The sequence below is a fragment of the Ooceraea biroi genome, chromosome 13, assembly GCF_003672135.1.
Source record: "Ooceraea biroi isolate clonal line C1 chromosome 13, Obir_v5.4, whole genome shotgun sequence".
Lineage (NCBI taxonomy): Eukaryota > Metazoa > Arthropoda > Insecta > Hymenoptera > Formicidae > Ooceraea > Ooceraea biroi.
This window is the reverse complement of record NC_039518.1, coordinates 3,240,636-3,293,241: the sequence shown is the minus strand read 5'-3', so window position 1 is coordinate 3,293,241 and position 52,606 is coordinate 3,240,636. Positions and strand designations below refer to the sequence as shown.

At 41.8% G+C, this 52,606-nt stretch overlaps 1 protein-coding gene across 1 annotated transcript; it reads right to left on the bottom strand.

Annotated features, from left to right (window-relative positions):
* Positions 1-11,187: 11,187 nt before the first annotated feature.
* Positions 11,188-39,055, bottom strand: LOC113563258 (metabotropic glutamate receptor 3-like). Its single transcript, XM_026974652.1, has 3 exons — positions 37,128-39,055; positions 19,412-19,555; positions 11,188-11,416 (listed from the first exon to the last, which is right to left on the bottom strand). The coding sequence occupies exons 1-3, from the start codon at positions 37,383-37,385 to the stop codon at positions 11,372-11,374; spliced, it is 447 nt and encodes a 148-aa protein (XP_026830453.1). The 5' UTR covers positions 37,386-39,055; the 3' UTR covers positions 11,188-11,371.
* Between the last annotated feature and the right edge of the window lie 13,551 nt (positions 39,056-52,606).

Genomic DNA, 52,606 nt, shown 5'->3' with positions numbered 1-52,606 from the left:
TCTGGGTGTAGAGTCCTAATAAATTTCCATTGCAATTAAAAGTAATAAATTTATTTGTACGTGGATATATTCCTTCTGTTTGAACAAATAATTTGACGCATACACTTTTGTTAATAAGTTGAGAGGTGCGCGTATATGTAAAATAGCGGACAATGTATGATATCTCTCTAATCAGAATTATAATTTAGATGTATCATATTCAATGGAAAGTATACTTTAAATATCAATGTCTGTCAAATAATTTAAATATCAATGTCTGTCAAACAACAAATAACGGAACATTTTCAGAAATTAGATCTACTTTTCGTTACAACTTCTGAAATTTACGTGGCTATCACTCGAATAAGTTTTGATTCAATTCCTCGAACTTTGTTATGCAAATGATTTAACAAAGTTCGTCGTTTCTTTCCTTTCGGGGCGATGTGCGCGGGAATTGCACGAACGGCGCAATCAATTTGTAAAGAAATTGAAGGCTCTGGAAATTCATTGCTTCCTGCAAAGTGCTCCGCGACCATTGTCCGGACAGATATTGATAACAACAGAATCGATACTAATGACAGTAATAGGGAGAGGGTGTCAGCTCTGGAAATTCATTTCCGAAAATGCAAACTGTTAACACGCTCGAGTCCGCTCGGAATTCCGCCGAGGGGACGATCAATCTTGCCGAATGAATGCCGATAATTCTTCAATTCGCGAATAAATAATTTCATCATCGCGCGCGCGCGCGCGACTTTCAGCCGAGTTCATTAGCGGGGCGAGCGCATAATGCAAAGTTTATCGCGCGGGGGCGAGTTTTGCAGCTAATTGCTAGAATTAAATCTGGTTTATATATCACTGTATAGCGGGCCGCGCGATTCTATAACGGCCGCGTCGGCATTCAGATTAACTCGCGTGTTTCTCGCAAATGAGATATTAGTTTACCGAAATATTTCAACGAAACATTAGTCCATTGTTTTAACGTGCACGCCCGGTCACTTGGCGTGGCGTGCGATGTTCAATTTTGATCAGAAACGGCGAACACTGATATCAAAAAACAACGAGGCTCTCCGCGCGGCGTTTAAGGGGGGAGCCTGCTTTAGAACGCTGAAAATAAGGTATATTTTACGAATTGTTTTCGGAGAAACTATACAGCGGATCATTATACAACTTTGATGCATTTATTAGTACATGTTTAAAGATAAAAAAATTAGTTTTTGATTTGAATATATCGCTTGTAGAGGTCGTCCTGGAGAAATCTTAGTGCAGCCGCGTCGCCGGCATTGCAAATTGGTGAGCATTCTCCTGCGTCCGAATTTCGTCTAAACTGAAAAATTGAATTATGTTCTCGTTATTTATGAATTCCCATCGTCGATGAACCAAAGAGAGAAGAAAAAAGTTGAAAAGTGCCAAAATGGTGGAGCTTAGAACACAAAAGTACGATTTTTAGGCAAAGTTTTTGAACTTTTTCATGCAAAAATAATTGTTTGACTTAATGTTTTTATGAATATTAAAGGTTCATCGACGATGGGAATTCATAAATAACGAGAAAATATTTCAATTTTTCAGTTTGGATGAAATTTGGAGGCGGGAGAATGCTCACCAATTTACAATGCCGGCTGCACTAAGATGCCTCCAGGACGACCTCTACAGGCGATATATTCAAATCAAAAAATAATTTTGTTTATCTTTAAACATGTACTAATAAATGCATCAAAGTTTTATAATGATCCGCTGTATAGGTTCTCCAAAAAAATTCGTAAAATTATACCTTATTTTCAACGTTCTAAAGCAGGCTCCCCCCTTAACGCGAACGTAGAACCCACGACGTTGGAATCATACAGGGTGAGTCACCTAACTTGACGACCTTACATTTAGAACGCTGAAAATAAGGTATATTTTACGAATTGTTTTTGGAGAAACTATACAGCGGATCATTATACAACTTCGATGCATTTATTAGTACATGTTTAAAGATAAAAATTATTTTTTGATTTGAATATATCGCTTGTAGAGGTCGTCCTGGAGAAATCTTAGTGCAGCCGCGTCGCCGGCATTGCAAATTGGTGAGCATTCTCCTGCCTCCGAATTTCGTCTAAACTGAAAAATTGAAATATGTTCTCGTTATTTATGAATTCCCATTGTCGATGAACCAAAGAAAGAAGAAAAAAGTTGAAAAGTGCCAAAATGGTGGAGCTTAGAACACAAAAGTACGATTTTTAGGCAAAGTTTTTGAACTTTTTCATGCAAAAATAATTGTTTAACTTAATGTTTTTATGAATATTAAAGGTTCATCGACGATGGGAATTCATAAATAACGAGAAAATATTTCAATTTTTCAGTTTGGATGAAATTTGGAGGCGGGAGAATGCTCACCAATTTACAATGCCGGCTGCACTAAGATGCCTCCAGGACGACCTCTACAGGCGATATATTCAAATCAAAAAATAATTTTGTTTATCTTTAAACATGTACTAATAAATGCATCAAAGTTTTATAATGATCCGCTGTATAGGTTCTCCAAAAAAATTCGTAAAATTATACCTTATTTTCAACGTTCTAAAGCAGGCTCCCCCTTAACGCGAACGTAGAACCCACGACGTTGGAATCATACAGGGTGAGTCACCTAACTTGACGACCTTACATTTAGAACGCTGAAAATAAGGTATATTTTACGAATTGTTTTTGGAGAAACTATACAGCGGATCATTATACAACTTCGATGCATTTATTAGTACATGTTTAAAGATAAAAAATTATTTTTTGATTTGAATATATCGCTTGTAGAGGTCGTCCTGGAGAAATCTTAGTGCAGCCGCGTCGCCGGCATTGCAAATTGGTGAGCATTCTCCTGCCTCCGAATTTCGTCTAAACTGAAAAATTGAAATATGTTCTCGTTATTTATGAATTCCCATCGTCGATGAACCAAAGAGAGAAGAAAAAAGTTGAAAAGTGCCAAAATGGTGGAGCTTAGAACACAAAAGTACGATTTTTAGGCAAAGGTTTTGAACTTTTTCATGCAAAAATAATTGTTTGACTTAATGTTTTTATGAATATTAAAGGTTCATCGACGATGGGAATTCATAAATAACGAGAAAATATTTCAATTTTTCAGTTTGGATGAAATTTGGAGGCGGGAGAATGCTCACCAATTTACAATGCCGGCTGCACTAAGATGCCTCCAGGACGACCTCTACAGGCGATATATTCAAATCAAAAAATAATTTTGTTTATCTTTAAACATGTACTAATAAATGCATCAAAGTTTTATAATGATCCGCTGTATAGTTTCTCCAAAAAAATTCGTAAAAGTATACCTTATTTTCAACGTTCTAAAGCAGGCTCCCCCCTTAACGCGAACGTAGAACCCACGACGTTGGAATCATACAGGGTGAGTCACCTAACTTGACGACCTTACATTTAGAACGCTGAAAATAAGGTATATTTTACGAATTGTTTTTGGAGAAACTATACAGCGGATCATTATACAACTTTGATGCATTTATTAGTACATGTTTAAAGATAAAAAAATTATTTTTTGATTTGAATATATCGCTTGTAGAGGTCGTCCTGGAGAAATCTTAGTGCAGCCGCGTCGCCGGCATTGCAAATTGGTGAGCATTCTCCTGCCTCCGAATTTCGTCTAAACTGAAAAATTGAAATATGTTCTCGTTATTTATGAATTCCCATCGTCGATGAACCAAAGAGAGAAGAAAAAAGTTGAAAAGTGCCAAAATGGTGGAGCTTAGAACACAAAAGTACGATTTTTAGGCAAAGTTTTGAACTTTTTCATGCAAAAATAATTGTTTGACTTAATGTTTTTATGAATATTAAAGGTTCATCGACGATGGGAATTCATAAATAACGAGAAAATATTTCAATTTTTCAGTTTGGATGAAATTTGGAGGCGGGAGAATGCTCACCAATTTACAATGCCGGCTGCACTAAGATGCCTCCAGGACGACCTCTACAGGCGATATATTCAAATCAAAAAATAATTTTGTTTATCTTTAAACATGTACTAATAAATGCATCAAAGTTTTATAATGATCCGCTGTATAGTTTCTCCAAAAAAATTCGTAAAATATACCTTATTTTCAACGTTCTAAAGCAGGCTCCCCCCTTAACGCGAACGTAGAACCCACGACGTTGGAATCATACAGGGTGAGTCACCTAACTTGACGACCTTACATTTAGAACGCTGAAAATAAGGTATATTTTACGAATTGTTTTTGGAGAAACTATACAGCGGATCATTATACAACTTCGATGCATTTATTAGTACATGTTTAAAGATAAAAAAATTATTTTTTGATTTGAATATATCGCTTGTAGAGGTCGTCCTGGAGAAATCTTAGTGCAGCCGCGTCGCCGGCATTGCAAATTGGTGAGCATTCTCCTGCCTCCGAATTTCGTCTAAACTGAAAAATTGAAATATGTTCTCGTTATTTATGAATTCCCATCGTCGATGAACCAAAGAGAGAAGAAAAAAGTTGAAAAGTGCCAAAATGGTGGAGCTTAGAACACAAAAGTACGATTTTTAGGCAAAGTTTTTGAACTTTTTCATGCAAAAATAATTGTTTAACTTAATGTTTTTATGAATATTAAAGGTTCATCGACGATGGGAATTCATAAATAACGAGAAAATATTTCAATTTTTCAGTTTGGATGAAATTTGGAGGCGGGAGAATGCTCACCAATTTACAATGCCGGCTGCACTAAGATGCCTCCAGGACGACCTCTACAGGCGATATATTCAAATCAAAAAATAATTTTGTTTATCTTTAAACATGTACTAATAAATGCATCAAAGTTTTATAATGATCCGCTGTATAGTTTCTCCAAAAAAATTCGTAAAGTATACCTTATTTTCAACGTTCTAAAGCAGGCTCCCCCCTTAACGCGAACGTAGAACCCACGACGTTGGAATCATACAGGGTGAGTCACCTAACTTGACGACCTTACATTTAGAACGCTGAAAATAAGGTATATTTTACGAATTGTTTTTGGAGAAACTATACAGCGGATCATTATACAACTTCGATGCATTTATTAGTACATGTTTAAAGATAAAAAATTATTTTTTGATTTGAATATATCGCTTGTAGAGGTCGTCCTGGAGAAATCTTAGTGCAGCCGCGTCGCCGGCATTGCAAATTGGTGAGCATTCTCCTGCCTCCGAATTTCGTCTAAACTGAAAAATTGAAATATGTTCTCGTTATTTATGAATTCCCATCGTCGATGAACCAAAGAGAGAAGAAAAAAGTTGAAAAGTGCCAAAATGGTGGAGCTTAGAACACAAAAGTACGATTTTTAGGCAAAGGTTTTGAACTTTTTCATGCAAAAATAATTGTTTGACTTAATGTTTTTATGAATATTAAAGGTTCATCGACGATGGGAATTCATAAATAACGAGAAAATATTTCAATTTTTCAGTTTGGATGAAATTTGGAGGCGGGAGAATGCTCACCAATTTACAATGCCGGCTGCACTAAGATGCCTCCAGGACGACCTCTACAGGCGATATATTCAAATCAAAAAATAATTTTGTTTATCTTTAAACATGTACTAATAAATGCATCAAAGTTTTATAATGATCCGCTGTATAGTTTCTCCAAAAAAATTCGTATAAGTATACCTTATTTTCAACGTTCTAAAGCAGGCTCCCCCCTTAACGCGAACGTAGAACCCACGACGTTGGAATCATACAGGGTGAGTCACCTAACTTGACGACCTTACATTTAGAACGCTGAAAATAAGGTATATTTTACGAATTGTTTTTGGAGAAACTATACAGCGGATCATTATACAACTTCGATGCATTTATTAGTACATGTTTAAAGATAAAAATTATTTTTTGATTTGAATATATCGCTTGTAGAGGTCGTCCTGGAGAAATCTTAGTGCAGCCGCGTCGCCGGCATTGCAAATTGGTGAGCATTCTCCTGCCTCCAAATTTCGTCTAAACTGAAAAATTGAAATATGTTCTCGTTATTTATGAATTCCCATCGTCGATGAACCAAAGAGAGAAGAAAAAAGTTGAAAAGTGCCAAAATGGTGGAGCTTAGAACACAAAAGTACGAGTTTTAGGCAAAGTTTTTGAACTTTTTCATGCAAAAATAATTGTTTAACTTAATGTTTTTATGAATATTAAAGGTTCATCGACGATGGGAATTCATAAATAACGAGAAAATATTTCAATTTTTCAGTTTGGATGAAATTTGGAGGCAGGAGAATGCTCACCAATTTGCAATGCCGGCTGCACTAAGATGCCTCCAGGACGACCTCTACAGGCGATATATTCAAATCAAAAAATAATTTTGTTTATCTTTAAACATGTACTAATAAATGCATCAAAGTTTTATAATGATCCGCTGTATAGTTTCTCAAAAAAAATTCGTAAAATTATACCTTATTTTCAACGTTCTAAAGCAGGCTCCCCCCTTAAGCGTGCACTCGCGCGATCACCGCGCGCGATTGCGGGCGAGTTAAATGAAAAATTCCCATAAAGTGTTTCTCTCGTTTCCGTTGAAGTAATGGTGACCGCAACGTAATTGAATAGCGGAATTGTACGCGCGATTAGAGATTACGGTAGAGATACACGACGAGGTGGAAACCCGTGAAAACGTATCGTTTTCGATGCGAACCTTGCGCGATCGTGGACGGTGAACGTATACACGCGTTAATGTACGAGCACAAGGTGCATCCGCCGGCGATACGAGCCATTTCTGTGGAAATACCTCAGCCGCCGGTCGCCGTTAGCGTGTTACAGATCGGATATATGTGCGCTTCGTGTTACTAATCGCGATGAAACGTGTCCCGGCGGGGGCGCGCTTTTAGGGGGTGCGATGGAACTCGGCGCTCGCCTCATATTCAATCGCATCAACGTTTTCCCCGGGTCGACTTCGCTTCATCCGGGTCAAGAATCGGCGTTCCTCATTCGACACGTAAATCATCACGTAACAGCTGACTCGAAATAGTCCATTTCTCTGCCGCGAGATTCACTCGAACGGCTTCGAGAGGTTCGGAACGTTACTCGGGCACGTCTCATTCTGGAAACGTGCTAATCGAGCTCTTTCGACGGTTTACGAGCCACAAACGATTTTCTTTTTACGCTCGTTCCATTTTTTTCTCCTTTCCATCACGTCGAATGGAGACTTTTAGAGCACTTAATCAATTTTGCGAGCGCGAGTACAGCTTTCGTATAGATGATCATTCATGGGGTCATCGGTTTCGCTCGGTATCTGGAATCGGGATCTAAATTTATGGGACTTTGAAAGGGCGGCACTTCTCGCGCACGATGCATACGTCTTACCGTCCGTGTGCGTTGTAATTCCTGCAACGGCGCACATTGTGTCGTGTCGTAACAATGGCCGTAACGTGCAATAAAAGTCAACGGCAGTCAACTATAAGTCGCAGCCCGGCGTTGCATCCGAGTGAATCACCGGGGAGGATCTGCGGATCGCTTCCGGTATCGATGGGGTTGCATCCCGCGACACGCAACAGATGCAAACCCTTCCTCTCGGCTGTGCAGTCCCTGAGTGCCAAGTGAGGCGACCGTATCGGCGAGAAAATGGGATTGCATCGGGACGGCAACTCGATATTCCATTACACTGATGCGGCCGCAAATGGTATCGCATCGCGAATTACGATTCGGAGTTGCTGATCTTTGGTGGGATAGTGTACTATGAAGCTGTTAATCCGCACGAGACTGTCACGGCTGATCGTTATCGACACCAAATTGTACAAGTTGAAGCAAGCATTGGACCAAAAACGACCACACAATTGCGAGGAAACGACGGAAAGTGATTCTTCTTCGTGACAACGCTCGACCTCGCGTTGCGTCATCAGTGAAACAAACACTATTAGAGCTCGAATGGGAAGTTTACCGCACCCCGCGTATTCTCGGACATTGCTCCATGCGATTATTATTTGTTCCGGTCGATGCACACGCTTTAGAGGATACACACTTTCATAATTTGGAAGAAGTGCGAAAATTCGTCGACGAATGGATCAACTGAAAAGAAGAGTCATTTGATCGTGGTGGAATCCATCTCTTGCCAGAGCATTAAATGTTGATCGTACGACAGTTACCAAACATTTACATGAAATGGGGAAAATTCAGAAAGAAGGGAAATGGTTCGACATCAATTATCGGAAAGTGCCATTTGAACATTTGCATTTCGTTGATCGCCGGCAAAAAAGAAGAGTCTTTTGTCTCGGATTGTTACTGGGGATGAAAAGTGGATCTATTTTGATAATCCGAAACGCAGAAAATCATGGGTGGATCCAGGCGAACCATCAACATCCACTCCGAGACGCAATATTCACGGTTCAAAAGTAATGCTCTGTATTTGGTGGGATAGTGTACTATGAGCTGTTAAATCCGCACGAGACTGTCACGGCTGATCGTTATCGACACCAATTGTACAAGTTGAAGCAAGCATTGGACCAAAAACGACCACCAATTGCGAGCAAACGACGGAAAGTGATTCTTCTTCGTGACAACGCTCGACCTGACGTTGCGTTATCAGTGAAACAAACACTATTAGAGCTCGAATGGAAGTCTTACCGCACCCCGCGTATTCTCCATTTCCATGCGATTATTATTTGTTCCGGTGATGCAACACGCTTTAGAGGATACACACTTTGATAATTTGGAAGAAGTGCGAAAATTCGTCGACGAATGGATCAACTGAAAAGAAGAGTCATTTGATCGTGGTGGAATCCATCTCTTGCCAGAGCATTAAATGTTGATCGTACGACAGTTACCAAACATTTACATGAAATGGGAAAAATTCAGAAAGAAGGGAAATGGGTTCGACATCAATTATCGGAAAGTGCCATTTGAACATTTGCATTTCGTTGATCGCCAGGCAAAAAAGAAGAGTCTTTTGTCTCGGATTGTTACTGGGGATGAAAAGTGGATCTATTTTGATAATCCGAAACGCGAAAATCATGGGTGGATCCAGGCGAACCATCAACATCCACTCCGAGACGCAATATTCACGGTTCAAAAGTAATGCTCTGTATTTGGTGGGATAGTGTACTATGAGCTGTTAAATCCGCACGAGACTGTCACGGCTGATCGTTATCGACACCAATTGTACAAGTTGAAGCAAGCATTGGACCAAAAACGACCACCAATTGCGAGCAAACGACGGAAAGTGATTCTTCTTCGTGACAACGCTCGACCTGACGTTGCGTCATCAGTGAAACAAACACTATTAGAGCTCGAATGGCAAGTCTTACCGCACCCCGCGTATTCTCCATGCGATTATTATTTGTTCCGGTGGATGCAACACGCGTTAGAGGATACACACTTTGATAATTTGGAAGAAGTGCGAAAATTCGTCGACGAATGGATCAACTGAAAAGAAGAGTCATTTATCGTGGTGGAATCCATCTCTTGCCAGAGCATTAAATGTTGATCGTACACAGTTACAAACATTTACATGAAATGGGGAAAATTCAGAAGAAGGGAAATGGTTCGACATCAATTATCGGAAAGTGCCATTTGAACATTTGCATTTCGTTGATCGCCGGGCAAAAAAAGAAGATCTTTTGTCTCGGATTGTTACTGGGGATGAAAAGTGGATCTATTTTGATAATCCGAAACGCAGAAAATCATGGGTGGATCCATCAACATCCACTCCGAGACGCAATATTCACGGTTCAAAAGTAATGCTCTGTATTTGGTGGGATAGTGTACTATGAGCTGTTAAATCCGCACGAGACTGCACGGCTGATCGTTATCGACACCAATTGTACAAGTTGAAGCAAGCATTGGACCAAAAACGACCACCAATTGCGAGTAAACGACGGAAAGTGATTCTTCTTCGTGACAACGCTCGACCTGCGTTGCGTCATCAGTGAAACAAACACTATTAGAGCTGAATGGCAAGTCTTACCGCACCCCGCGTATTCTCCGGACATTGCTCCATGCGATTATTATTTGTTCCGGTGATGCAACACGCGTTAGAGGATACACACTTTGATAATTTGGAAGAAGTGCGAAAATTCGTCGACGAATGGATCAACTGAAAAGAAGAGTCATTTGATCGTGGTGGAATCCATCTCTTGCCAGAGCATTAAATGTGATCGTACACAGTTACCAAACATTTACATGAAATGGGAAAATTCAGAAAGAAGGGAAATGGATCGACATCAATTATCGGAAAGTGCCATTTGAACATTTGCATTTCGTTGATCGCCGGGCAAAAAGAGAAGAGTCTTTTGTCTCGGATTGTTACTGGGGATGAAAAGTGGATCTATTTTGATAATCCGAAACGCAGAAAATCATGGGTGGATCATCAACATCCACTCCGAGACGCAATATTCACGGTTCAAAAGTAATGCTCTGTATTTGGTGGGATAGTGTACCATGAGCTGTTAAATCCGCACGAGACTGTCACGGCTGATCGTTATCGACACCAATTGTACAAGTTGAAGCAAGCATTGGACCAAAAACGACCACCAATTGCGAGTAAACGACGGAAAGTGATTCTTCTTCGTGACAACGCTCGACCTCGCGTTGCGTCATCAGTGAAACAAACACTATTAGAGCTCGAATGGGAAGTCTTACCGCACCCCGCGTATTCTCCGGACATTGCTCCATGCGATTATTATTTGTTCCGGTGGATGCAACACGCTTTAGAGGATACACACTTTCATAATTTGGAAGAAGTGCGAAAATTCGTCGACGAATGGATCAACTGAAAAGAAGAATCATTTTATCGTCATCTCTTGCGAGAAAGATGGGAAAAAATTATAGAAAACGAAGGAAAATATTTTGATGAAGGTATTCAGTCATTATCATATTTAAATACATGCGTTTTTGAGCAGAAAAACCCTCACAACTAAATCACACCCCTAATATATTCCGCTGATGATATTTTAGTTTGAACGGGGCAAAAAATATAACGAGAAAGTTACAAATCTTTTCATTTCGTAGCGTCGATGATGTTAACCGTTACGCTAAATATAATACAATGACTCGACGAGGTTCGGCGAGTACCTGCGCTTGACACGCCAAAAGTTTACCGACGGCATTGCATCGAGAGCGGTGAAATCTGACTTCTTGCTGACGAGCGCAGCGTTGCGTGTACGCTGCGGTCGTCGTGCCAAGTCAAAGTTTAACTTAAAGTTTCTCTGCGCCTCGCGCGCGCGCATCTCCTTGGCCGCTTACCGACGAACCACGGGTTCCTCCGATTGTTCTCGACGGTCAAGTTGAGGAAGTACTCTTCGAAGCCCTTAACCGGGTTCGCCTGCGGCTGGACCGACAGAGTGCCCTCGACTTCCGGCTCGTTATCGTTGCTCACTAATCCCCTCGCGCTCCATCCATCGCTGCCGATCCAGGAAAAAGCGCCGGTCGCGTTGCACCGTCTCACCGCTCTCATGACCCCGGCGACTTCCTGGTCGGAGCCGAAGATGATGCAACCTGCGGCACGTGATCCGCGGGAATGAGTTCTCGTGAAAATGCTGACCGTAAGGACGCACGCGACGTCGTTTTGCACCCCGTCGTTTTCTCCCTTTCTGTTATCGCGAGGAAACTTTTCTCTCTCGCCGGGCTTTATTTGCTAGCCCTAGTTCGATTCGCGGCACCAACTCGCGGCAATTGCTTTTGCTCCGAAAGGACTGGCGTTCTTATTGGAAAAAAAGTTCCAACGGAACGTCCTCCATGTCGACGTCGACGCGGTCGACTATTCCTCTTGGGATCAGGATTATACGGAATCCGGAAATCGGCGCGGGCGTGAAAGGCGGCGTGAGGTCGACCTTACGGTGGTGGAGAACGATCGACCACGAAACGGTCGATGAGGGAACTCTGCATAAAATGGACGTTTATCGTCTTAAGTATCTTCTCCCGCAGCGCAGGAGGTATTTGGCAGTAAATATTTTTTGCAAATGTGGCTGCTTCTGCTTTCACCCGATAAATAGTATCCTTTCAGTTCCAGCTGATACGAAGCGAAATCAAGTATTTCTATTCTATAGTAATGGAGAATCTCGTGAGATTCAACCTCCTGGGAGTCAGCAGCAAAATAAACTAGACGAAACTATTGAGTTGAACAATGCGACTCGACAATATAATGTCATGTTGACTTTTCTTATATGTATATTTATGGCACGTAGAAAAATTGCAACATGCAAATCTTGTATCTCGCATTAACATAAAACATAATTCCATTTCCATTACAACAACAGGCACCGTATATAATTTGCATAATTTGCCGTTCGTGAAATACTTTTTGGTTCTTCTCTCTCCCTGTCTCTTTTTTTCTCTCTTTTCCGGTCTTCCTTTCTCGTTTTCCACACCTCTTGACCTAGTGGACGAACTTCCACCCCGTGGCAGTATCCTTGCAAAATTCACCGAGTGTCTTAATGAAACACTTAATTTTTGAGGACCAGCTTTCTTCCGAGAAAAGGGGTACGGTCGAAAGCGCGTTTTATTGATTAAAAACGTTGCTTCAGACTCGCTCAAATGCGAAAGATTCTAAAAGTCGCCGTGGGATCTCAAGGTCTCGTGAATGGATTAAACCGGTGAAATATTTATTCGTCTGGGGTAAAGCGCGAGGTAGGGGCACACGTCGCCCACGAGACGCCAAATCCCATTTGAACCCTCCGAGATAAGATTACCGTTTCAACGTGCGTACAGAGAGCGTTGGGTCATTAATTGTACTTCTCTCTGCGCGCCTGCACGGTTTGTAACAGGACATACACGAACCCATACACTGGCTGGACTTATCTGGCAACACCATAATTTTTCTATGCGCGCCTTACAGCCGTTCCCGCTTCGCCCCATTTCTCATTCCGTGTCTGCGGAAATAGGAATGTACGTTCTCTCGTTTCTCTGCCGTCCGACATTCTCTACCGTATCTGCATACGGTCGCATTTGAATTTTCTGCGCGAGCCGCGCTGCCAAATCGCGGGATTCCGATATTTTATTAATGGCGCGTACGTAGTAGATACCTTGCTCGCGCGACACCTTGCTCTCGGTTATGAATGACATGGCCGTAATATAAATCATAATTACGTAACGCAATTTCAACTTCGTATGCCGGTTACACGCTGCTTTTGCCGGGGATGTATCTCCCTTGTGCGCGCTCACGGTGTCGCTTAATTTTATTTATCCCAGCCACCGTGATACGTAATGCGAATTCAAATGCGAGGTATTTCTGGTTTGATACGAATGTTGATAAGGTATACCATCATTTCATTGCGATTTTATCTTCACCGTATTTGTTACCGAGTACCTATTGGGTTGGCCAAAAAGTAATTGCGTTTTTTTTTATATAAATAAAAGGCGAATTTTTCATGGGAAACAAAAACTTTGTTAAACAATAATATTGTCCATTTTGTTTGATTATCTTTTGCCATTTTTCAGGCAACTTCATGATTCCGCGCTCAAAAAAGTTCTTATCTTTTTCAGCAAAACACAATTCCAACAACGATTTGATATCCTCATCAGCAGTCAAGGATTTACCATTCAAGGCGTTTTGCAAAGAACGAAACGAATGGTAATCTGATGGTGCCAGGTCTGGCGAATATGGTGGATGTGGTAACACATCCCATCCAAGCTGCAACAATTTTTCACGAGTGACCAAACTTGTACGTGGTCTAGCGTTAACATGGTGAAACGCAACACCTTTGCGATTCACCAATTCTCGACGTTTCTGTTTGATGGCATCGTTTAATTTATCCAGTTGACGACAGTATACGTCTGAATTAATGGTTTGATTCTTTGCAAGCAGCTCAAAATACACAATACCTTTAAAGTCCCACCAGACTGACAGCATAATCTTTCTTTGGTGAATATCTGCTTTTCAAGTGCTTATAGCAAGTTCATCACGATCTTTTTCGTTTGACGTTGTTGTAGACGATCGATTTTTCGTCGCCTGTTATCATACGTTTCAAAAATGGATCATTTTCCTCACGTTTCAAAAGAGAATCGCAGATGTCAATACGCTTAGTGAGATGAATTTCTTTGAGCTCACGTGGTACCCAAATATCGAGCTTACTAATGTATCCAAGTCGTTTTAAATGGTTTTCAACACTCGATTTCGATATGTTAAGATTCTCAGCAATCTCTCGTGTCGTTAAACGCCGATTGGAATCGATCAGTGCCTTTATTTTGCCATCATCAATTTCGATTGGCCTTCCTGAGCGTGGTGCATCTTTCACATTAAAATCTGCAGATCGAAATTTAGTAAACCAATTTTGACACTGCCGCAGCTTTAAAGCATCTTCACCATATATTGGGTTGGCCAAAAAGTAATTGCGTTTTTTTTTATATAAATAAAAGGCGAATTTTTCATGGGAAACAAAAACTTTATTAAACAATATATTGTCCATTTTGTTTGATTATCTTTTGCCATTTTTCAGGCAACTTCAAGATTCCACGCTCAAAAAAGTTCTTATCTTTTTCAGCAAAACACAATTCCAACAACGATTTGATATCCTCATCAGCAGTCAAGGATTTACCATTCAAGGCGTTTTGCAAAGAACGAAACGAATGGTAATCTGATGGTGCCAGGTCTGGCGAATATGGTGGATGTGGTAACACATCCCATCCAAGCTGCAACAATTTTTCACGAGTGACCAAACTTGTACGTGGTCTAGCGTTAACATGGTGAAACGCAACACCTTTGCGATTCACCAATTCTCGACGTTTCTGTTTGATGGCATCGTTTAATTTATCCAGTTGACGACAGTATACGTCTGAATTAATGGTTTGATTCCTTGCAAGCAGCTCAAAATACACAATATCTTTAAAGTCCCACCAGACCGACAGCATAATCTTTCTTTGGTGAATATCTGCTTTTCAAGTGCTTTGAGCAGGTTCATCACGATCTTTTTCGTTTGACGTTGTTGTAGACGATCGATTTTTCGTCGCCTGTTATCATACGTTTCAAAAATGGATCATTTTCCTCACGTTTCAAAAGAGAATCGCAGATGTCAATACGCTTAGTGAGATGAATTTCTTTGAGCTCACGTGGTACCCAAATATCGAGCTTACTAATGTATCTAAGTCGTTTTAAATGGTTTTCAACACTCGATTTCGATACGTTAAGATTCTCAGCAATCTCGGGTCGTTAAACGCCGATTGGAATCGATCAGTGCCTTTATTTTGCCATCATCAATTTCGATTGGCCTTCCTGAGCGTGGTGCATCTTTCACATTAAAATCTGCAGATCGAAATTTAGTAAACCAATTTTGACACTGCCGCAGCTTTAAAGCATCTTCACCATATATTGGGTTGGCCAAAAAGTAATTGCGTTTTTTTTTATATAAATAAAAGGCGAATTTTTCATGGGAAACAAAAACTTTATTAAACAATATATTGTCCATTTTGTTTGATTATCTTTTGCCATTTTTCAGGCAACTTCAAGATGCCACGCTCAAAAAAGTTCTTATCTTTTTCAGCAAAACACAATTCCAACAACGATTTGATATCCTCATCAGCAGTCAAGGATTTACCATTCAAGGCGTTTTGCAAAGAACGAAACGAATGGTAATCTGATGGTGCCAGGTCTGGCGAATATGGTGGATGTGGTAACACACCCATCCAAGCTGCAACAATTTTTCACGAGTGACCAAACTTGTACGTGGTCTAGCGTTATCATGGTGAAACGCAACACCTTTGCGATTCACCAATTCTCGACGTTTCTGTTTGATGGCATCGTTTAATTTATCCAGTTGACGACAGTATACGTCTGAATTAATGGTTTGATTCCTTGCAAGCAGCTCAAAATACACAATACCTTTAAAGTCCCACCAGACCGACAGCATAATCTTTCTTTGGTGAATATCTGCTTTTCAAGTGCTTATAGCAAGTTCATCACGATCTTTTTCGTTTGACGTTGTTGTAGACGATCGATTTTTCGTCGCCTGTTATCATACGTTTCAAAAATGGATCATTTTCCTCACGTTTCAAAAGAGAATCGCAGATGTCAATACGCTTAGTGAGATGAATTTCTTTGAGCTCACGTGGTACCCAAATATCGAGCTTACTAATGTATCCAAGTCGTTTTAAATGGTTTTCAACACTCGATTTCGATACGTTAAGATTCTCAGCAATCTCGGGTCGTTAAACGCCGATTGGAATCGATCAGTGCCTTTATTTTGCCATCATCAATTTCGATTGGCCTTCCTGAGCGTGGTGCATCTTTCACAGTAAAATCTGCAGATCGAAATTTAGTAAACCAATTTTGACACTGCCGCAGCTTTAAAGCATCTTCGCCATATACATGACATAACTTTGTATGAGCTTGCACAGCGTTTTTCCCTTTTCGGAAGTAATAAAACAAAATATGAGGAAAATGTTCTTTTTGATTTTCCATTTTGAAATCGACGGCAAACAAACAATCGTTAACGAAATCGTGTACTTTCTTTTTGTAAAACAAGCTTGAACTGTGAGTTGTTAACCTACATAATGAATTTGCGGTTTAGAATGAAGTTAGTTACATTTCAAGACATGTATGTCCATCTATTGGAAAAAAACGCAATTACTTTTTGGCCAACCCAATACAAACATGACACCCGAGATTTTAAACGCAAACACACGTCAGCGCGCGTCTTCTCTACACGGCTTCGAGGGTGAAATATCGAGAACGATACCGGATGCTGGAAGAGATCGTTTAATTCACCGCACGCATCAGCGCGCGAGCAATCTGCGATTTCCTGACGATAGACGAGGGATGTGCGCGAACGTTCGATTAAAGCTATAAGTCAAACCGCGCTTAATATCCGCTCAGGCCTGCGAAGAAAGCCCGGATTTCGCTCGGCGGATCCCGCTCCGGAATGGAGAGAAGTTAAGTAAGTTCCCGAGATTTTCAGCAAGTTTCGAATTGCACGGCGACAAAGCGCCGTCTCGAGCGAGTCGCGTTTCCATTCCGATAATGAGCTCATTTTACTACTCTACGGCGGCGAATCGAACGGAATCGGCGTCCGTTTCCGTCCGCGTTCGATAAATCGATACGGTGTTTCGTGGTCCCTCAACAAAGAGAGATGGAGAGAGAGCGCGGGAGAAATCCGCATTCTGTATTTCGAGGTAATTTACATCGACCAGAAAGCGCACTCGTGCGAATGGAGCGAACCATGCTCGGTGCGCGACGGCACGACGATAACTTAGATCTAAACCCTTTTTAATGATGTTCATCCCATTGAAGAGCGGATTATCGAGGAAACGTCAGTCTAGATTTTATTGCGGTTTATTTACCGGTTGGTGTGTTTAAAATTTAAGAGAGAAGAGGGTCTGAGAGGAAGAGAAAGAGAAAGAAAGAAAGAAATAATTTATTACGTACGTTGATATGAAATTTCCTAAGAGAGTCGTACATTTCGTGGATTCGTGATAAATAAAATAATAGGTACATTTTTGCGTGATACAGTTACATCGTGTAAATGAATAATAGAAGACAGACAATGAACAACGGCGAATATATATATATATATATATATATATATATATATATATACAGGGTGATTCGTATAAAGTGACCGATTTAATTATTAGTGAAATTTGAAGACATATGAAAAAAGAGTTTATACCGATATGTTCAGTACAAAGGGGGACACCATATAACAGATACGATTATTTTATGAGTGGAGGCGTTGAGGACATTTCAAAGTCAACTTCTTTTTTTTAATGGGATGCTGTATTTTTTATTTTATAGGATAGTAGCCCTTTTTAATATAAATTTAATTATATATTTTACATAAAAACATTCAAGGTCAATCAAGGCCAAAAATACATGATAAAATAAAATTCAAATGTATGATCTGTATATCCGTCTGTCGTTCGCTTTGGCCCTCAGTATGTCTAGGTCTATGTTTATGAGCTGTGGTTTCTTTGGAAACTGCTATCATAATGTTATTATTACGAAGATTGTAAGGACAAGTGATGCTTACAAACGTTGTGAGTGCCAAAGCGAACGCAGCCTTAGTATGAGATTAGTCGTAGTACTGAACGTAATGGCTAATTACAATAATTCACAAATTGTAGACATTTTGATAAGTTTTGGTGAATGTGGAAAAAATGCAGCTGAAACTGCAAGAGTATTAAATGAACGATATCCAGATCGACATAGACATAGTGCCCGTTCAATATTACGGATTATATCACGAGCAAGACAATTCATCTGTGTCGTCGAGTTCAAGGTCAAAACTTTAAACATTTATTGTGAAGAACAGAAATACAGATCATACATTTGAATTTTATTTTATCATGTATTTTTGGCCTTGATTGACCTTGAATGTTTTTTTTAGTAATGTATCATTAAATTTATATTAAAAATGGCTACTATCCTATAAAATAAAAAATACAGCATCCCATTAAAAAAAAGAAGTTGACTTTGAAATGTCCTCAACGCCTCCACTCATAAAATAATCGTATCCGTTATATGGTGTCCCCCTTTGTACTGAACATATCGGTATAAACTCTTTTTTCATATGTCTTCAAATTTCACTAATAATTAAATCGGTCACTTTATACGAATCACCCTGTATATATATATATATATATATATATATATATATATATTCGCCGTTGTTCATTGTCTGTCTTCTATTATTCATTTACACGATGTAACTGTATCACGCAAAAATGTACCTATTATTTTATTGTGTATATATATATATATATACAGTGTGATTATATATATATATATATATATATATATATATATATATATGAAAGTGTGATTCAGACCACCCGTACAGCCCTTTTATTTTGGAAATAGAACAGTTTAAAGAAAAATGTTTCAGACAAAAGTTGTATGGCTTCGAGGGGGATATAAGATGGTATCATTGGTTTGACCTTGAAGAGTTACTTGATGGTCACATGAAGGTCATATTCAATTTCTTAAATAGAACCTACTATTTCTCATTACATATTGAAGATCATTTTATAATACCATGTCTCATTAAAAAAAAATTTCAGAATTCTAACTTCCGGTCTGAAATTTTTTTTTAATGAGACATGGTATTTTTTATTACGGATGCGGATTCTACGCGAGAAAACATGCAACTTTTGTCTGAAACATTTTTCCGAAAAATGTCATCTTATGTCCTTAAAATGATCTTCAAGATGAGTTTTGAGGACATTTTAAGGACATAAGATGACATTTTTCGGAAAAATGTTTCACACAAAAGTTACTTACTTTTCGATGGAGAATAAGAATCTGCAATAAAAAGTTGGGGTTTCAATTTAAGAAATTGAAGGTGATCTTCGCGTGACCTTCAAACGACTATTCAAGGTCAAACCAATGGTATCGTCTTATGTCCCCCTCGAAATCGTGACATGTCTGTCTGAAACATTTTTTTCGTATCTCTTTTAGGTTTTTAAAAAATCGACTGTATAAATTAAAATGGGCCACCCTGTATATATATCGCGGCTCTGTTCCACCATCGAACTCCTCTGTATTAAGTCATTGTCTCTTACCTTTCGCTCGTGTTTTGTCAGCAATTTGGAAACTATATTGTCATAGGCAGTCTCCTCCGCTACTCCGGAATCCTTCACCAACTTTTCTTTGACGGCGATGCATATGTTATGTTTTCCAAGCAGCTCCTCGAGCTCCTCGAAAGCCTGCAAACGCCGAAGAAAAAGACGGAGAGGATGCACTTTCTCGAAGACGTTTCCGACAATGCGCCGCGTCTAATGCGAAGTCCGCGCGTTCCTTCATCGAGCATCCCCGATGCTTTGAGGTCTCTCGCGAAGAAAGATGGGCGTATCGCGGGATGAATAGAAGGGAATCTTCTTCATCGGAAGAAGAGGGAGAACCGAGGGTATGATCTCGAGGCCGGTCTTGATCGACTGCGCGCGTTATGAAAAATGCATAAACGTCTCACCGCGCGACACTGCCGCGAAATATTTTCCGGGGTATATATCATATACATAATACATAAGGTAGGAGAAAGAGACGGAGAGCGCGCGCGCGTCTTATTATTTCGATAATGGACTCCGTCGCTGGCATTTGTCTGCGATTCAGGAAGCCCGACGCGGAGGGATGGTCGCATCACACGTTGCGATTTCAATCGCAACGGAACAGGAAAATTAAATTTGATAAAGACGTACGGAAAGTTAACGTGACTTGATTTATCGTATCGGGAGACCCAGCGTTCCGGGAGTATCTCGAGAAAAATTCACGGCTCGCGTCGCGGCAGGGGATGTGAATGGAAATTCGCCTCTCGCGAGAGGGTATTAATATCCATCTGACCATTGCTAAGCAAGCTAAGTCCTGAGAGGCATCCGTGGTATTCTCGCGATGTGACAGGAATGGATATCCGTTGTTTGTGCTGCATTGCATAATAAGACCGTACAGCGGGAGGAAGGGAAGCGCCAGATATTCGGGGATTGCAGGAATTATTAAATCTCCGGACATCGTCGGAGACGCGGAGGAACAAGAACGAGAAATGCGGCCACCGGCCGGCGAAACGGTGACAGAGACGTTAAACACACGAACACGGCAATAAGTAACGCGCTCCGCTGCGCTGTGTCGCCGATAATGGTCGCTTGTAAATGCCTACGGCACGCGTAACATCGCAGAACTCGTTATCCGCACGTGAGCATGCGATCACGGTAGTAGAATTACGCGTCACGTAAGAGGGCAAGTGTCGAGTGACGGATCTAATGGTTCGGTTGGGCGAAATGTTGATACCTGCCGAGCACGGGGGAGGATCGATCCTCCCTGCCGTGTGCGAGGGCGCACGCACGAGTATGCACGCGAGAAATATCGCTAGGGGGTAATAACTTTCGACGGTGTGGAACGAAGCTTCCGTTCACTCGCCTTGCTCTCTCGATTCTCGCTCGTTAACGTATCGTTCCAATTAATTTTATCGCCGGCGAGGGGAGAGCCAAAAGGAAGCGGGTAACTGCTACCCCCTAAATAAGCGAGGCAACGGGCGCGCGCTCGCGAGCTCCCGCTAAATTTGCACGATCGCCGCATTCGCCAGCGGAAACCGAGATGATCGATCGTCCACGTTAAATTAATATCCCGTAAGCACACACGCATGCGAAACGCATGCAAATGGGGGACGCGCGACACGCGGTTACACCCTGGCCGCGTCTGGAAACGGCACGGCGAAATGGTATTTCGATCTGTTGCCCCGTTCCGTAAGGCCGTGGCGACGGCTGGCGCCGACACGCGGAAGCATCCCCGTCATAATCGGACTGATCGGAATTTCATTATCGCCTATCGTGTAACGTCGCCGCCTGCGCGCGTCAAGTCGCGTGCGTACGCTTCGGAGGGTAAAGCCCTCTTCGAGGGGAAAAGAGGTGCCAGACCACTCTGTTCGTGTTAAAAATTTTAAATATTGGGTCATTAAGTATGAAACTTTACAAATAGAACATAAACTTTTGCATTTTTCGGCACATGGACATGATTTATTTTCAATCAAAGTATGCGCCCATGTTATCTACACACTTCTGCCATTTTAGTGGTAGTTGGTCTATGCCTCTACTATAGAAGCCAGGAGTACGGGAATCGATGAGGTCGCGGAAGGCTGTTTCGACTGCCTGTTGAGAATTGAACAATTTTCCCACCAACAAGTTGTCCAAATTCCGGAAGAAGTGATAGTCGGTAGGTGATAGATCTGGTGAATATGGTGGATGACGGAGAGTTTCCAATTCCAACTCCCGTAGCTTTGCCACGGTCAGTCGTGCAGTGTGCGGTCGAGCATTATCATGCAACAGGATTGGCATTGACCGATTGACCAATTTCGGTTGTTTAATAGCAAGCTGTTGCATCATTTCGTCCAGTTGCTTGCAATATACTTCAGCCGTTATCGATGTACCAGGTTTCATAAAGTTGTAGTAGATAACACCTGACCTGGACCACCAAACAGTCACCATAAGCTTCTTCTGTGTAATGTTGGGTTTCGCGTGATGTCTCGGTGGTTCATCAGCGTTCAACCACTGATGTGAGCGTTTGCGATTGTCGTAGAGTATCCACTTTTCATCGCAGGTCACAATTCGATTCAAAAAAGATTCATTTTTGTGACGGGAAAGCAAAGAAAGGGAAGCCTCTAGACGTTGCGCCTGCTGCGCATCGGTCAATTCGTGCGGGACCCATTTGTCCAACTTCTTTATCTTACCAATTGCAACTAAATGAACCAATATGGTGGGTATGGAAACATTGAATATCGATGCCAATTCACGTGTACTTTGAGATGGATCGAACTCTACTACGACTCTCAAGTGATCATTATCCACCTTCGTCTTTGGTCTTCCACGTGGCTCATTAGCGAGGCTGAAATCTCCATCTCTGAAGTTTTTGAACCAATTGCCCACCGTTGCTTTAGTAGTTGAACCTTCACCAAATACAGCGTTGATATTACGAGCTGTCTCCGACCCTGTGGTTCCACGGCGGAACTCATATTCATATTGGGTCATTAAGTATGAAACTTTACAAATAGAACATAAACTTTTGCATTTTTTGGCACATGGACATGATTTATTTTCAATCGAAGTATGCCTCCATGTTATCTACACACTTCTGCCATTTTAGTGGTAGTTGGTCTATGCCTCTACTATAGAAGCCAGGAGTACGGGAATCGATGAGGTCGCGGAAGGCTGATTCGACTGCCTATTGAGAATTGAACAATTTTCCCACCAACAAGTTGTCCAAATTCCGGAAGAAGTGATAGTCGGTAGGTGATAGATCTGGTGAATATGGTGGATGACGGAGAGTTTCCAATTCCAACTCCTGTAGCTTTGCCACGGTCAGTCGTGCAGTGTGCGGTCGAGCATTATCATGCAACAGGATTGGCATTGACCGATTGACCAATTTCGGTTGTTTAATAGCAAGCTGTTGCATCATTTCGTCCAGTTGCTTGCAATATACTTCAGCCGTTATCGATGTACCAGGTTTCATAAAGTTGTAGTAGATAACACCTGACCTGGACCACCAAACAGTCACCATAAGCTTCTTCTGTGTAATGTTGGGTTTCGCGTGATGTCTCGGTGGTTCATCAGCGTTCAACCACTGATGTGAGCGTTTACGATTGTCGTAGAGTATCCACTTTTCATCGCAGGTCACAATTCGATTAAAAAAAGATTCATTTTGTGACGGGAAAGCAAAGAAAAGGGAAGCCTCTAGACGTTGCGCCTGCTGCGTATCGGTCAATTGAGTCTATGAACACATTTCGATCGCATTCGTTTGAGTCTTGTTCCGCTTCTTCTCTCCGCTACACACGCAAAGTGGACACTACGTCGGGTGACGCATATTAGTGTCAACGTGATCGATTAATACTGCTTTCTCTCCTTCCCCCAATAAAAATACGGTTGTTACGCTCCCTTGCTAAATCAAATAGCCCGATAAACCGCAAGACTCGGTCTTCCTCCCGAGGCCCCGTTTCGCAGTCTCGCGAGCTGCTAACTCGGCTGTGGCCGCAATTCCCGTCTCTATGCAGATCGGCAATCTGAAAATGTTATGCTTCACGTACATCTCGATCGCTCGTGCCCGCTAATTGCTCGCAATTAAGACCCTTTGACTTGGTGGTGAACCTATTTCATCGAGTCGTTTGATCTCGAATCGAACGTTGAGCAGATGATACGCATGCAAGTCACGGAGCGTTAAACGACGGGAGACAGCGATTAAAACTGCTCTCCGATTAAATATTCGTAAGCCAGTAAACTCCTGTAAATTCATGCGTGTGCTGATAGCTCACGGTAAGCCCGGTCTCTCTTATCGAGTCGTAAAACGAGGAGAAAAGAGACGTGACGGACGCTGAAAGTACCCCTCGCGTGCTCCGCAATGCGATTCACTGTGAAACGGCTTTCAGCTATTTTCCTGAAAACATCGCATCTCGTGATATAGGTATTACTGCAACGTTTCGCGAACCAACACTGGTGCCATTTGGTACGGTGTTTAATCCACGCGACACTCTTTTTCTCTTTCAAACACGTACGACAGTGTGTGAAAAAGCTGCAATATAAAACAACTGGCCGCATGAAAGAACGACTGTGCACCATCGATCGCGGGATATCGGAAATTGCATAAGCGCGACGCGAAACGATTCAACATCCTGATTCGCGGCGTTAATATTTTCACGGCGCGCGTGAAGAAATGATACAAAAGCGCGCGGGAGAAACTCGCTGCCAGGATAAATAACGAGACAGTCAGGCTCGATTACCCGAGCTGCTCTCAAAAGAAATGATTCATTACGTCTTGGCGTAAACATATTTCAGCGTCGCTTCAGTCATGCTCGAGACGAAATCGTCGCGCGAATCACAACGACAAAGGGGCGACTAAACGGAGCGGAGCAGAGCAGAATGCCGGGGACAAGGAAATATTAGGGGTGTGATTTAGTTATGAGGGTTTTTTTGCTCAAAAAACGCATGTATTTAAATATGATAATGAATGAATACCTAATCAAAATATTTTCCTTCGTTTTCTATAACTTTTTCCCATCTTTCTGGCAAGAGATGGATTCCACCACGATAAAATGACTCTTCTTTTCAGTTGATCCATTCGTCGACGAATTTTCGCACTTCTTCGAAATTATCAAAGTGTGTATCCTCTAAAGCGTGTTGCATCGACCGGAACAAATAATAATCGCAAGGAGCAATGTCCGGAGAATACGCGGGGTGCGGTAAGGACTTGCCATTCAAGCTCTAATAGTGTTTGTTTCACTGATGACGCAACGCGAGGTCGAGCATTGTCACGAAGAAGAATCACTTTCCGTCGTTTGCTCGCAATGGTGGTCGTTTTTTGGTCCAATGCTTGCTTCAACTTGTTACAGTTGGTGTCGATAACCATCAGCCGTGACAGTCTCATGCGGATTTAACAGCTCATAGTACACTATCCCACCAAATACAGAGCATTACTTTTGAACCGTGAATATTGCGTCTCGGAGTGGATGTTGATGGTTCGCCTGGATCCACCCATGATTTTCCGCGTTTCGGATTATCAAAATAGATCCACTTTTCATCCCCAGTAACAATCCGAGACAAAAGACTCTTCTTTTTTTGCCTGGCGATCACGAAATGCAAATGTTCAAATGGCACTTTCCCATAATTGATGTCGAACCCATTTCCCCTTCTTTCTGAATTTTTTCCCATTTCATGTAAATGTTTCGTAACTGTTGTACGATCAACATTTAATGCTCTGGCAAGAGATGGATTCCACCACGATCAAATGACTCTTCTTTTCAGTTGATCCATTCGTCGACGAATTTTCGCACTTCTTCGAAATTATCAAAGTGTGTATCCTCTAAAGCGTGTTGCATCGACCGGAACAAATAATAATCGCATGGAGCAATGTCCGGAGAATACGCGGGTGCGGTAAGACTTCCCATTCGAGCTCTAATAGTGTTTGTTTCACTGATGACGCAACGCGAGGTCGAGCATTGTCACGAAGAAGAATCACTTTCCGTCGTTTGCTCGCATTGGTGGTCGTTTTTGGTCAAATGCTTGCTTCAACTTGTACAGTTGGTGTCGATAACGATCAGCCGTGACAGTCTCATGCGGATTTAACAGCTCATAGTACACTATCCCACCAAATACAGAGCATTACTTTTGAACCGTGAATATTGCGTCTCGGAGTGGATGTTGATGGTTCGCCTGGATCCACCCATGATTTTCTGCGTTTCGGATTATCAAAATAGATCCACTTTTCATCCCCAGTAACAATCCGAGACAAAAGACTCTTCTTTTTTGCCTGGCGATCAACGAAATGCAAATGTTCAAATGGCACTTTCCCATAATTGATGTCGAACCCATTTCCCTTCTTTCTGAATTTTTCCATTTCATGTAAATGTTTCGTAACTGTTGTACATCAACATTTAATGCTCTGGCAAGAGATGGATTCCACCACGAATAAAATGACTCTTCTTTTCAGTTGATCCATTCGTCGACGAATTTTCGCACTTCTTCGAAATTATAAAGTGTGTATCCTCTAAACGCGTGTTGCATCGACGGAACAAATATATAATCGCATGGAGCAATGTCCGGAGAATACGCGGGTGCGGTAAGACTTCCCATTCGAGCTCTAATAGTGTTTGTTTCACTGATGACGCAACGCGAGGTCGAGCATTGTCACGAAGAAGAATCACTTTCCGTCGTTTGCTCGCAATTGGTGGTCGTTTTTGGTCCAATGCTTCTTGCAACTTGTCAGTTGGTGTCGATAACCATCAGCCGTGACAGTCTCGTGGGATTTAACAGCTTAGTACATATCACACCAAATACAGAGCATTACTTTGACCGTGAATATTGCGTCTCGGAGTGATGTTGATGGTTCGCCTGGATCCACCATGATTTTCTGCGTTTCGGATTATCAAAATAGATCCAATTTTCATCCCCAGTAACAATCCGAGACAAAGACTTCTTTTGTTGCCTGGCGATCAACGAAGCAAATGTTCAAATGGCACTTCCGATAATTGATGTGAACCCATTTCCCTTCTTCTGAATTTTTCCCATTTCATGTAAATGTTTGTAACTGTTGTACGATCGACATTTAATGCTCTGGCAAGTTCTGAAGTGGATTCGTGTGGATTTTCGTGCAATAATGCTTGCAAATCTGCATTTCAAGCTTTCTTGGTTGTCCCGAGCGTTTTTTGTCTTACACGTCTTAATTGATGGGCAAAATCACCATAAGTTTCCACAAGAATTCTATAACCGTCAGCCGCAGTTTTTTCTTTTGACTAAAAACCAAAAGCAACGCATGTCGAAAATGCTGTTTCGGAGTTGCATTTTTACGATGATATAAACACGACTGTTATTGCATCTATTGCTATAATGCTACTAAATGTCATGGATAATGTCAACACTGTAAGAAACAACAGCTATTGGAACAAACTGACACTACAGCCATTGTTGCAAAACCCTCAAAACTAAATCACACTCCTGATAGTAACGACGGATTTAAGGTGCAGCGACGGGGAAGAATTATGGCTGGCAAAAGGAGGTATTTCTCGGGCGCGGTGACTCCGCGACTTAACTCCGCGTGATAACGATAAATGTCGCGTTAATATAAAAGAACGCTACTTAGCGGAGCGTGACGGCACGTTCGCTCGTTGCGCTCTCGCACAGCCCGGCTTCATCGTTTCCGGCGGTTGGCTGATAAGCGGGTAATTGAGAAATATGTCAAAGCGCGACACTCTCGACGGAAGGTGGGAACGGTGACCGATGAAGACAATCGTCTTCTTCATCGGAAGAAGAGGGAGAACGAGGGTATGATCTCGAGGCCGGTCTTGATCGACTGCGCGCGTCATGAAAAATGCATAAACGTCTCACCGCGCGACACTGCCGCGAAATATTTTCCGGGGTATATATCATATACATAATACATAAGGTAGGAGAAAGAGACGGAGAGCGCGCGCGCGTCTTATTATTTCGATAATGGACTCCGTCGCTGGCATTTGTCTGCGATTCAGGAAGCCCGACGCGGAGGGATGGTCGCATCACACGTTGCGATTTCAATCGCAACGGAACAGGAAAATTAAATTCGATAAAGACGTACGGAAAGTTAACGTGACTTGATTTATCGTATCGGGAGACCAGCGTTCCGGGAGTATCTCGAGAGCAGACATTCACATCGCTCTGCCGGCGTACAGTGGTGAACCGTGAATTTTTCTGAGATAACTTCCCCCCGGGGGAACCCGGCTCCCGGAACGCTGGGTCTCCCGATACGATAAATCAAGTCACGTTAACTTTCCGTACGTCTTTATCGAATTTAATTTTCCTGTTCCGTTGCGATTGAAATCGCAACGTGTGATGCGACCATCCCTCCGCGTCGGGCTTCCTGAATCGCAGACAAATGCCAGCGACGGAGTCCATTATCGAAATAATAAGACGCGCGCGCGCTCTCCGTCTCTTTCTCCTACCTTATGTATTATGTATATGATATATACCCCGGAAAATATTTCGCGGCAGTGTCGCGCGGTGAGACGTTTATGCATTTTTCATGACGCGCGCAGTCGATCAAGACCGGCCTCGAGATCATACCCTCGGTTCTCCCTCTTCTTCCGATGAAGAAGACGATTGTCTTCATCGGTCACCGTTCCCACCTTCCGTCGAGAGTGTCGCGCTTTGACATATTTCTCAATTACCCGCTTATCAGCCAACCGCCGGAAACGGATGAAGCCGGGCTGTGCGAGAGCGCAACGAGCGAACGTGCCGTCACGCTCCGCTAAGTAGCGTTCTTTTATATTAACGCGACATTTATCGTTATCACGCGGAGTTAAGTCGCGGAGTCACCGCGCCCGAGAAATACCTCCTTTTGCCAGCCATAATTCTTCCCCGTCGCTGCACCTTAAATCCGTCGTTACTATCAGGAGTGTGATTTAGTTTTGAGGGTTTTGCAACAGATGGCTGTAGTGTCAGTTTGTTCCAATAGCTGTTGTTTCTTACAGTGTTGACATTATCCATGACATTTAGTAGCATTATAGCAATAGATGCAATAACAGTCGTGTTTATATCATCGTAAAAATGCAACTTCCGAAACAGCATTTTCGACATGCGTTGCTTTTGGTTTTTAGTCAAAAGAAAAAACTGCGGCTGACGGTTATAGAATTCTTGTGGAAACTTATGGTGATTTTGCCCCATCAATTAAGACGTGTGAAGGACAAAAAACGCTCGGGACAACCAAGAAAGCTTGAAAATGCAGATTTGCAAGCATTATTGCACGAAAATCCAACACGATCCACTTCAGAACTTGCCAGAGCATTAAATGTCGATCGTACAACAGTTGCCAAACATTTACATGAAATGGGAAAAATTCAGAAGGAAGGGAAATGGGTTCGACATCAATTATCGGAAAGTGCCATTTGAACATTTGCATTTCGTTGATCGCCAGGCAACAAAAGAAGTCTTTTGTCTCGGATTGTTACTGGGGATGAAAATTGGATCTATTTTGATAATCCGAAACGCAGAAAATCATGGGTGGATCCAGGCGAACCATCAACATCCACTCCGAGACGCAATATTCACGGTTCAAAAGTAATGCTCTGTATTTGGTGGGATAGTGTACTATGAGCTGTTAAATCCGCACGAGACTGTCACGGCTGATGGTTATCGACACCAACTGTACAAGTTGAAGCAAGCATTGGACCAAAAACGACCACCAATTGCGAGCAAACGACGGAAAGTGATTCTTCTTCGTGACAATGCTCGACCTCGCGTTGCGTCATCAGTGAAACAAACACTATTAGAGCTCGAATGGCAAGTCTTACCGCACCCGCGTATTCTCCGGACATTGCTCCATGCGATTATTATTTGTTCCGGTCGATGCAACACGCGTTAGAGGATACACACTTTCATAATTTCGAAGAAGTGCGAAAATTCGTCGACGAATGGATCAACTGAAAAGAAGAGTCATTTTATCGTGGTGGAATCCATCTCTTGCCAGAGTATTAAATGTTGATCGTACAACAGTTACGAAACATTTACATGAAATGGGAAAAATTCAGAAAGAAGGGAAATGGGTTCGACATCAATTATGGGAAAGTGCCATTTGAACATTTGCATTTCGTTGATCGCCAGGCAAAAAAGAAGAGTCTTTTGTCTCGGATTGTTACTGGGGATGAAAAGTGGATCTATTTTGATAATCCGAAACGCAGAAAATCATGGGTGGATCCAGGCGAACCATCAACATCCACTCCGAGACGCAATATTCACGGTTCAAAAGTAATGCTCTGTATTTGGTGGGATAGTGTACTATGAGCTGTTAAATCCGCATGAGACTGTCACGGCTGATCGTTATCGACACCAACTGTACAAGTTGAAGCAAGCATTTGACCAAAAACGACCACCAATTGCGAGCAAACGACGGAAAGTGATTCTTCTTCGTGACAATGCTCGACCTCGCGTTGCGTCATCAGTGAAACAAACACTATTAGAGCTCGAATGGGAAGTCTTACCGCACCCGCGTATTCTCCGGACATTGCTCCATGCGATTATTATTTGTTCCGGTCGATGCAACACGCTTTAGAGGATACACACTTTGATAATTTCGAAGAAGTGCGAAAATTCGTCGACGAATGGATCAACTGAAAAGAAGAGTCATTTGATCGTGGTGGAATCCATCTCTTGCCAGAGCATTAAATGTTGATCGTACAACAGTTACGAAACATTTACATGAAATGGGAAAAATTCAGAAAGAAGGGAAATGGGTTCGACATCAATTATGGGAAAGTGCCATTTGAACATTTGCATTTCGTTGATCGCCAGGCAAAAAAAGAAGAGTCTTTTGTCTCGGATTGTTACTGGGGATGAAAAGTGGATCTATTTTGATAATCCGAAACGCGGAAAATCATGGGTGGATCCAGGCGAACCATCAACATCCACTCCGAGACGCAATATTCACGGTTCAAAAGTAATGCTCTGTATTTGGTGGGATAGTGTACTATGAGCTGTTAAATCCGCATGAGACTGTCACGGCTGATGGTTATCGACACCAACTGTACAAGTTGAAGCAAGCATTGGACCAAAAACGACCACCAATTGCGAGCAAACGACGGAAAGTGATTCTTCTTCGTGACAATGCTCGACCTCGCGTTGCGTCATCAGTGAAACAAACACTATTAGAGCTTGAATGGCAAGTCCTTACCGCACCCCGCGTATTCTCCGGACATTGCTCCTTGCGATTATTATTTGTTCCGGTCGATGCAACACGCTTTAGAGGATACACACTTTGATAATTTCGAAGAAGTGCGAAAATTCGTCGACGAATGGATCAACTGAAAAGAAGAGTCATTTTATCGTGGTGGAATCCATCTCTTGCCAGAAAGATGGGAAAAAGTTATAGAAAACGAAGGAAAATATTTTGATTAAGGTATTCATTCATTATCATATTTAAATACATGCGTTTTTGAGCAAAAAAACCCTCATAACTAAATCACACCCCTAATATTTCCTTGTCCCCGGCATTCTGCTCTGCTCCGCTCCGTTTAGTCGCCCCTTTGTCGTTGTGATTCGCGCGACGATTTCGTCTCGAGATGACTGAAGAGCGACGCTGAAATATGTTTACGCGCGAACGTAATGAATCATTTCTTTTGAGAGCAGCTCGGGTAATCGAGCCTGACTGTCTCGTTATTTATCCTGGCAGCGAGTTTCTCCCGCGCGCTTTTGTATCATTTCTTCACGCGCCGTGAATAATTTAACGCGCGAATCAGGATGTTGAATCGTTTCGCGTCGCGCTTATGCAATTTCCGATATCCCGCGATCGATGGTGCACAGTCGTTCTTTCATGCGGCCAGTTGTTTTATATTGCAGCTTTTTCACACACTGTCGTACGTGTTTGAAAGAGAAAAAGAGTGTCGCGTGGATTAACACGGTACCAAATGGCACCAGTGTTGGTTCGCGAAACGTTGCAGTAGGTACCTATATCACGAGATGCGATGTTTTCAGGAAAATAGCTGAAAGCCGTTTCACAGTGAATCGCATTGCGGAGCACGCGAGGGGTACTTTCAGCGTCCGTCACGTCTCTTTTCTCCTCGTTTTACGACTCGATAAGAGAGACCGGGGCTTACCGTGAGCTATCAGCACACGCATGAATTTACAGGAGTTTACTGGCTTACGGAATATTTAATCGGAGAGCAGTTTTAATCGCTGTCTCCCGTCGTTTAACGCTCCGTGACTTGCATGCGTATCATCTGCTCAACGTTCGATTCGAGATCAAACGACTCGATGAAATAGGTTCACCACCAAGTCAAAAGGGTCTTAATTGCGAGCAATTAGCGGGCACGAGCGATCGAGATGTACGTGAAGCATAACATTTTCAGATTGCCGATCTGCATAGAGACGGGAATGCGGGAGTAGCAGCGCGAGACTGCCGAAACGGGGCCTCGGGAGGAAGACCGAGTCTTGCGGTTTATCGGGCTATTTGATTAGCAAGGGAGACTACCGAATGGGGGATGAGAAGTATCGACGTGACACTAAATGCTCACCCCGTATCCACTTTGCGTTGTGCGGAGCGGACAGACTCGCGATGGCGAGAAAGGTTTAGATTTTAGAGCGGATCGACTCGAAATTATTTCCTGTTAAAAATTATTATAACAGACCGCAGCAGATTAAAGCTTGCCAGATTATTTTCCGTTTGGATTATTTTCTCGTTTTCTCGTTTTTTCCGTTGGTTATTCCCCGTTGCGATTTATCGATTCGCAGATCTGTCCGGCTGTGCTCGCATGAAGTCTATTTAGAGGGTAACAATTTGCAACGCGCGCGACACCGTAACTCCCGTAACGCGATTCTAATTTTACAGCGTGTCAATTTACCGCATATGCCGCCGGTTATCCAATACTTGTATTATATTGGGTTGGCCAAAAAGTAATTGCGTTTTTTTTTATATAAATAAAAGGCGAATTTTTCATGGGAAACAAAAACTTTATTAAACAATATATTGTCCATTTTGTTTGATTATCTTTTGCCATTTTTCAGGCAACTTCATGATTCCGCGCTCAAAACAGTTCTTATCTTTTTCAGCAAAAAACAATTCCAACAATGATTTCATATCCTCATCAGCAGTCAAGGTTTTACCATTCAAGGCGTTTTGCAAAGAACGAAACGAATGGTAATCTGATGGTGCCAGGTCTGGCGAATATGGTGGATGTGGTAACACATCCCATCCAAGCTGCAACAATTTTTCACGAGTGACCAAACTTGTACGTGGTCTAGCGTTACATGGTGAAACGCAACACCTTTGCGATTCACCAATTCTAGGCGTTTCTGTTTGATGGCATCATTTAATTTATCCAGTTGACGACAGTATACGTCTGAATTAATGGTTTGATTCCTTGCAAGCAGCTCAAAATACACAATACCTTTAAAGTCCCACCAGACTGACAGCATAATCTTCCTTTGGTGAATATCTGCTTTTCAAGTGCTTTGAGCAGGTTCATCACGATCTTTTTCGTTTGACGTTGTTGTAGACGATCGATTTTTCGTCGCCTGTTATCATACGTTTCAAAAATCGATCATTTTCCTCACGTTTCAAAAGAGAATCGCAGATGTCAATACGCTCAGTGAGATGAATTTCTTTGAGCTCATGTGGTACCCAAATATCGAGCTTACTAATGTATCCAAGTCGTTTTAAATGGTTTTCAACACTCGATTTCGATACGTTAAGATTCTCAGCAATCTCTCGTGTCGTTAAACGCCGATTGGAATCGATCAGTGCCTTTGTTTTGTCATCATCAATTTCGATTGGCCTTCCTGAGCGTGGTGCATCTTTCACATTAAAATCTGCAGATCGAAATTTAGTAAACCAATTTTGACACTGCCGCAGTTTTAAAGAATCTTCGCCATATATTGGGTTGGCCAAAAAGTAATTGCGTTTTTTTTATATAAATAAAAGGCGAATTTTTCATGGGAAACAAAAACTTTATTGAACAATATATTGTCCATTTTGTTTGATTATCTTTTGCCATTTTTCAGGCAACTTCATGATTCCGCGCTCAAAAAAGTTCTTATCCTTTACAGCAAAAAACAATTCCAACAACGATTTGATATCCTCATCATCAAAAGGTTTTACCATTCAAGGCGTTTTGCAAAGAACGAAACGAATGGTAATCTGATGGTGCCAGGTCTGGCGAATATGGTGGATGTGGTAACACATCCCATCCAAGCTGCAACAATTTTTCACGAGTGACCAAACTTGTACGTGGTCTAGCGTTATCATGGTGAAACGCAACACCTTTGCGATTCACCAATTCTCGACGTTTCTGTTTGATGGCATCGTTTAATTTATCCAGTTGACTACAGTATACGTCTGAATTAATGGTTTGATTCCTTGCAAGCAGCTCAAAATACACAATACCTTTAAAGTCCCGCCAGACCGACAGCATAATCTTTCTTTGGTGAATATCTGCTTTTCAAGTGCTTTCAGCAGGTTCATCACGATCTTTTTCGTTTGACGTTGTTGTAGACGATCCATTTTTCGTCGCCTGTTATCATACGTTTCAAAAATCGATCATTTTCCTCACGTTTCAAAAGAGAATCGCAGATGTCAATACGCTCAGTGAGATGAATTTCTTTGAGCTCATGTGCTACCCAAATATCGAGCTTACTAATGTGTATCCAAGTCGTTTTAAATGGTTTTCAACACTCGATTTCGATATGTTAAGATTCTCAGCAATCTCTCGTGTCGTTAAACGCCGATTGGAATCGATCAGTGCCTTTGTTTTGTCATCATCAATTTCGATTGGCCTTCCTGAGCGTGGTGCATCTTTCACATTAAAATCTGCAGATCGAAATTTAGTAAACCAATTTTGACACTGCCGCAGTTTTAAAGAATCTTCGCCATATATTGGGTTGGCCAAAAAGTAATTGCGTTTTTTTTATATAAATAAAAGGCGAATTTTTCATGGGAAACAAAAACTTTATTAAACAATATATTGTCCATTTTGTTTGATTATCTTTTGCCATTTTTCAGGCAACTTCATGATTCCGCGCTCAAAAAAGTTCTTATCCTTTACAGCAAAAAACAATTCCAACAACGATTTGATATCCTCATCAGCAGTCAAGGATTTACCATTCAAGGCGTTTTGCAAAGAACGAAACGAATGGTAATCTGATGGTGCCAGGTCTGGCGAATATGGTGGATGTGGTAACACATCCCATCCAAGCTGCAACAATTTTTCACGAGTGACCAAACTTGTACGTGGTCTAGCGTTATCATGGTGAAACGCAACACCTTTGCGATTCACCAATTCTAGGCATTTCTGTTTGATGGCATCATTTAATTTATCCAGTTGACGACAGTATACGTCTGAATTAATGGTTTGATTTTTTGCAAGCAGCTCAAAATACACAATACCTTTAAAGTCCCACCAGACTGACAGCATAATCTTCCTTTGGTGAATATCTGCTTTTCAAGTGCTTTGAGCAGGTTCATCACGATCTTTTTCGTTTGACGTTGTTGTAGACGATCGATTTTTCGTCGCCTGTTATCATACGTTTCAAAAATCGATCATTTTCCTCACGTTTCAAAAGAGAATCGCAGATGTCAATACGCTCAGTGAGATGAATTTCTTTGAGCTCATGTGGTACCCAAATATCGAGCTTACTAATGTATCCAAGTCGTTTTAAATGGTTTTCAACACTCGATTTCGATACGTTAAGATTCTCAGCAATCTCTCGTGTCGTTAAACGCCGATTGGAATCGATCAGTGCCTTTGTTTTGTCATCATCAATTTCGATTGGCCTTCCTGAGCGTGGTGCATCTTTCACATTAAAATCTGCAGATCGAAATTTAGTAAACCAATTTTGACACTGCCGCAGTTTTAAAGAATCTTCGCCATATATTGGGTTGGCCAAAAAGTAATTGCGTTTTTTTTATATAAATAAAAGGCGAATTTTTCATGGGAAACAAAAACTTTATTAAACAATATATTGTCCATTTTGTTTGATTATCTTTTGCCATTTTTCAGGCAACTTCATGATTCCGCGCTCAAAAAAGTTCTTATCTTTTTCAGCAAAAAACAATTCCAACAACGATTTGATATCCTCATCAGCAGTAAAGGTTTTACCATTTAAGGCGTTTTGCAAAGAACGAAACGAATGGTAATCTGATGGTGCCAGGTCTGGCGAATATGGTGGATGTGGTAACACGTCCCATCCAAGCTGCAACAATTTTTCACGAGTGACCAAACTTGTACGTGGTCTAGCGTTATCATGGTGAAACGCAACACCTTTGCGATTCACCAATTCTCGACGTTTCTGTTTGATGGCATCATTTAATTTATCCAGTTGACGACAGTATACGTCTGAATTAATGGTTTGATTCCTTGCAAGCAGCTCAAAATACACAATACCTTTAAAGTCCCACCAGACTGACAGCATAATCTTCCTTTGGTGAATATCTGCTTTTCAAGTGCTTTGAGCAGGTTCATCACGATCTTTTTCGTTTGACGTTGTTGTAGACGATCGATTTTTCGTCGCCTGTTATCATACGTTTCAAAAATGGGTCATTTTCCTCACGTTTCAAAAGAGAATCGCAGATGTCAATACGCTCAGTGAGATGAATTTCTTTGAGCTCATGTGGTACCCAAATATCGAGCTTACTAATTGTATCCAAGTCGTTTTAAATGGTTTTCAACACTCGATTTCGATATGTTAAGATTCTCAGCAATCTCGGGTCGTTAAACGCCGATTGGAATCGATCAGTGCCTTTGTTTTGTCATCGTCAATTTCGATTGGCCTTCCTGAGCGTGGTGCATCTTTCACATTAAAATCTGCAGATCGAAATTTAGTAAACCAATTTTGACACTGCCGCAGCTTTAAAGCATCTTCACCATATACATGACATAACTTTTTATGAGCTTGCACAGCGTTTTTCCCTTTTCGGAAGTAATAAAACAAAATATGAGGAAAATGTTCTTTTTGATTTTCCATTTTGAAATCGACGGCAAACAAACAATCGTTAACGAAATTGTGTACTTTCTTTTTGTAAAACAAGCTTGAACTGTGAGTTGTTAACCTACATAATGAATTTGCGGTTTAGAATGAAGTTAGGTACATTTCAAGACATGTATGTCCATCTATTGGAAAAAAACGCAATTACTTTTTGGCCAACCCAATACATACAAGGATTTGCAAATTTGCGGCTGCTTACCGCGCGGAACATCCTCCTTCGCGATTAATTAACACGTTACTACATTATTACAAAGCATTTGTTAATTTTCGGACCGTTATTCATATTCGTGTTTGCACAAAGTTATCGGCCAAGTCATTTTGCGACTCATTCAACATTAGCTCAGCACTCGCTGCATTTTTCTGCGCGATCAATTGAATCGAAAAGCTTTGCGGGCCGCAACGACCGGCAGTATTAGTGCAAAATGATATCACGCTTCGATAAAATGTAATTTTCAGCGCACGGACCGCTTTTGCACGTTCGAGTGTACGGAATTTTTGAAGTCAACCGCACTCACGGTATTTATATTACCGTTCGTGAGCGAAAGGTATCTCGTTATCGGACTTTCGATCAATTTAATTTCCACGCGATGCAAAAACGAGCAATATAAATTAACACATCCTGCATTTCACTCCTCCACGTATACATGTCTATTTACGGAAAACGGGATAAAAATCCTGTACGCAATGATCGATGAATAGGGCAGCGATAAGAGAGCGAACTACGGTGCACGTACGTGACTTTGCGACGGTCTTCGATATCAGATACTATTCATGCATTTAAAACAGGACATTAGGATCAGGCATTTACCTTTATGCCGTAGTTGCTCTCTTCGTAAATGATGGAGACGTAGCTCCAGCCCATCGTCAATACGATGTCGACCATCGCTTTGACCTGATAGTGATCGCTGGGTATGGTGCGGGTGAAGTATTCGAAGCGCTGTTTGTTGGAGAGCTCCGGGCTCGTCGAGAAAAAGGAGACCTGCAACAATGAGAGGGAGAAATCTCCATTTAAATTATGCAAATACGAGGGTGTCGCCGTGTGAATTTCGTAACGTCGGACGGGCATGCTTAGTCGCGTCGCAGCGCGGTTTCGTAATAAGGACACGCTCGAGATATTTATGTAGATGCTTTACACAGCATCATCCTCCACACCTGCGAATTTGCTCTATGCATTTACGCTCGTGCATTATCTGGTTGTTGGAGGATCTTCAGGTCATTTCGCGATAACGATACCACGGACGAAAAGAGTGAGGTGTATGCTCTTGCTGCTGTTACACGATAAATGAAGATAAATGAAGACAACATTACGAGATCCTGGAAAGATGAAAGCAACAGCCTTAAAAGTCCTACGAGACTTGCGCGACACGATATAAGTGATTCATCGCGGGGGTTTTCTTCTCGCGAAACATTTTCGTAATGTAACTTTCGTTAACGTAACTTCTGTTAACACGAGTCAAAGTATACTTAATGGTGTTAAACCCCGCGGGGTTTCTACATTTTTAATTTCCCCGCCTTAATCGAAACATCGAAAAGTTTCCCCTCCCCAAGTTCGGGCTCCCCGATCTTCAAGCTTATCGCAGAACGATAGGGTGATGTTCGAGCGCGATGATGGGGGCACGGATGCTCACGTCGGCATTGGATAATCCTGTTCTTGATTGTGGGCGAACTGCGCGTGACTAAAAGCGAAGTAAACTTGGGTGAAAGCGTGGCCGCCGTTTCTGCCACCTCCGGGATGGCACTGCTCGCCGAAATGGACCGAGAGAGCGAAAGCGTGTAATGTAATGTAATGGCCGGCAGGTCGCATCTAAACCTTCGTTTTTCTCGTGGGAACGCTCTCCAGGTATCCAGGAGGGAGACTCGCGCGATGAAAATGACACCGAGCGATCTTGATTGTCTGGTGACCTTTATAAGGAGATCGCGCGCACGGTCCTTCCGGCGAACACCCGGCGGAATCGACACAAATTTCGCGAAAAAGTGTCTGCAGGATGCAATATACGAGGATCCGGTACCCAAACGCTCGCGAAGAACGCGGCGTCAAAGCTGAGAGGTATGTATTATATAAAGGAATCAAAGGAAGAAAAGGGTCGTCGTTAGCTTTGGTACTTGGAGGATTCAGAATTCCGACAACGGAACCCGGTGACTAGAGACGGGGCAACCGGAATCTAAATACTTGTGATTCGGAAATCAAAGTTCCTCGAGGAGCCGCGAGCTCAAGCATGCGGAAGAGAATCTAAGAACGCGCGGGGACTTGACGAAATCGCGCAGATCTACCGCGTGGCTGTTTGACAATCCAAATACAAATATTTGGCGAGTGACACTCACGGGCCGGGGAACCGAGGGATTTAAGTGGAGCAGCGGTATAAATCTAATCTAATCTAATCTGAATGTAATCTCCAATTTAATCTCGCGAATCGGAGCGCGCCCAGGAGGCGATGATGGTTGCGCACGATATCATTTATCTATTAGGGGTGTGATTTAGTTTTGAGGGTTTTTTTGCTCAAAAACGCATGTATTTAAATATGATAATGAATGAATACCTTAATCAAAATATTTTCCTTCGTTTTTTATAACTTTTTCCCATCTTTCTGGCAAGAGATGGATTTCACGACGATCAAATGACTCTTTTTTGAGTTGATCCATTCGTCGACGAATTTTCGCACTTCTTCCAAATTATGAAAGTGTGTATCCTCTAAAGCGTGTTGCATCGACCGGAACAAATAATAATCGCAAGGAGCAATGTCCGGAGAATACACGGGGTGCGGTAAGACTTGCCATTCGAGCTCTAATAGTGTTTGTTTCACTGATGACGCAACGTGAGGTCGAGCGTTGTTACGAAGAAGAATCACTTTCCGTCGTGTGCTCGCAATTGGTGGTCGTTTTTGGTCCAATGCTTGCTTCAACTTGTACAATTGGTGTCGATAACGATCAGCCGTGACAGTCTCGTGCGGATTTAACAGCTCATAGTACACTATCCCACCAAATACAGAGCATTACTTTTGAACCGTGAATATTGCGTCTCGGAGTGGATGTTGATGGTTCGCCTGGATCCACCCATGATTTTCTGCGTTTCGGATTATCAAAATAGATCCACTTTTCATCCCCAGTAACAATCCGAGACAAAAAACTTCTCTTTTTGCCGGCGATCAACGAAATGCAAATGTTCAAATGGCACTTTCCGATAATTGATGTCGAACCCATTTCCCTTCTTTCTGAATTTTCCTCATTTCATGTAAATGTTTGGTAACTGTCGTACGATCAACATTTAATGTTCTAGCAAGAGATGAATTCCACCACGATCAAATGACTCTTCTTTTCAGTTGATCCATTCGTCGACGAATTTTCGCACTTCTTCCAAATTATCAAAGTGTGTATCCTCTAAAGCGTGTTGCATCGACCGGAACAAATAATAATCGCATGGAGCAATACGCGGGGTGCGGTAAGACTTGCCATTCAAGCTCTAATAGTGTTTGTTTCACTGATGACGCAACGCGAGGTCGAGCGTTGTCACGAAGAAGAATCACTTTCCGTCGTTTGCTCGCAATTGGTGGTCGTTTTTGGTCCAATGCTTGCTTCAACTTGTACAATTGGTGTCGATAACGATCAGCCGTGACAGTCTCGTGCGGATTTAACAGCTCATAGTACACTATCCCACCAAATACAGAGCATTACTTTTGAACCGTGAATATTGCGTCTCGGAGTGGATGTTGATGGTTCGCCTGGATCCACCCATGATTTTCTGCGTTTCGGATTATCAAAATAGATCCACTTTTCATCCCCAGTAACAATCCGAGACAAAAGACTCTTCTTTTTTTGCCTGGCGATCAACGAAATGCAAATGTTCAAATGGCACTTTCCGATAATTGATGTCGAACCCATTTCCCTTCTTTCTGAATTTTCCTCATTTCATGTAAATGTTTGGTAACTGTCGTACGATCAACATTTAATGTTCTAGCAAGAGATGGATTCCACCACGATCAAATGACTCTTCTTTTCAGTTGATCCATTCGTCGACGAATTTTCGCACTTCTTCCAAATTATCAAAGTGTGTATCCTCTAACGCGTGTTGCATCGACCGGAACAAATAATAATCGCAAGGAGCAATGTCCGGAGAATACGCGGGGTGCGGTAAGACTTGCCATTCGAGCTCTAATAGTGTTTGTTTCACTGATGACGCAACGCGAGGTCGAGCGTTGTCACGAAGAAGAATCACTTTCCGTCGTTTGCTCGCAATTGGTGGTCGTTTTTGGTCCAATGCTTGCTTCAACTTGTACAATTGGTGTCGATAACGATCAGCCGTGACAGTCTCGTGCGGATTTAACAGCTCATAGTACACTATCCCACCAAATACAGAGCATTACTTTTGAACCGTGAATATTGCGTCTCGGAGTGGATGTTGATGGTTCGCCTGGATCCACCCATGATTTTCTGCGTTTCGGATTATCAAAATAGATCCACTTTTCATCCCCAGTAACAATCCGAGACAAAAGACTCTTCTTTTTTGCCTGGCGATCAACGAAATGCAAATGTTCAAATGGCACTTTCCGATAATTGATGTCGAACCATTTCCCTTCTTTCTGAATTTTCCCATTTCATGTAAATGTTTGGTAACTGTCGTACGATCAACATTTAATGCTCTGGCAAGAGATGGATTCCACCACGATCAAATGACTCTTCTTTTCAGTTGATCCATTCGTCGACGAATTTTCGCACTTCTTCCAAATTATCAAAGTGTGTATCCTCTAAAGCGTGTTGCATCGACCGGAACAAATAATAATCGCATGGAGCAATGTCCGGAATACGCGGGGTGCGGTAAGACTTGCCATTCAAGCTCTAATAGTGTTTGTTTCACTGATGACGCAACGTGAGGTCGAGCGTTGTCACGAAGAAGAATCACTTTCCGTCGTTTACTCGCAATTGGTGGTCGTTTTTGGTCCAATGCTTGCTTCAACTTGTACAATTGGTGTCGATAACGATCAGCCGTGACAGTCTCGTGCGGATTTAACAGCTCATAGTACACTATCCCACCAAATACAGAGCATTACTTTTGAACCGTGAATATTGCGTCTCGGAGTGGATGTTGATGGTTCGCCTGGATCCACCCATGATTTTCTGCGTTTCGGATTATCAAAATAGATCCACTTTTCATCCCCAGTAACAATCCGAGACAAAGACTCTTCTTTTTTGCCTGGCGATCAACGAAATGCAAATGTTCAAATGGCACTTTCCGATAATTGATGTCGAACCCATTTCCCTTCTTTCTGAATTTTCCCATTTCATGTAAATGTTTGGAACTGTCGTACGATCAACATTAATGCTCTGGCAAGAGATGGATTCCACCACGATCAAATGACTCTTCTTTTCAGTTGATCCATTCGTCGACGAATTTTCGCACTTCTTCCAAATTATCAAAGTGTGTATCCTCTAAAGCGTGTTGCATCGACCGGAACAAATAATAATCGCATGGAGCAATACGCGGGGTGCGGTAAGACTTGCCATTCAAGCTCTAATAGTGTTTGTTTCACTGATGACGCAACGTGAGGTCGAGCGTTGTCACGAAGAAGAATCACTTTCCGTCGTTTGCTCGCAATTGGTGGTCGTTTTTGGTCCAATGCTTGCTTCAACTTGTACAATTGGTGTCGATAACGATCAGCCGTGACAGTCTCGTGCGGATTTAACAGCTCATAGTACACTATCCCACCAAATACAGAGCATTACTTTTGAACCGTGAATATTGCGTCTCGGAGTGGATGTTGATGGTTCGCCTGGATCCACCCATGATTTTCTGCGTTTCGGATTATCAAAATAGATCCACTTTTCATCCCCAGTAACAATCCGAGACAAAAGACTCTTCTTTTTTTGCCTGGCGATCAACGAAATGCAAATGTTCAAATGGCACTTTCCGATAATTGATGTCGAACCATTTCCCTTCTTTCTGAATTTTCCCCATTTCATGTAAATGTTTGGTAACTGTCGTACGATCAACATTTAATGTTCTAGCAAGAGATGGATTCCACCACGATCAAATGACTCTTCTTTTCAGTTGATCCATTCGTCGACGAATTTTCGCACTTCTTCGAAATTATCAAAGTGTGTATCCTCTAAAGCGTGTTGCATCGACCGGAACAAATAATAATCGCATGGAGCAATACGCGGGGTGCGGTAAGACTTGCCATTCAAGCTCTAATAGTGTTTGTTTCACTGATGACGCAACGCGAGGTCTTGCGTTGTCACGAAGAAGAATCACTTTCCGTCGTTTACTCGCAATTGGTGGTCGTTTTTGGTCCAATGCTTGCTTCAACTTGTACAATTGGTGTCGATAACGATCAGCCGTGACAGTCTCGTGCGGATTTAACAGCTCATAGTACACTATCCCACCAAATACAGAGCATTACTTTTGAACCGTGAATATTGCGTCTCGGAGTGGATGTTGATGGTTCGCCTGGATCCACCCATGATTTTCTGCGTTTCGGATTATCAAAATAGATCCACTTTTCATCCCCAGTAACAATCCGAGACAAAAGACTTCTTTTTTTGCCTGGCGATCAACGAAATGCAAATGTTCAAATGGCACTTTCCGATAATTGATGTCGAACCCATTTCCCTTCTTTCTGAATTTTCCCATTTCATGTAAATGTTTTAGTAACTGTTGTACGATCAACATTGAATGCTCTGGCAAGTTCTGAAGTGGATCGTGTTGGATTTTCGTGCAATAATGCTTGCAAATCTGCATTTTCAAGCTTTCTTGGTTGTCCCGAGCGTTTTTTGTCCTTCACACGTCTTAATTGATGGGGCAGAATCACCATGAGTTTCGACAAGAATTCTATAACCGTCAGCCGCAGGTTTCTTTTGATTAAAAAACAAAAGCAACGCATGTCGAAAATGCTAAAGAGCTTTCGGAAGTTGCATTTTTACGATGATATAAACACGACTGTTATTGCATCTATTGCTATAATGCTACTAAATGTGATGGATAATGTCAACACTGTAAGAAACAACAGTTATGGGAAACAGCTATTGGAACAAACTGACACTACAGCCATCTGTTGCAAAACCCTCAAAACTAAATCACACTCCTAATAAATCACGCGTTGCGCGACAAACTCCATAAGTTTCACCATCGGTCGTTTATCTGTGGGCCCAAGTTTCTCCCCCGGTCTTTCCGCACAACACCCTGCGTCTGCTTATCGAAGAAAAGGCGATTTCGGGTTGGCCGCGCGCGGCAAGCGCGGACGATTAATCATCTCTTCGTCGCCGTCGTCGTCGTCGTAGCGGTGTGCAAGGCCTGCGATTCCTTCGCGAGATCGACTTGCCGGCTGATACGATCGCGTCACGCTTTGGATAACTTTGACGAAGATACGCTATTATCGCTCTCATGATTATCGGGCTGACGAGTTTCCATTCACAGCTCGATCTTTGCATCTCTATTCCGCCGTTGAATTGCCACGCTGCTATGCGTTTCTCGCGTCGTGACTCGTCAGAAGCGAGCACCGACGAGTCCAAATAATTCAACCCTTCGTTACTCGCTTTAATTATTTGTGAAATTGATTGAACGTTCTGATGAACATTTGTGTAATGGTTTTTGACATAAAAAATAACGGAGGAGATAGATAAAGGGAGAAAAATGATGACTAACCCTTTCACAGCTGTTGCATCATCATCAGATGGACAACACGTTTCCAAAAATAATACCCGTTCGATACTTCGAAAATCTCGAAACTCGGGACTGACAATGAGTGTGATCAATCTCGCGCAGTCACCGCCATGCAATCTGTCCTCGTGGCGGCATTTTTTTCTCTCTTTCATCCCGCGGACGGTCTCGGGGTTGGTTGATTGTCGATTCGATCTGTCTCGGCCAGTAACGAGGTCTCGAAATCTGCTCTCCCGATCCGGTGCCTCGGCGAACGTCGGCGATGCGTGCATCGGATGAGTTTATGTAGTGAGAAACGAGGCGGCGTTATCTCGACGACCACGAAGGGTACCAAGCGCTACTTTCTTCCGGAACAATGCGCGCGTCCTATCATACATCGCGGCCACGCTGCACGCCAGGGCGAATATATTTATCACGGTTTGTCAGATTCAGAGTGGCTGCCGTCCGCCCTGGAGATGCGCCCTGTCGACGAGGGTGGATCGTCGCGCGATTCACCTCGACCCGATTCGTCCGATTGGCTTGATCGATCGGCATCGTCAGCGTCAATTTGTTTTTGCAATTTTCTTGCACCCATGCCACAGCACGAGATGTGAAAACACATCACGCCGCGGCGATGCAAATCTGTATGCGCGAAGCGGCTGGGAATGGATTTCCGGTCACGATTACTCGCGCGCGCGCGCGGCGGAGTATCGACTCGAGCTCTTCCGGGCTTTCCTCTTTCTCCGTTAGTTTTTTCTTCTTCGAGAGTCTGGAGGACCATGAAAACCGAGGGAAACGGTTTAAAAGCAGTAACAGCACGAGGACCGCAAAATCTCTCCAGCGGAACCGCGAACATTCGTTTCTTCCTTTTATTTCTCGCCGCAATGGACGGAAAACACGATGAGAGAGATTATAACGTGCGGTTTGCCCGGTAATCGTTATTTACCGATGGAAACGCGCGCGGGACCAGCTTGTTATTTGCCAAATATGTTAATCCCGCGTCGGTAAACTCGGTAATTATATATTCGCGTCGTTCGCAGGTGATTAGAGCGAATAAACAATAAAAATTATATGACGCGACTCGGTAGTTAAAAACGCGCGTTAAAAAGGAGCAGCCTGCAGTTGCGTTTGATCGAAAATTTATCGACGAACACGGCGGGTCTGATCCTGCGCGCTGCTGTTTTTCCGCGCAATTTCACATCGGGAAATTCGCGCTTAGCGATGGCCGAATAACGTAGAAGTCTGCTACCGTTTTACCGTTTCACTCGTGAGATGTTTAATCGAAGATAACGCGATACGGACTCCCCCAGGATCCTTCGTTCTAGGGATGTTTGCATTTTTTTGCCGCGATCGCGTACTGAGGATCGTGTCCCGATGTGTGGAGCCCCCGTTGGTCCTTTGTAGAATCTAGAAAACGACGTTATCGTTAATTGAAACGAACCGGCTGCGCCCAAACCGCGCGGAATTACAGGCGCAATTCGCTGCGCCGTTAAAGTGGAATAACGAGACACGTTCTCTGGAATTATTCGCTAAATTCACCGATGCCTTATACAATAACGAGGTAATAACTCGGATTCCTGCATGCTGCCGTTCATAACTCGGCGATTATATCGTTTCAATTTTAATTTCGATTTTTTTGTTTTTATTAGGGGTGTGATTTAGTTTTGAGGGTTTTTTTTACTCAAAAACGCATGTATTTAAATATGATAATGAATGAATACCTTAATCAAAATATTTTCCTTCGTTTTCTACAACTTTTTCCCATCTTTCTGGCAAGAGATGACGATCAAATGACTCTTCTTTTCAGTTGATCCATTCATCGACGAATTTTCGCACTTCTTCGAAATTATGAAAGTGTGTATCCTCTAACGCGTGTTGCATCGACCGGAACAAATAATAATCGCATGGAGCAATACGCGGGGTGCGGTAAGACTTGGCATTCAAGCTCTAATAGTGTTTGTTTCACTGATGACGCAACGCGAGGTCGAGCGTTGTCACGAAGAAGAATCACTTTCCGTCGTTTGCTCGCAATTGGTGGTCGTTTTTGGTCCAATGCTTGCTTCAACTTGTACAATTGGTGTCGATAACGATCAGCCGTGACAGTCTCGTGCGGATTTAACAGCTCATAGTACACTATCCCACCAAATACAGAGCATTACTTTTGAACCGTGAATATTGCGTCTCGGAGTGGATGTTGATGGTTGGCCTGGATCCACCCATGATTTTCTGCGTTTCGGATTATTAAAATAGATCCACTTTTCATCCCCAGTAACAATCCGAGACAAAAGACTCTTCTTTTTTGCCTGGCGATCAACGAAATGCAAATGTTCAAATGGCACTTTCCGATAATTGATGTCGAACCCATTTTCCTTCTTTCTGAATTTTTCCCATTTCATGTAAATGTTTGGCAACTGTTGTACGATCAACATTTAATGCTCTGGCAAGAGATGGATTCCACCACGATCAAATGACTCTTCTTTTCAGTTGATCCATTCGTCGACGAATTTTCGCACTTCTTCCAAATTATCAAAGTGTGTATCCTCTAAAGCGTGTTGCATCGACCGGAACAAATAATAATCGCATGGAGCAATACGCGGGGTGCGGTAAGACTTGCCATTCAAGCTCTAATAGTGTTTGTTTCACTAATGACGCAACGCGAGGTCTTGCGTTGTCGCGAAGAAGAATCACTTTCCGTCGTTTGCTCGCAATTGGTGGTCGTTTTTGGTCCAATGCTTGCTTCAACTTGTACAATTGGTGTCGATAACGATCAGCCGTGACAGTCTCGTGCGGATTTAACGGCTCATAGTACACTATCCCACCAAATACAGAGCATTACTTTTGAACCGTGAATATTGCGTCTCGGAGTGGATGTTGATGGTTCGCCTGGATCCACCCATGATTTTCCGCGTTTCGGATTATCAAAATAGATCCACTTTTCATCCCCAGTAACAATCCGAGACAAAAGACTCTTCTTTTTTGCCTGGCGATCAACGAAATGCAAATGTTCAAATGGCACTTTCCGATAATTGATGTCGAACCCATTTTCCTTCTTTCTGAATTTTTCCCATTTCATGTAAATGTTTGGCAACTGTTGTACGATTAACATTTAATGCTCTGGCAAGAGATGGATTCCACCACGATCAAATGACTCTTCTTTTCAGTTGATCCATTCGTCGACGAATTTTCGCACTTCTTCCAAATTATCAAAGTGTGTATCCTCTAAAGCGTGTTGCATCGACCGGAACAAATAATAATCGCATGGAGCAATACGCGGGGTGCGGTAAGACTTACCATTCAAGCTCTAATAGTGTTTGTTTCACTAATGACGCAACGCGAGGTCTTGCGTTGTCACGAAGAAGAATCACTTTCCGTCGTTTGCTCGCAATTGGTGGTCGTTTTTGGTCCAATGCTTGCTTCAACTTGTACAATTGCTGTCGATAACGATCAGCCGTGACAGTCTCGTGCGGATTTAACGGCTCATAGTACACTATCCCACCAAATACAGAGCATTACTTTTGAACCGTGAATATTGCGTCTCGGAGTGGATGTTGATGGTTCGCCTGGATCCACCCATGATTTTCCGCGTTTCGGATTATCAAAATAGATCCACTTTTCATCCCCAGTAACAATCCGAGACAAAAGACTCTTCTTTTTTGCCTGGCGATCAACGAAATGCAAATGTTCAAATGGCACTTTCCGATAATTGATGTCGAACCCATTTTCCTTCTTTCTGAATTTTTCCCATTTCATGTAAATGTTTGGCAACTGTTGTACGATCAACATTTAATGCTCTGGCAAGAGATGGATTCCACCACGATCAAATGACTCTTCTTTTCAGTTGATCCATTCGTCGACGAATTTTCGCACTTCTTCCAAATTATCAAAGTGTGTATCCTCTAAAGCGTGTTGCATCGACCGGAACAAATAATAATCGCATGGAGCAATACGCGGGGTGCGGTAAGACTTACCATTCAAGCTCTAATAGTGTTTGTTTCACTAATGACGCAACGCGAGGTCTTGCGTTGTCACGAAGAAGAATCACTTTCCGTCGTTTGCTCGCAATTGGTGGTCGTTTTTGGTCCAATGCTTGCTTCAACTTGTACAATTGGTGTCGATAACGATCAGCCGTGACAGTCTCATGCGGATTTAACGGCTCATAGTACACTATCCCACCAAATACAGAGCATTACTTTTGAACCGTGAATATTGCGTCTCGGAGTGGATGTTGATGGTTCGCCTGGATCCACCCATGATTTTCCGCGTTTCGGATTATCAAAATAGATCCACTTTTCATCCCCAGTAACAATCCGAGACAAAAGACTCTTTTTTTTTGCCTGGCGATCAACGAAATGCAAATGTTCAAATGGCACTTTCCGATAATTGATGTCGAACCCATTTTCCTTCTTTCTGAATTTTTCCCATTTCATGTAAATGTTTGGCAACTGTTGTACGATCAACATTTAATGCTCTGGCAAGAGATGGATTCCACCACGATCAAATGACTCTTCTTTTCAGTTGATCCATTCGTCGACGAATTTTCGCACTTCTTCCAAATTATGAAAGTGTGTATCCTCTAAAGCGTGTTGCATCGACCGGAACAAATAATAATCGCATGGAGCAATACGCGGGGTGCGGTAAGACTTGCCATTCAAGCTCTAATAGTGTTTGTTTCACTGATGACGCAACGCGAGGTCGAGCGTTGTCACGAAGAAGAATCACTTTCCGTCGTTTGCTCGCAATTGGTGGTCGTTTTTGGTCCAATGCTTGCTTCAACTTGTACAATTGGTGTCGATAACGATCAGCCGTGACAGTCTCATGCGGATTTAACGGCTCATAGTACACTATCCCACCAAATACAGAGCATTACTTTTGAACCGTGAATATTGCGTCTCGGAGTGGATGTTGATGGTTCGCCTGGATCCACCCATGATTTTCTGCGTTTCGGATTATTAAAATAGATCCACTTTTCATCCCCAGTAACAATCCGAGACAAAAGACTCTTCTTTTTTGCCTGGCGATCAACGAAATGCAAATGTTCAAATGGCACTTTCCGATAATTGATGTCGAACCCATTTTCCTTCTTTCTGAATTTTTCCCATTTCATGTAAATGTTTGGCAACTGTTGTACGATCAACATTTAATGCTCTGGCAAGAGATGGATTCCACCACGATCAAATGACTCTTCTTTTCAATTGATCCATTCGTCGACGAATTTTCGCACTTCTTCCAAATTATGAAAGTGTGTATCCTCTAAAGCGTGTTGCATCGACCGGAACAAATAATAATCGCATGGAGCAATACGCGGGGTGCGGTAAGACTTGCCATTCAAGCTCTAATAGTGTTTGTTTCACTGATGACGCAACGCGAGGTCGAGCGTTGTCACGAAGAAGAATCACTTTCCGTCGTTTGCTCGCAATTGGTGGTCGTTTTTGGTCCAATGCTTGCTTCAACTTGTACAATTGGTGTCGATAACGATCAGCCGTGACAGTCTCATGCGGATTTAACGGCTCATAGTACACTATCCCACCAAATACAGAGCATTACTTTTGAACCGTGAATATTGCGTCTCGGAGTGGATGTTGATGGTTCGCCTGGATCCACCCATGATTTTCTGCGTTTCGGATTATTAAAATAGATCCACTTTTCATCCCCAGTAACAATCCGAGACAAAAGACTCTTCTTTTTTGCCTGGCGATCAACGAAATGCAAATGTTCAAATGGCACTTTCCGATAATTGATGTCGAACCCATTTTCCTTCTTTCTGAATTTTTCCCATTTCATGTAAATGTTTGGCAACTGTTGTACGATCAACATTTAATGCTCTGGCAAGAGATGGATTCCACCACGATCAAATGACTCTTCTTTTCAATTGATCCATTCGTCGACGAATTTTCGCACTTCTTCCAAATTATAAAAGTGTGTATCCTCTAAAGCGTGTTGCATCGACCGGAACAAATAATAATCGCATGGAGCAATACGCGGGGTGCGGTAAGACTTGCCATTCAAGCTCTAATAGTGTTTGTTTCACTGATGACGCAACGCGAGGTCGAGCGTTGTCACGAAGAAGAATCACTTTCCGTCGTTTGCTCGCAATTGGTGGTCGTTTTTGGTCCAATGCTTGCTTCAACTTGTACAATTGGTGTCGATAACGATCAGCCGTGACAGTCTCATGCGGATTTAACGGCTCATAGTACACTATCCCACCAAATACAGAGCATTACTTTTGAACCGTGAATATTGCGTCTCGGAGTGGATGTTGATGGTTCGCCTGGATCCACCCATGATTTTCCGCGTTTCGGATTATCAAAATAGATCCACTTTTCATCCCCAGTAACAATCCGAGACAAAAGACTCTTCTTTTTTGCCTGGCGATCAACGAAATGCAAATGTTCAAATGGCACTTTCCGATAATTGATGTTACGTCCCGAGTGTCCGTGATTATAACTGCAGGGATGTTTAAATACGAGGATACTTCCCGAGGATCGCGAAGCTAATTGTTTTCTGAGGCGAGGGAAAGAAATCCCGTCGACTCTTCTCGTGATCGAATTACTGTCGGGTCCGAAAGCTCAAAAATATCCTCTCCGGTTGAATTTAATTGATCGAGCAACTCTAAATATTCGTCGGAGCAGATTTCGCAATTGTAAAACGGCGCGTACCCAGCAAGGTCTCTATCGCAAATTACGCACGTAGGAACGTGTCGTCTCAACCCCACTATTAAATCGTGTTTTGATAGCAAAGTATAGTTTTGTTTTTGTGAAGGAAAAATTCTATTAACGAAGCAAATGGTACAAAATAGAGAACGGTCTATAGGTCGGAGATACGCCGTATATCTCATGCACGCCACCACGCCGGATCGCCGTTGATACTCTAGTACTAAATCAGTACGCCGGGAAGGGTTCGATATTCCGCGACACATCACACGCTTGGTTTACGGTTTTATTCCGTTGTGATTAGAACTTGTTTGTACATTAAACTCTTGGATGGGTGGTAACACTGGATATGAACTCGGAATCTCGATTTCTTTACGGTTCAATCCGAACAACTCTCGTAATTTATAAACAACTCGACGAGGATCACCTTTACGGATGTTGCGGTAATCAGGATAATTGTGGTCCAAAGTGAGTTCGCGGGTTACGTACGGAATTTGCTTTGATAATGCTCGGTCGGCTTCTAGATTCGTTAATTTTTGGATGAGAGGAAACGGGTCCTGATTATTTGAGTAAGCAAGTCGGAGATGATAACGGAGCTTCTTTTCTTGGAATCTGCGCCCTTTTTTAGTAGGCATGGGAATGGATTGAATTATATTTATCCGCGGATTCCTGTAGGATTATGGTCGCAAATTAGGGCCACACTCTTCGGCAGCGCCAGTTGCAAATCCTCCAGGAAATCAGAATGAACAATTTGAACGAAAACAAGAAATATAGAGAAGAAGCTTCATTAATTTTCAGTAACTGTTCCTTTAAAGTAAAGTTATTTATTGATACTATATGAGTGTGATGATCGGGTTCGGAAACGCAGTGTCGCAAATAAATCTACCTTGTCGTGGCTCTGGAGTGAGAGCAGTCGCCACAGATTCGCTAACACTAGATGCTCGGAATTTATTCTTAAACGTAGAGATCAGACTCGACACCCAAGATTACGAAAACGCTTAATGAAATTGATTACTTATTGCTGCACTTATGACTGAGTTCCCTGGCCTTCTGCAGGCCCTTTTATATGGTGGACGAAGAGGCGGGTGGTTGAAAATATCGATGGTGGGACTGATTTTCCACCAATAATGTTTAGGAAAATCGGGCCCGCGTCTTCGTCTCGACGGTTATCTCGGTTCTGTGGAGGGAGGCCCTTCTGCGTAAAACATTCCCGTACAGAAGCGTCGTTTAAAAAAAAAAATAAAAAAAATAAAAATATAAAATAAAAAAAAAAATTATAAAAAATTAACTAAAAAAAAATATAAAAAAATAAAAAAAGAAAAAAAAAGCAAAAAATTAATAAAAAAATTATAAAAAATAAAATAAAAAAAAAAATATATAAAAAATAAATTAAAAAAAAAATAAAATAAATAAAATAAAAAAAAAAAATAATATTAAAAAAAAAAAAAATATATTATAATAAAAATAAATAAAATCAATAAAAAAATAAAAAAATAAAAATAAATAAAAAAATAAAAAAAAAAAAAAAAAAAAGAAAAAAGAAAATATAATATTTATAAAAAATTTAATAAAATTTAATTAAATATAAAAGAAGAAAAAAAAAATAAAATAAAAAAAAAAAATGCTTATCTTAAAACAAATTAAAGAAGCGTCAACTGATACACACTTACTAGACAAAACGCGAAAAATCATGCGACAAAGATAATCTAACGCATCTTTTCACAATAAACAGAAATTAAAAATTAATTAAAAACACAAATTTAATAAAAATAATATTAAAGATAATTAAATAAAAAAAAAAAATAAGATAAAAAAAAATATAATAAAATAATTGGACACCAAACAAAAAACTACAAACTAAAAAAAACCTTAAAAACCTTTAAAACATGTATAATCGAACCGAATGAACAATAAACTAAAAATAAAAATTAAAAAAAAAATAAAATATAAAAAAAAAATAAATAAAAATAAATAAAGAAATAATATAAATTAAATATAAAAATAAAAATA

Coding starts and splice junctions, on each gene's coding strand:
- LOC113563258 (XM_026974652.1), bottom strand. CDS start 37,385: ATGCCCGTCCGACGTTACGAAATTCACACGGCGACACCCTCGTATTTG. Junction 19,556..37,127: donor AGAGCAACTACGGCATAAAG/GTAAATGCCTGA, acceptor CGGCGTTTGCAG/GCTTTCGAGGAGCTCGAGGA. Junction 11,417..19,411: donor TGACAAAACACGAGCGAAAG/GTAAGAGACAAT, acceptor CACGTGCCGCAG/GTTGCATCATCTTCGGCTCC.